A 72,089-nucleotide genomic window follows, 5' to 3' on the forward strand; every position below is an offset into this window, starting at 1 on the left:
AGGAAAAATAAAATATCTGGAAATAAATCTAACCAAGGAGGTAAAAGACCTGTATGCAGAAAAGTACACAACACTGAAGAAAGAATTTAAGGAAGACACAAACAAATGAAAGCATATACCATGTTCATGGATTGGAAGAATTAACATCATCAAAATGTCTATACTACCCAAAGCAATTATAGATTAAAGTACCAATGACATATTTCACAGATATACAACAAACACTTCAAAAATTTTTGTGGAACTGTAAACTACTCTGAATAGCTGCAGAAATTTTGACAAAGAAGAACAAGTATGTGTGATCAGCGTACCTGACATCAAACTAAATTACAAGGCCACTGTAATCAAAACAGTCTGGTATTGGAATAAGAACAGATACATTGATCAATGGAACAGAATAGAGAGCACAGCAATAAACCCAAGTGTCTAGGATCAATTACTCTTTGAAAAAGTGGGTAGAGAGATAAAGTGGAATCAAAGTAGTCCACTTTTTATTGAAATGGAATCATTTCAACAAATGGTGTTGGGAGACCTGGACAGCTACATGCAAAAAAAAAAAAAAATGAAACTGACCACCAACTTACACCATACACACAAAAAACTCAAGATAGATAAAAGACCATAAAAGTCCTTCAGAAGAAGATAGGCAGAAAAATCTCAGATATTCCAGACAGCAATATTTTCACTGGTATGTCATTTCTTAGAGCAAGGGACATAAAGAAAAGAATAAATCAATGAGACTTCATCAAAATTAAAAGATTCTGCATGGCTAAAGGAAACGCTAACAAAATGAAAAGGGAACCAACGGTATGAGAAAATATACTTGCCAATGAAATCTTGGACAAGTGTTCGATTTCCAAAATATGTAGAGCTCACATGAATCCACACCTGGAAGACAAACAATCCAATTCAAAAAGTTGGCAGAGGACCTGAACAGAGATACTTTTCCAAGGGGGGCATACGGAGGGCCCAGAGATGTATGAAAGGATGCTCAGCATCACTAGCCATCAGAGAGATGAAGACTAGAACCAAAATGAGACACCACTTCACAATGATCAGAAGGCTGTCATAAACAAATCAACAAACAATAAGTGCTGGTAGGGTTGTGGAGAAAAGGGAACCCTAGTGCACTGTTGGTGGGAATACAGACTGGTGCAGCCTCTGTGGAAAACTGTGGAATTTCCTCAAGAAACTAAAAATGGAATTGCCTTTAGACCCAACAATTCCACTGCTGGGAGTATATCCTAAGAATCCTGAAACACTAATTCAAAAGAACCTATGCCCCACAATGTTCATAGCAGTACAATTTACAATAGCCAAGTGTTGGAAGCAGCTTAGGTTCCCATCAGTAAATGAGTTGATCAATAAACTATGGTACACGTACACAATGGAATACTATGCAACATAAAGAAAGAAGGAACTCCTACCATTCACGACAGCACGGATGGAACTGGAAAGTATTATGTTAAGTGACATAAGCCAGGTGGTGACAGACAAATGCCATATAATCTCACCAAATGGAACCTAATTAACAAAACAAACTAGCAAGCAAAATATAGCCAGAGACATTGAAATTGACAACAAATGGACAGTACCCAGTGGGGAGAGGAGAAAAATAATGTGGGAAAGAAGGGAAAGGGACTTAAATTAACATGTACCAGGGACCCATGGATGGAGCCAAGAGGGGTGGGATTGGGGATGGGATTAAGGGTGGGAGGTGGGCATGGGTAGGGCTGGGGAAAGTTGTGGTGGGAAAATGGAGACAACTGTATTCAAACATCAACTTTTAAAAAGTAAAAAAAAAAAGGAAATAGTGTTTTAAATTACTGTGTAAGGAAAATAATAAAATAAACACTCAATAAATATGTATTTCTTTCTTTTTTTTTCTCCCACATATTGTTTTCAGTATATCTTCCCTGGGTTGAATTCAATGTACCAAATCCACATTTTGGTATAGTCTTAGAAAGCTTAGATTTCCTTCTTCCAAAATAGGATTTTAACTAGCCAGTTCTCTAAGTCTAGTGCTCAATGAATGCACAAGCAATTTGGCTGAGTGAAGAATTCCCTGTCTTATAAGAATGTTTTTTAAATTGGGTTTTTTTTTAGAGGTTTGATGAACTTTTGGAAAGAGTAATTACATAGTCTTTTTAAATAAAAAATACTTACTTGCTAATGAGATTTGTAATGAAAACTGGTCTGTCTTAGAGACAGTCCAAGTATGGGAAAAACAGATCTGTTGAAAGTCTGACCTGGAGAAGTAGCTGAATTGAAGAGCCATTCTGGCAAGAAATGTGTGGTGTTTTAGGGGAGGAAAAATGTGCCCTATCTTTGGAATAGCCAACAGTGTTAAAGATTGAGAACAGCAAAACATTAAAAAAATTAAAAAGTGCCTTGTTTTTTAAATTTTTTAATTATTTTTTGTGTTTTTTAATTGAATTTATTGGAGGGACATTGGTTAATAAAATCGTATAATTTTCAGGTGTCCAATTCTGTAACACATCATCTGTATATTGTGCTGTGTGTTCACTACCCAAAGTCAAGTCTCTTTCCATCAACATTTATCCCCCATTTTACCTTCTTCTACCTCCTCTAGACCCTTTCCCTCTAATAAATTCCATACTGTTCTGTGTCTATGAGGGCTTTTTTTTTGCTTAATCCTTTTACCTTTTCACCCAACTCCCAATCCCCCTCCATTCTGGCAGCTGTCAGTCTGCTCTTTATCTATGAGTTTGTTTATATTTTGTTTGTTAGCTTATTTAAAACATCTTTATGGAAAATATTCTGTGCCCCTAAATATCCATCAAAGTTTATAAAAAGCATATATGTAACTAGGTACCCCACTGTCTACATGCCAAGATTTTTTAAGATGGGAGGGAAAAAAAGCCAGCAATTTTGCTTCCAATGAATAGAAATTTAAATTTACCTTTGAGAGACTATATGTCTCACCTTTAACAGGAAGCTAAACAACAAAAAAGCAAGCAAGCAAAATATAACCAAAGACACTGAAATAAAGAACAGGGGGACAGCGACCAGAGGGGAGAGGGGAGGGAATTTCAGGGGAAATAGGGGAGGGATTTAGAACAAATATAGAGGATACATGGACAACAACTAAGAAGGGTGGAAATGGGAGGGAGTGGGGAGCACAGGGTGGAGGTGGGAGGGGATCGGAGTAATAGACAGAAAACTGTACTTGAAAAATAATTAAATGCATTAAAAAAAGAAAAAAAACTACATAGGGAAATAGTAAATAAAGTATACTTTTTGTAACTCAAAAAAAGAAAATAAAATATTCTGTGCCCCTAAATATTCATCAAAGCTTATAAAAAGCATATATGTAACTAGGTACCCCACTGTCTACATGCCAAGATTTTTGAAGATGGGAGGGAATAAAAAAGCCAGCAATTTTGCCTTAAATGAATAGAAATTTAAATTCACTTTTGAGAGACTATATGTGCATAGGGTGGAGCAAAAGTAAATTTATGGTTGTGAGTGAAAAAACACAAAATTTATTCTCATATTATTTGTTAGTTTTTGTATTTTTATATGATCAACTGTAAACCTACTCTTTCCCTACCCTGTGTACATAGTCAAATAACAATAGGATATATGTATTAAGCAAACATAATATAAGAATACACTCATTGTTTTGGAGATTGCAGCCTTGAAGAAGGCTGAAGAAATGTAGTTAATCATTCTACTTAATAATATAAACTTAGAGAAAATATCATGTAAACAATATCTATGCTGACTATATTACATTTATGGCATGATTATGGTTTTTATCTATGTAAATTTAGAATTTTCTATGCTTATATAGTTATTGCATGTATTTTTGTAGTTGTGTATTTACTCATTCAACAAAAATGTAATAAATACATTGTACTAGCCATTATTCTAGATAGAAGAGATTCATCAGTGAAAGACAGTATAAAAATCTTTGACTTCAAAGAAATTAATATCGTAGTAAGACAATATAGTAATATATTAACATATAGTACATACTAGCTAGTATATTAATATTTAATATGAGTATATAGTTATTGTCAAAACTTAATGTGTTTAAGACTTGAAAATGAGTAAAAGAGATCACACATCATACCAGGTTTTTTTCAGTGGAATGTTTTGTCTAAGAGATACTCAAGGGACTATCTAAATCTATAAGATGTGCACCTTGATTGTCTTTTACAGCTAGCCTAAATTAAAACTCCATAAGAATAAAATTAAAGTTGTAGAAGCTGATGAGAATGCTAAAATGTCCTACCCATAGCAATGCAAATGCTTACTATGCATGGCATTGCAAATGAATTTTGTTAAGCAAAGAATATAAACCTCTGCAAGATAAACTCTCAGTGAATCACTTTTAATGTCTTACTGATTCACCCACTAGTTAATAAACTAAATACAAATTTTGACTAGTTTTTATTTTACATTTATATTAGAGTCATGATTTTTTGAAAATTTTATGTTAGCATTAGCTGTATATATATATTTATATAAAATATTATGACTGTATGTTATAAGATGATATGTTCTATGAAGAAAAAACATGCAAGAAAAGAGATGGAAGGAGAAAACATACAGTCAGAGGGAATTACCATGGCAAAGGCCCAGAGCTGGAAACTCACCTAAGTGTACCAGAAATGATAAAGAGGCTCAATTTATCTTTGACAGAGTATCTCCCTAAGGGAGCAGTAATTTGTGACCACTTGGTCAAGGTACTCAAATAGTGGTGGGTACAGAAGATGAGGCAAAATAAGAGAATTTTTTTTGTTCCCTGAAGACAGCACTTAATTGGGTGGGGCTTGATAATGTAGGACCCACAACACAGACTCTATGGCTTGTACTGAGAAAGATTAGGAGGGTTCCGAGCAGAGTTGTGAAATAATAGTATCTAAGTGTCAAAAGAATCATTTTAATTTACTATTAGGGGTGAGGAAAGCAGGGTATAAAAAAGGTGGCAAATCAGGAGCCTCTTTCATTAATTCGGGCCAAAGATAATGAATGTCTGGAGCAAGTGGTTATAGTGGAGGTTGTGAAGAGAGTTCAGATTTTAGGTATGCTAATAAGATTTGTAAGTGCATTGGATGTGGGCTCTAAAAGAAAGGGAACATTCAGAGATGACTCCAGAATTTTGGCCTGATAACCAATAAAGAGGGAGTTACTATAGAATGAGATTAACTTAAATAAACTTTATGTATTTCTTTCAACATGTGTTTTTCTTTTGTCTGAGAGTCGCTAGTCAGGGATAGAGGGGACTAGAAGGACTTGATTGAGGGTATTCTTTATTTTTTGATGCCTGATTTTTGAGACTGAAGTTCAGGAGAAATTCTCATTTGGGAGAGGAATGTTGCCTATTCAAAATGATGGAAATCTAGGAGTGAGGTAGTGATGTCACTATTCTTAGTCTAGGAGCCCCTGGCCTTAGTTACAAATTATTTGCAGAGCCTTTTTTTCTTTTTAGTTGTTCTCCAAATTTCAGTAAAGTCTCTAAGAGCTTGGAATTCAGTCTTTACTATTATTCTGGGGAACTGAAGCAATAGCCTGTGCTCAAACTTGAGACGAAGCAATGCAGAACAAAATGATAGCATCTTGAAGGAAAGAAATCCAGGCTCAAGGCATCATAAGCCAAACTGTCAGGACCTTCTCATGAGAATACCAAAGGATTTGTTTGAAGCAAAATGTCTCCTCAGATAAAAATGACAACAGGGTGGAATTACAGCTCATTCTTGGAGAGGGTAGCCCAGGTAAAGTTTACAAATCCCATACTCAGTTCAAATGGAAGCTGTTGCTCTGGTACCTTGAGTGACAAGTTCTCATGAACTAGTCTTCTTAGAGTAATCAAGAGGACGGCTGACCTATTTCACAACGAATGAGAAATAATGGTGCTAACTAAAAATAGAATAGCTTGAATTAAGGAATTAATATTTCTAAAAACAAACAAGAACAATATAAGCAATAAAATACATAGTGATATTTGGTGTTTTATGCTGACATTGGTAGACCACCCATAGTGCAGTCTGGAACAGATGCATATAAGATCAGCTTTGGGTAGTGCATGTGTTCATGTCAAGAAACTCTATCTCAGGACAAAATCAAGAAGCACTGGGAGGCCCTGGACTCCTTGCACTTTCTTGGAGATATGCTACTTAAGCAATCTTGTATCTGTGGATTCTATAAGATATTGTTTTGTGCAGTGTTTTTTGTTGCAGCCCCCAATGCACACACACACTCACACACACACACACACACGCATGCACAAAACAAGGTTTGTCCAGAAAGTATCCACCTATGTACTATGAAAAATAGAGACATTTATTGAAGAAGAAACAAGATACAAGAAACATTGTATGTAGGACAATGACCCCTCAGTTCCTTCAAAGTAGGCACTTTGGAACCTCACACAGTTCGCCCAGTGTCTCTTTCACTGTTAAAAACACCCTACAGAATCTTTTTTGGAATGAAGTCATTAGCAACGGCAACATGATACTCCTTCTGCTCTGATAGCAGAAGCCACACAACACATTGCATACGAAAATCCTGCATCAAAGTATCGGACACAGTAGTTTTTGGAATCCCCAGATCATCTCACCCTGTCAGTCACTGATCTTTGTTGATTGCAACCTGTACATATTCAACATTCTCAGGTGTTCACCTTCTTGTAGGCCTTCCAGAATGTGGATTGAATCACTTTCAATGGTTTCTTGATCATCTTTGAAGTATCTGTGCTACATTGTTATTTACACTGCACTCATTTAATCATCTCAAAAGCTTTTTGAATCAGACAAATAGTTTCTCTAGAGGAATTTCAAGCTTAATGCAAAATCTGACCCACATTCATTGTTCCACTTACTCTGTCATTTAGAGTGACAGCCACACAGTGCACATTTTCACTAAATGGTGTCAACTTCCCCCACTGTATAATACAGTGAAGTTGTCATTGTTCATGTATGTGCATTCTAGTCTACACCCCTTGGCTGCCAGGTTACATGGATGTTGCATAAACTTTTTTCATTATATTAACAATGATTGGACTCCTTTAGCTCAGACATCTCTCTCTCTCTTTCTCTCTCTCTGTATACACACACACATACATATGTTGACCTATTATGTTAAACTTTCTTGCAACTCAGTTACTTTTCTTTTGCTATCCTCTTCAGTTACCAATGTCATTTCTTCCTATTTGACATGGAACGGCCTACCATACTATCAATTCTATATTATTTAACAAAAAAATTTCTACTTTCCAGCCTCACACCCATACCCAGGCTTTGGTTTTCTTCCTTTAAACAGAAAGGTAACATTTGTGCACATTCAGTGAGCCTATCCTTTTATTTGCTAGTTCAAGAGGATAGCAAGATGATTTTAGATTCCTAGGGCTGCCATTAAAATTTGCCTACAAATTTTGTGTCTTAAAACTATAAAAATGTATTCTCTCACAGTTCTTTGGGTAAGATATCCAAAACAAAGCAGGGGTCAGTAGGGTTGTGCTCCCTTTGAAGACACGAGATGGAAATCCTACTTATCTCTGGTAACTTTGGGGGCTTCAGATATTTCTTGGTTTGTGACACATTACTTAGTTCTTTGACTTCATCTTTAAGTGGCCTTCTGTTCTATGTCTGTCACTTTTTCTCTTCCATTTGTCTTAAATCCTTTTCTGCCTTTCTCTTATAAGGGATACTTATCATTGCATTTAGGGCCCACCCAGATAATACAGCATGAACTCCTCTCAAGTTCCTTTAGTTAATTAGATTTGCAAAGATTCTTTTTTCAAATAAGACCTTACTCAGAGGTTTCGGGGATTAGGACATAGAGATATCTCTTCGGGGGCCACAATTAAACTCACTATACTTCAGGGTGAGGGATCTTCTCTACTCAGAGGTATTTGTTAACATAGTGGCTGTTGGTTCTCAAAAGCAATGTTGTTGATGTGATATTCAGGAAGAAACATATTTCACTGGGTTCCAGGATGAGCACTGTGGTATGAGTCTGTTCTTCAGTAAGCACTTAAACCATCTTTTAAAAAAATATTTTATTTATTTGTCTTGAGAGGGGAAGGGAAGGAGAGGAGAGAAATATTAATGTATGGTTGCCTCTCACTCTTCCCCTGCTGGGAACTGGCCTGCAACCCAGGCATGTGCTCAGACTGGGAATCGAACCACAGTCCTTTGGTTCACAGGCCTGCACTCAATCCACTGAGCTACACCAGCCAGGGCAGCACTTGAATCATCGTAAGACAAACACAAATATTCCTTCTTCACTTTAAAATTATAACCAGGGATGTATCCTGTGCTAACTAGTTCACTTATGTATGATACCAATTCCTGATTAGACTTCGTCACCTTTTTAAATTTCATAATATTTTGCAGAAAACACTTGAAATGTTAACATTATATAACAGGTGGTCATATCTAATAGGTATACAAAGGAATGGTGAAACTTCTTTGAAGATAAATATTTTCTGGTAAGGTGTCTTCAGTACTTCAAGAAAGATTGCAACTGGACATGTGATGTCTGCAATATGGGCATGGTGACCATAAATTGCAGTTGATTCAGACTAGAAACTTCCAAGGGACAGAAAGTCACAACTTGAACTGAAGAACAGCAAGTTACTCTATGAATTAAGATAGAGTTGCTGTAAGTAAACATAACAATATAAGCCAGCACTTTGAACAAGCTTTATTAATTATGTGAATTAGTACAGCTAGCCCTCAACTGCACTTTTATAACTTTCATTGGCCAGATGTGTTATAATCTCTATAGTAGATTGACTCAAAGTATGTTCATCTGTGTGTCTGTGTGCTAACATATGCTCATCATTTAGACATGTGCAATGCACTCCCTTTCCTTTAAGAAATAACTTGTGAGTGTCCAAAATTTGAAGCATATTCTTCTGCCATAATAAGGTATTAAAGAAGAATTTGCTAATGTGATTAGCAATAATCTAGAGGTTGTAAGCAATTTGATTATATGTAAACATTTTGTTACAAGGCTGTGAAAATTGATTAATGGTTTTGATTTAGAACTACAATATTCTAATTATAGAGCAGCAATAAGTTATAATATATTAGAAATTAGAAGTGGAAAAATTTACAAGATTTTGAGACATCTCAATCACACTTAAATGTGACAGTGGAGCCTGGGACCTGGAAACTTATTCTCCTCATCCTTCACTCCAACTCTGCCTCCATAGGGGGCCCCTGAGGCAGAATTTTAATACTACATGAAATAAATTTTTTGAAACATTGGTTGAAAAATCATTCATGTACTCTAAAGAAATGGAAAACAATGCCTTACACCCAGGAAAAATTTCATGTCTTATTTTTCTTTTGTTCCACTGCCATATTGCTCTACTCTTTTCTTCTCTTTTCTCCCCAACCATGCTCTCTCTCTTTCATGTTTGGTGTATAATTTTGTCTAAGTTTAATAATCATGACTCTACTATTTACGTTATCTCAGTCTTACCCTTAAGGGTAATCATTTCATATTTTTATTGTATATCCACCTACAATTTATGTCATCAGAGAGCTCGCTCCTTAGGTTATCATTACCTCATCAACCTTGATTTTTTCTTCTGCAAAACCAGTTTTGTGTTACATTGATGATGCCATTTACATATATGGTAGTCTTTCCTCTCTGTCTTAATAAAGTAAAAACCTAACCCTAGATAAATATGAGGCATTAACAAGTAGCTTGCATGTTCAGTGTTTCTCTTAATTTATCTCTTTTGCTCTCAGTTATTTTTTATAACAAATTAATTTTAAAATAATAAATTATACAAGAGAAGTTTTCTATTCCTACTTCCTTAAGGGTAAGGAATCTAGGAATGTTTCATTAGTTTATTCTGCTATGTTCACCTAAGCTTCTAATGCTTAGTGTGATTGAATGCTGGCATGTTGAGGCAGATCTCTATCAGGCTCTCACTGGAAACTGAACCCTGGGTAATTACCATGTTGTATCTCATTATTGTGTTTCTACAGATGGAGGAAACACACTCTTGCTATTTGAAGAGAATCTCAGCATCATTTTCCTTCTGGACAGTCTTGTCATCCTCATTTTACATGAACATATTTGTAAATATGTACATACTTTTGAGATTGGCCAGTCCAGTGAGAGCAAAGAACAACAGAAATGGAATCTAGGTTTCCTAAATTATGGATGAATCAGTGTTTTCTTTTCCTTTTTTCTAGTAAAGGTTCTCAGTTTATCCAGTTAAGTATAGAGTTTAAAATATAATCTTCTATCAGACAAAGAACTAATTTGTTTGTACAATGGCCATGATAGGAATATTCATGAGACATTATATAACTATAAGTAACTCTTGGAACTCTAGAGATGTAAACTTCTATGACAAACACTTGAAAACATTTAATAATTATCTACATATGGAGTACACTGAAATTCATTCCAAAATACAAAAGTTCTTCTGATTTAAAAGACAATTCTGGCAATTTTACTTTAGACGGTGAATTTAATTTCAAACTAAAATTGAAATGTATGTACTGCTATTGATATGGACACAAGTGTGTCAAATATTGTTTTATCTTCTGTTTCAGAAAAAAGCAGAACCAGAAAGAAACCAACACAAATGCTCAATAGTTGGATTAAAATGGAGGACTTTTTATTGATTCAATGGTAGAGTGGTAAAGAAAATCCAAAAAAACAGATTTGCTAACATGCAGCAATGCCGTGTATATCTTATTATTTGGTTTGATTTAAGTTTGGTATTTAAAATCTATTACATATATGGTGGTTGTTCCCATAAATGTTTTACATTATTGATATTTGAGATGTGAAGTTCAATGCTACACTGAATTTAGGCAAGAGAACTGGATGTGGAAGATGAAGATGCATCAGTCAGCTATTCACCCTCTCCATTTTACTTCTCTAGTAAATGGTTTGTGCTTTTATCCATAAGGGAACACTTCTGATAGCCTACTGATATATTTGTGATGTGATATGAAATAAAGGCCAATGCCCTTCTAACAAAGATAGGGGATTGACAAATCCAGAGGCCTCATAGACATTGGAGATTATTCTCTGGCTATCAGACATGGGCTTTCTTAAATGTGTCTAAAGTTCAGAGACTATGCAGCTACAACTAGAACCCTGAATTTATTCAGAAAATGTGACAGGGATATGTAAGACATATTCCTGATTTTAAGCCAGTACTGTAGGCACAGTAACACTAGGGACATAAAAATTAAAAATATGTATTTAATATAAGTGCTCTCAAGTTTGTACGTGCATTGGAGGTAACTTCAATCTAAGTGGAGACTTAAACAGACCTCTACAAAGCCCTAGGGTGAATATCGAAGATCTGCATAATATAAAAACAATGAATTTAGAAAAAAACTCATCTTTCTTCTTAAGCCATTTTCTTATTTACTCCCTGTCATATTCTGCCAGATGTCATGGTTTCTCTGGGAAATCTTTTTAATAAGGATGTGCCTAGAACCAATCAAAATACAGATATTGAAAAAAACTTGAGCATGAAAATTTTAAATAGTAAGGACCTTTAGAAAGTAGGTATATCATAAGTTATTTTACACATGTAAATGTGTATGAATTTCTAAAATACAAATCAATGAAATCCTATCCATTGGAAATAATAATAAAAATCAGCCTAAATCTTCTAGGAAAAAATCTGTTTTGCTGTTGAAACAATATGTCACATAGAGGCCATTTTTAGTTGTCATAACTCTAATAGTTATAAAAACACAAAAACAAATCAAAACCAGACAAACCAAAGTCACCAGATGTTTTGGGGGACACATGCCACAAAGCAGAACAAATAATAATTTAAATGCAGGTGAGTAGAGCACCTACTCTATCAATCTCCTTGCTGTTTTCTGTAAGTTTAGGTTTGGCACATATGATCAAAGCTCAATACCTTTGTGTGTGCGTGGTGGGGGGGCAGGTGAGAAAGTGTGGTTGTAGCTGGGTATTTGGCTCCAGAGTTCCGAGATGTGTTAAACCTCAGAAAAGTTTAGACAGTAAGATTAGTTCCTCAACAAGTATAGAAAGGTTTATGGACACAAAGCTCATCTGAACCCTCTAAACCTATGGAGTAGGCCAAGTTGGCTAGAATCACTGACAGAATTGGGCTTTTTCCCAAGCCTTCCATCATTTCCACTCTGATTCCTGCCAGAAATCAAACAAGAAAAAGCCTTTCTTGTCTTGTTTTGACACTCCCAGCTTTAGTCTCTGCTATAAACTCTGCATCCAAATATTTCAGCATATCAACTGAAGGTTGATAATATTCACGGGGAAAGGTTCAAAGGGTGGCTAAGAGCCTGGAAAAGGGTCACTCAATGTTATATAAATAATGAACTCCTAGGATAAAATTAAAAGTGACTGATTACAGGTCCAGCCATGAAAGCAGCAACTTTTCCTGTCGCCTGATTGTCCCGAGTAGCACAGCTCTGGGTGTAGTGTCCAGTGCAATAGACATGCTCTAAAGCCTCGCAAAATGTGGCCTGTCATTGAAAGTGTTCTTCCTATGATACAAGAAAAAGAAAAACTACACCCAGTTACTTGGTTGAGTACAAATATTTATCTAGCTGGGCATGTTCATTGAAAAAGTGAAAATTTTATTCTTTTTTGAAAAATTAAATCCTCACTCAAGAATATGTTTATTAATTTTAGAGAGAGAGGAAGGGAAAGAGGGGTAGAGAAATGTTAATGCAAGACAGAAATATCATTTGGTTACCTCCCATATGTGCCCAGACCAGGGATTGAAACTACAACCTTTTCATGTATGCGACATTGTTCCATCCCACTGAGCCAACTGGTCAGGGTTAAATTTCGTTATTTATTTCAACTTTTAACCCAGTCTATTTACACACATGATTTCTTGTGTGCTCTAATACTGTTATTTTATTTACTACTTAATTAATGCTCAACATCAGTTTATCTCACAGTTTAATACATGGTTTGGGGCTCTACATTTGTGAATTACCTGAAGCAAATATTGCCATCTCCACCACAAGAATACCACACTTAACTTTAATATTTTTTCAACTTATGAAATAATTACTAAATATTATTAAAAGTAATAGATCTCAGCTTTACCTGAAGTATTATGCACTGATCACTCTTAAAAACATTGAAATACATGATACATTTTGTGCAAAAATACTTTTTTAAGTGTTTTTAAAACTACAGCTTGTAACTGATACACTCTTAAAAACAATTTATGGAGTGACAACCAGAATATTAAAAAAAGAAATAGAATAAACTAAACAAGGATAGAAAACATCACGTCAATCTTACATAGCATAACAGTATAATTATATAGGATCTGACAAAAGTAATGTCCCTTTTTTATTACAAAATTATATGCATGTAATTCTATAACATAACAATATCACATTCAAGCACACCATATGACATTTTATATGAAATGTTCAAACTAAATATATAAATTATTATACCCATATTATTATGCTACCAACCACATTCAACCAGGCCTTACTTCTGCTGGACAATGTATAAATATTTTTTAGCTATATGGGTATATGCATTTATATTGCTCATCATATAGAATGTATTTATTCCCATGGATCATAAAGTTTTGGAGCCACTGATTTAGACCTGCAAGAACCAACTTTGAGGCATCCAGCTAATTTAAATGTGTTAAATGTTTATGTATATTTTCATCTAAATGAAAATAGATGAAATGTTTATTTAAACATCTCATTTAAATGTTTAGGTATATTCTCATCACCTTTTCAGACCTAAGTCAGATCATACCACTTATTTTCTTATAACAATTCAATGCCTTCTCTATTTAACTCAGAGGCACCTCTCTGACTCCCTGACATTCCCCTCTCTCCCTCATTCATTCTGTTCCAGCCATACTTCCTTTCTGGTCCTTAAACACATCAGGAATATCCTTGCCTCAAGACTTACACAGGTTGTTCTCTGCCTAAAATTGTCTTTTCTCAGATATTCCTGATTCCCTGATATGCTTCAAATTTTGCTCCTCATGGCCACCCCATGTACCTCCATTTAAAATTGGAAAAGCTACCCCCATCTGGCCCTATGTACTCCACTTACTCTGCTCTACTCTTTTTTGCAGTACTTATTACCATTCTACATGATTTAATTATTTGCGATATTGAATCTCTATTTCTCAACTAAAATATTTATCCCAAGAAGACAAATTTGGACCACCAGAACTTGCTCAATGGGTTTAAAGTCAGAAGGGAGTTCGTTTTTTTCTTTCCTCTCTTTTTTATTTTTCTGTCCCCAAGTGAGACAATAAGAGTTGTGAAAGGTCCTGGAGTTGTGAAAGGTCCAGAGACAGATCCAAAGAGGGAGCACAAGGCTAGCCCCAAGAACTGAGAAACTGAGACAAATTTCACTTAGTTATCACATAGAACTAGCATTTTACTGTTTGTATTATTATTTATTTCATTATCTTTACTTCTTTTATTAGTTTTTTAAATTTCTCTTCTTTCTGTTTAGTTTTCATTGTTTTATTTCTCTTTTTAATTTCATTGTTTGATTGGTTTTCCTTATTCACTCTACCATATTATATTTGTTCATGCATTTAAACCCATCTTTAAACGTTGTGTAGTAAATGTTCAGTAACCATTTGTGGAATTGATTGCATTTATGAAAGAACTGTATTCAAATACGCAGACTGGAACACTTTTTTTTGCCTTTGTGCCTGCTCATGGATTATGCTAAATAGAGGAGATAACTAGGTGAAAGGCATATATCCTAGCAAATAAACTCAAACTTCCTAAGCATTTACAGTGTCCTTTAGTGGCACATTCTCCACTGACTTCCCCAGTCTCATTACTTATTTCTGCTGGATCTTCAGTGTCTTCTAACTGCACACCCAGAGCCTGTTTTCTAGATTTAAAAGAACTATAGTCCTTTGGTTATTTTACTTCATATATTTATATTTTTATGAAATTCCAACTGCCTGGTGTTTTCCTTCTCTTTTCCCAAAAAAGAGAACTCTTATTCATTCACCTAGAATCAAAATTTTTACATTGTAGACAGAAGAGGATGGCAAGGTAGGTGGGAGCAGAGCCCACTTCTCCCTGTGCCCAGCTGGAACACCTAGCCAATCTTCTGAGGAACAGAATGAACAGCCAATGGAATCCCAGCTTATATGAGGTTTAGAGACCAAATGTTGTGGAGGACGTTAAAAAACAGATGATGGTGAGATTGCGTAGCGACTCTAAGGTCCCTGGGATTTGCTCAGGGAGCTAGGCTTCTTTGGGCCCCCCACTTCCTACCCCACCAGCCTGCTGCAGGATACAGGGTGGAGAATTAGATCACCAACTCTCTCCCCTACCATAGCAGGGAGGGCACCCCTGCACCAGGAGGGACCTGGATGCTGAAAGTTGCTGGGTGGAATAGAGACAAAGCGGGAGACACACAGAGATGGTGTACACCCACTGAGACTGTGGACAACAGTTAGGTCATTACCAGAGAAACTGGGAGCCTGGTTGCACCTGGAGAAGGGAGAAGAGTTGAACCATGCCAGACCCTGACCCTGACAGTCTCCAGCGTGGTTAGAAAGTTGGGCTGTATGAAAAGTTGGGCACTTGCTAAGAACAGCAGACTTAAAGAAGAGGTTTTACTAAAATAAATAAACAAACAAACAAACAAACAAATAAATGAATAAATAAAGAGGCTCTCAGACACTTTTTAAGGACGTCTCTTGTAGCTGCTGGCTTGCTTGGAGAGTGATTTCAGCTGTGCACCAGTGCTTAGCTCAAGCCCTTAGCCTGACAGCAGATTTGAACAGTGTGCCCATGCTCCACCTGAGCAGCTTGCCCAGCTCACCCTGAGGGTGATTCCAGTCACTTGCTGCTCTTGACTTTGACTGCCAGCCAGACAGCTGAACCATACACTTCCCTGGAGGCTGACTGGTACCACTTGCCCTGTGGCTGATTCTGGCTGCTCTCCACACAGCTCAGCCCCAGGCGTATTTGAGACCTTGACTCAAGTGCTCACCCCAAGTGTCCACCCAGAGACTGAGTGGCACCATGTGCCTGGAAGCTGACCAGCAGCGATGCTTGCAAAGCAGGAGCTCCTGTCAGAGTGGGCTCCCACAGAGCAAGGAGGAGGCGCACTACATGGACCTCGCACAACTGGTGGATTAAAGGCACAGGCCTGGTGCAGATGGACAGTGACACCCCAGCAGCTCACGGAGAACCTAGGATGGAGGCTGGGCAACTGTGCATATTGCAGCTCACATCTGGCCCCCATCCTCACAAAACCATAGGAGGGGAGAAAAGTGAAGCCCAGTTCCCCTCTTGCTGTGGCTTCCAGGAGGACCACCAGAACTTGCTGAATGGGTTTAAAGTCAGAAGGGAGCTCGTTTTTTTCTTTCCTCTCTTTTTTATTTTTCTGTCCCCAAGTGAGACAATAAGAGTTGTGAAAGGTCCTGGAGTTGTGAAAGGTCCAGAGACAGATCCAAAGAGGGAGCACAAGGCTAGCCCCAAGAACTGAGAAACTGAGACAAATTTCACTTAGTTATCACATAGAGCTAGCATTTTACTGTTTATTTGTATTATTATTTATTTCATTATCTTTACTTCTTTTATTAGTTTTTTAAATTTCTCTTCTTTCTGTTTAGTTTTCATTGTTTTATTTCTCTTTTTAATTTCATTGTTTGATTGGTTTTCCTTATTCACTCTACCATATTATATTTTAACTTTCCTTCTTTCACTTCACTCATGTTCCAATAACACACTATTCTTGACTGTGTACTTTCATTCCAGTTATCCAAATCAGATATTTCTTCTCATATTATTGTTGTTCCAGTACTATTGTAAGTAATTGTTGTTCCATACAGTTGTAAATACTACACAGCAACACTCCCTGACCTTAGCCCAATTCACTTTATTCCTCAGCTTTATTATTGTTGTGGTTAACTATTCTCTCACACACTACACCTACTTTCTATCCTTTAGTCTCACTGTATCTCATCATCTAACCTTGCCAAAGTGCTCTGTTTTCTGGATTCAACTCACAATTTTCCTCCACTCTAGCAATAGTCTTATCTCTCTTTTACCTTTCATAAAAACTGGCTAATTGGGTGAAATGTCATTGTTAATTCTACACTTATCCAAAGGATCTCCTATCTCCTTTCTACTTGGTGGCCCTTTAAATCCCATAGAATATTCTACTGCTGTCTCAATCCATTTTGCCTGACCCATGCCACTGATAAAATACAAAATTAAGTGGGAGCTGTGAACATCAATGTACTCACTGGAGGAGAGAGAACACCAACAGGTAAAAACCCAAGTACAACAAGAGAGCATACACAAGCAGAAGAAAAGGCAACCCTAGAGCATCCAGACATGGAGATTAAAGAGAACACACCCCTGAATCCCATAAAATTTCTACCACAGAAGTTCACCTTAAAAAGACAGCCAACAGAGCAAAACATCAAGAAGTGCAGAAACAAACAAAAAGAGACACTTATAATGGGGAGATGAAAAAATAATCCTCAGTCAAAAGGAATGGAATACTCCCCACTAAAAGAGCCAAAAGAAATAGAGATAACCAAACTATCAGATATAGAATTCAAAAGAATGGTTACAAGGATGCTCAAGGAACTCACAGACAAGGAACTGAATTAGAACTACAACAGTATGAAAAAAGGAAGTAGAAACTATAAACAAAAACCAGGAAGAAATGTACAATAAATATTTGGAGATTAAAAAAAAACAGACTAAAAGGAATTACTAGAAAGCTGGATGAAGCAGAGGACTGAATAAGTGAGCTGGAAGAGAAGGTGAAAAGAAACACCCAGGCATAGCAGCTGCATGAAAAAGACTAAAAAATACGTAGATAACTTAAGTGAATTCCAAGATAACATGAAATGCAACAATATTCAAATCACAGGAATACCAGAAGGAGAAGAGAAGAAACAAGGGATAGAAACCCTGTTTGAAAAAATAATTACAGATAAATTTATGAACCTGGAGACGGGGGAAAAAAAGAAAGATTAGGAAGTACAGAGAATTCAATTAAGATGAATCTAAAGAGGCCAACTTCAAGACAAATCATAATTAAAATGCCAATTATTAAAGACAAAGAGAGAATCTTAAAAGCAGCAAGGGAGAAACAAGAAGTAACATACAAAGTATCTCTGATAAATTTAGCAGCTGATTTCTCAACAGAAACACTCCAATTCAGGAGAGAATGGCAAGAGATACACCACATAATGAAAAACAAAGGCCTGCAACTAAGATTACTATAACCATCAAGGCTCTCAATTAAAATGAAAGGTGAAATAAGGATTTTTCCAGGAAAAAGAAGACTGAAAGAATACACCTCTACCAAGTCAGCCCTTTCAGATTTACTAAAGGGACTACTATAAGAAAAGAAAGGATGTTGGAGAGGGTGTGGGGAAAACGGGACTCTGATCCACTGTTGGTGGGATTGCAAACTGGTACAACCATTATGGAAAACAGTATGGAATTTTCTCAGAGAACTAAAATTGGACTTGCCTTTTGACCCAGCAATTCCACTGCTAGGATTGTATCCTAAGAACCCTGAGACACCAATCCCAAAGAACCTATGCACCCCAATGTTTGTAGGAGCACAATTTACAATAGCCAAGAGTTGGGAGCAACCTAGGTGCCCGTCAGTAAATGAATGGATCAAAAAACTATGGTACATATGCACAATGGAATTTTATGCTGCAGAAAGAAAGAAGGAGCTCCTACCTTTTGCAACATCATGAAAGGAACTGGAAAGCATTATGCTGAGTGAAATAAACCAGGTGTTGAAGAACAAATACCATATGATCTCACCTTTAACAGGAAGCTAAACAACAAAACAAACAAGCAAGCAAAATATAACCAAAGACACTGAAATAGAGGACAGGGGGACAGTGACCAGAAGGGAGAGGGGAGAGAATTTCAGGGGAAATAGGGGAGGGATTTAGAGGAACAAATATAAAGGATACATGGAGAACAACTGAGAAGGGTGGAAATGGGAGGTAGGGGGGACCAAGGGGGGTGGGATTGGATGGGAGTAATAGACAGAAAACTGTACTTGAAAAATAATTAAATTAAAAAATTGGAAAAAAAAGAAAGGAAAGGAGTGAAAGAGAGAGGAACAGAGGTACAAAGGGGAAAACATGAACAAATGCCTATCAATAATAACCTTAAAGGTTGAAGGACTAAATGCTCCAATCAAAAGACATCCAGTAGCTGAATGGATAAGAAAATATGACCCAAACATATGCTGCCTACAAAAGACCCACCTCAGAAAGAAAGAGCTACACAGACTGAGAGTGAAGGGTTGGAAAAAATATTCCAAGCAATTGGACAGGAAAGAACAGCCAGGGTAGCAATACTCCTATCAGACAAAATAAACTTCAAAACCAGGGCCATAAAAAGAGACCCAAAAGGACACATCATAATACTCAAGGGAAGAAACCATCAAGAATACATAAACAGCCCTGGCTGGTGTAGCTCAGTGGATTAAGCATGGGCCTCTGAAGCAAAGGGTAACTGGCTCGATTCCCAGTCAGGGCACACGCCTGGGTTGCAGGCCAGGTCCCCAGTAGGAGACACATGAGAGGCAACCATACATTGATGTTTCTCTCCCACACTTTCTCCTTCTTGTCCTCTCTCCCTAAAAATAAAGAAATGAAATATTAAAAAAGAATACATAAACATTATTAACACATATGAAGCAACCAAATATATAAGGAAAACTGTGGAAGACTTTAACAAATGTAGAGAGAAGGACACTAGTATACTAAGGGATTTTAATACCTCACTGTTAAACATGAATAGATTGACCAAACAAAATATCAACAACAATATTGCAACACTGAGCAATACGCTATATGAAATCAAATTAATTGATATATTCAGAGACTTTCATGCTAAAGAAGCAAAATTCACATCCCTTTTAAACGCACATGTAATATTTAGAGATAAACCACATGATAGGACACAATGCAAGCCTCAACAAATTTTAGGAAAGTTGAAATCATATCAAGCACTTTCTTTAACCACAAGGGACTGAAACTAGAAACCAACCTCAAGAAAAATCTAAAAAAACTCAAATTCATGGAAATTTATTAGCATGCTTATCAAACAATGAATGCCTCAAAAATGACATCAAGGAAAAAAATCAACAAGTTTCTGCAAACAAATAAAAACGAACACAAAACAATCCAAAAGCTATGGAACACACAACAAAGGCAGTCCTCAGAGGGAGATACATAGTGATACACGCCTATCTAAAAAAGATAGAAACATTTCAAATGAGCATCCTAACCCTACACTTACAAAAACTAGAAGATAAACAATAAGAGAGCCCAGAGCAAGTAGAAACAACTAAGATCAGGGAATAACCAAGATCAGAGCAGAATTAAATGACATAGAGGCTGAAAGAAATCTGAGAATCAACAAATTGAGCAGCTGGTTCTCATCAAGAAAAAAGGGAGAGAACCCCAATAAACACAATCAGAAATGAAAGAGGAGAGATTACAACTGACACCACAGAAATACAAAGGATTGTAAGAAATTACTACAAATTACTATATGCCATGAAATTTGAAAACCTAGGTGAAGTAGACACATTTCTAGAAAAATATAACCTTCCAAATATCAATGAAGAAGAAACAGAGCCTGAACAGACCAATAACAGCTGATGAAATTGAAGCAGTAATAAAAAAACTCCCAACACACAAAAGCCATGGACCACACTGTTTCACAGGAGAATTCTAAAAACATTTAAGGGAGAGCTAACCCCTATCCTTCACAGACTACTCCAAAAAATCCAAGAAGACAGAAGACTCCCGAAGTCTTTTTATAAAGCCAGCACCATCTTAATCCCAAAACCAGATAAAGACATAACAACAAAAGAAACATTCAGGCCAATATTGCAGGTGAACATGGATGATAAAATGCTTCACAAAATATTGGCAAACTGCATCCAGGAATACAGTAAAAAGCTCATACACCATGATCAAGTGGGATTCAACTGAAGGATGCAAGGATGGTACAATATTCACAAATCAATAAATGTAATACATCACATAAACAAAAGGAAAGAAAAATCACATAATCATAGCAATAGATATGGAAAAAGCATTTGATAAAGTAGAGTACCCATTTGTGACTAAAACACTCAGCAAACTGGTAATAGAGGGAGCATTCCTCAAGATACTAAAGGCCGTATATGGGAGACCTACATCATACTCAATGGGCAAAAACTTAGAGCTTTCCCACTAAGATCAGGAACAAGACAAGTACGCCCACTTTCCCTACTCCTATCCGACATAGTATTGGAAGTCCTAGCCAAAGCAATCGACAGAAAAGGAAATAAAAGACATCCAAATGTCTTTGGAAGGGAGGAAGCAAAACTATTATTGTATGCAGATAACATGATAGTGTACATAGAAAATCCTATAGAATCCACAAAAAACCCTGCTCAATCTAATAAATGAATTTGGCAAAATAGTGGGATATAAAGTCAATATCCAGAAATCAAAACACCCTAGTACTGACATAAGATCAGACATATAGGACAATGGACCAGAATAAAGAGCCCAGAAATAAACTCAAGTCTGTAAGGTCAATTAATATTTGACAAAAAAGGCAGCTGCTTGACATTGAGTAAATATGGCCTCTTCAATAAATGGCGTTGGGAAAGCTGGACAGCTGAATGCAGAAAAATGTAACTCAGTCACCAACTTACACCATAAACAAAAATAAATTCAAGGTGGATAAAAGCAGTGGAATTGCTAGGTCAAAAGGCAGTTCCACTTTTAGTTTTTTGAGGAAATTCCATACTGTTTTCCATTGTGGTTGAACCAGTCTGCACTCCCACCAACAGTGAACTAGGGTTCCCTTTTCTCCACAACCATTCCAACACGTGTTGTTTGTTGCTTTGTCTACGATGGCCATTCTGACTGGTGTGAAGTGGTATCTCATTGTGGTTTTAATTTGCATTTCTCTGATGACTAGCAATACTGAGCATCTTTTCATATGTCTGTGGGCCCTCTGTATGATCTCTTTAGAGAAGTGTCTGTTGAACTCCGTTGTCCATTTTTTAATTGGGTACTTGCCTTCGTAGAGTGAAGTCATGTGAGTTCTTTATATATTTTGGAGATCAAACCCTTGTCTGATGCATCAGTAGTGAATATATTTTCTTATACAGTTGGTTCTCTTTTCATTTTACTTCTGTTTTCTTTAGCCATGCAGAAGCTTTTTATTTTATTTATTTATTATTTTTTAAAAAATATTTTATTTATTTATCTTTAGAGGGGAAAGGAAGAAGAGAAATATCAATGTATGGTTGCCTCTTGTGCTTCCCATGGTGGGAACTAGCCTGTAACCCAAGCATGTGCCCTGACTGGGAATCAAACTGTGGTCCTTTGGTTCACAGGCCCGTGCTCAATCCACTGAGCTATGCCAGCCAGGGCAGAAGCTTTTTATTTTGATGATGTCCCATTTGTTTATTCTTTCCTTTATTCCTTTCTTTAGGGAATATATCAGTGAAAATGTTGCTGCATGGAATGTCTGAGATTTTCTTTTGTATGTTCTGAAGGATTTTATGGTGTCATGACTTATATTTAAGTCTTTTATTCACCTTTAATTTATTTTTGTGTATGATGTAAATTGGCGACTGAGTTTCATGTTTTTGCATGTAGCTGTCCAGATCTCCCAGTACCATGTTTTGAACAGGTGATTTTTTTCTCCATTATAAGCTGCTGATCCCTTTGACTGCTGATTAATTGACTGTACATACTTGGGTTTATTTCTGGTCCCTTTTTTGTTCCATTGGTCCATGCGTCTGTTCTTATGACAGTACCAGGCTGTTTTTTAACAGTGGCCCTGTATACAGTTTGATATCAGGTATTGTGATCCCTACTACTTTGCTCTTCTTTTTCAAAATTGCTGCAGAGATTCATGGTTGTTTATGGTTCCATATAAATTATTGAAGTGTTTTATTCCATGTCTTTGAAATATGCCATTGATACTTTAATAGATATTACATTAAATGTATAAATTGCTTTGCATGCTATGGACATTTGGTGATATTAATTCTTCCAATCCATGAACACAGTATATGTTTCCATTTGTTTGTGTCTCCCTTAATTTCTTTCTTCATTGCTGTGTACTTTTTCTGAATACAAAAATTTTACATCCTTGGTTAGGTTTACTCCCAGGTATTTTATTTTTCTTGTTGCGATAGCAACTGGATTTTTTCCTGAATTTCTTTTTCTGATATTTCATTGTTGGTGTACAAAAATCCCTTTCATTTCTGGATATTGACTTTATATCCCATTATTTTGCCAAATTCATTTATTAGATTGAGCAGGGTTTTTTGTGGATTCTATAGGATTTTCTATGTACACTATCATGTTATCTGCATACAATAATAGTTTTGCTTCCTCCCTTCCAAAGACATTTGGATGTCTTTTATTTCCTTTTCTGTCGATTGCTTTGGCTAGGACTTCCAATACTATGTCGGATAGGAGTAGGGAAAGTGGGCGTACTTGTCTTGTTCCTGATCTTAGTGGGAAAGCTCTAAGTTTTTGCCCATTGAGTATGATGTAGGTCTCCCATATACGGCCTTTAGTATCTTGAGGAATGCTCCCTCTATTACCAGTTTGCTGAGTGTTTTAGTCACAAATGGGTACTCTACTTTATCAAATGCTTTTTCCATATCTATTGCTATGATTATGTGATTTTTCTTTCCTTTTGTTTATGTGATGTATTACATTTATTGATTTGTGAATATTGTACCATCCTTGCATCCTTCAGTTGAATCCCACTTGATCATGGTGTATGAGCTTTTTACTGTATTCCTGGATGCAGTTTGCCAATATTTTGTGAAGCATTTTATCATCCATGTTCACCTGCAATATTGGCCTGAATGTTTCTTTTGTTGTTATGTCTTTATCTGGTTTTGGGATTAAGATGGTGCTGGCTTTATAAAAAGACTTCGGGAGTCTTCTGTCTTCTTGGATTTTTTGGAGTAGTCTGTGAAGGATAGGGGTTAGCTCTCCCTTAAATGTTTTTAGAATTCTCCTGTGAAACAGTGTGGTCCATGGCTTTTGTGTGTTGGGAGTTTTTTTATTACTGCTTCAATTTCATCAGCTGTTATTGGTCTGTTCAGGCTCTGTTTCTTCTTCATTGATATTTGGAAGGTTATATTTTTCTAGAAATGTGTCTACTTCACCTAGGTTTTCAAATTTCATGGCATATAGTAATTTGTAGTAATTTCTTACAATCCTTTGTATTTCTGTGGTGTCAGTTGTAATCTCTCCTCTTTCATTTCTGATTATGTTTATTTAGGTCCTCTCTCTTTGTTCTTGTTGAGTCTGCTTAAAGGCTTGTGGATTTTGTTTATTTTTCAAAGAACCAGCTTCTGGATTAATGATCCTCAGAATTCTTCTTTTAGTCTGTATGTAGTTTAATTCTGCTCTGATCTTGGTTATTTCCTTTCTTCTACCTGCTCTGGGCTGTCTTTGTTGTTGTTCTTTGAGTTTTTTAGGTGTAGGGTTAAGTCATTTATTTGAAATGTTTCTATCTATTTTAGGTAGGAGTGTATTGCTATGAACTTCTCTTGTGGACTGCCTTCACTGTATCCTATAAGTTTTGGGCTGTGGTGAGTTCATTTTTATTTTTTTAGAAACTTTTTGATTTCTTCCTTGATCTCTTCTTGATCCATTTAATGTTTGGTAGCATGATACTAAATCTCTCTTGAGGTTGGTTTCTACTTTCTTTCCTTTGTGGTCAGAGAAAATTCTTGATATGTGTTCAATTTTCTTGAATTTATTGAGGCTCGTTATCTGCCCCACCATGTGGTCTATCTTTGAAAACATCCCATGTGCATTTGAAAAGTGTATTTTGCTTCTTTGGAATGAAAGTCTCTCTATATACATATCGGTTAAGTCCATTTGATCAAAAACATCGTTCAATGCTTCAATATCTTTTGTGATACTTTGTTTGGAAGATGTATTCATTTTTGAGAATGGGGTGTTGAAATCCCCTACTGTATGTTTGTTGCTGTCAATATCTTTCTTAAAGTCCTCCATTATTTTCTTTATGCATTTGGGTTCTCTTATGTTGGGTGCACATATATTTACAATGTTTATCTTTTTTTCTTGATGGATTCTTCCATTGAGTATTATGAAGTGTTTGTCTGGGTCTCTTTTTATGGCCCTTATTTTGAAGTCTATTTTGTCCGATATGAGTATTGCTACCCTGGCTTTTTTTTCCCGATCTGTTTTCTTGGAATATTTGCTACCAGCCCTTCACTTTCAGTCTGTGTAGGTTTGTTTTTAGGTGATTCTCTTGTAGGCAGGATATGTATGGGTTGTGATTTCTTATATGTTCAGCTATTCTATGTCTTTAGCTTGGAGCATTTAATCCATTTACATTTAAGGTTAGTCTTTATAGGTACTTATTCATTGTCATTTTTTGTACCTGTGTTCCTCTCACCTTCACGCTTTTTCTCCTCTTCTTAAAGAAGTCACTTTATCATCTCTTGCAAAGGTGGTTTTGTGGAGGTGTATTCTTTTAGACTTCTTTTTTTCTGAGAAACTCCTTATTTGGCCTTCCATTTTAATTTAGAGCCTTGCTGGATAAACTGGTTGTGGTTGCAGCCCTTTGGTTTTCATTACTTAAAATACTTCTTGCCATTCCCTTCTGCCATGGAGCATTTTCATTGAGAACTCAGCTGCTAGTCTTATCAGAGCTCCCTTGTATGTTACTTTCTGTTTTTATCCTTTTCTGCCTTTACAAGTCTCTCTTTGTCGTGGAATTTTGCCATTTTCTTTACGATATGTCTTGACCTGGGACTCTTTGAGTTCCTCTTGATTGGGATTCTGTGTTTCCAATGTGGATTTGTGTGACTTTTTCTCTCATCAATTACGGAAGTTTTCCATCATGACTTTTTCAAACAGGTTTTCTATCCCTTGCTCTTCTTCTTCTTCTTCTGGTATGCCTATTATACAGATACGATTATGTTTCATGATTCCTGCAGTTCCCTTAACACCTCTTCATTATGTCCTAGTCTCTTCCTTTTCTTACTCTTTTTGGGTGTTTTTTTTTTCTACCTTGTTCTCCAGCTCTCTGATTCAATCTTCGGCTTCATCCAGCCTTCTTGTAACTCCTTCTAGTACATTTTTTATTTCTGAGATTTTATTGTTCATTTATTTCTGTTTTTTATAGTTTCTATTTCCTTTTTCATACCACTGTACTTCTCACTCAGTTCCTTATTATTGTCTGCGAGTTCCTTGAGCATCTTTATAACCATTATTTTGAATTCTATGTCTGATAGTTTTTTTAAATTTAAATTTATTTAATTATTTTTCAAGTACAGTTTTCTGTCTATTACTCCCATCCAATCCCACCCCCGTGCTCCCCCCTCTCTCCCATTTCCACCCTTCTCAGTTGTTGTCCATGTATCCTTTATATATGTTCCTCTAAATCCCTCCCCTATTTCCCCTGAAATTCCTTTTCCTCTGGTCACTGTCAGCCTGTTCTCTATTTCAGTGTCTTTGGTTATATTTTGCTTGCTTGTTTGTTTTGTTGTTTACCTTCCTGATAGTTTTGTTACCTCCATTTCATTTAGCTTTTTCAGTGGGGGGTCTTTTTTTTCTGTTCTTAACCTCAGAAACAGGTTGGCATTTATTGTTTTATCTACCATTCTTTTTAAAAAATATATTTTAGTGATTATACCATTACAGTTGTTCTATTCCCCCCTTCATTCCCCTCCACCTGCACACTCCCTCCCCCACCATTCTCCCCCCTTAGTTTATAACCACGTGTCTCAAGTTCTTCAGATTCTATATTTCCTCTACTATTCTTGCCCTCCCCCTATCTATTTTCTACCTACTGTTTATGTTATTTTCTGTACATTCTCCCCCCTTCTCCTCCTCCCACTCCCCTGTTGCTAACCCTCCATGTGTTCTTCATTTCTATGGTTCCACTTCTGATCTAGCTGTCCTCTTGGTTTGCTTTTGTTTTAGGTGTGGTTGTTAATAACTGTGAGTTTGCTGTCCTTTCACTGTTAATATTTTTCACCTTCTTTTTCTTATATAATTCCCTTTAGCATTTCATATAATAAGGGCTTGGTGATGATGAACTCCTTGAACTTGACCTTATCTGAGAAGCACTTTATCTGTCCTTCTACTCTAAATGAAAGTTTTGCTGGATAAAGCAATCTTGGCTGTAGGTCTTTGGATTTCATGACTTGGAATACTTCTTTCCAGCCCCTTCTTGCCTGTAAGGTCTCTTTTGAGAAATCCGCTGACAGTCTGATGGGTACTCCTTTGTAGGTGACTGTCCCCTTATCTCTTGCTGCTTCTAGGATTCTCTCCTTCATTTTAATCTTGGCTAATGTAATTATGATGTGCCTTGGTGTGTTCCTTCTTGGGTCCAACTTCTTTGGCACTCTCTGAGCTTCCTGGATTTCCTGGAAGTCTATTTCCTTTGCCAGACTGGGGAAGTTCTCCTTTATTATTTGTTCAAATAAGTTTTCCACTCATGGCTGTTTTTTCCCCCTTCTGGTACCCCTATAATCCTGATGTTAGAACGTTTAAAGATGTCCTGGAGGTTCCTCAGCCTCTCCTCATTTTTTTGAATTCTCATTTCTTCATTCCTTTGTGGTTGGATGTTTCGTTCTTCCTTCTGGTCCATTCCATTGATTTGAGTCCCAGTTTCCTTTCCATCACTATTGGTTTCCTGGACATCTCCCTTCATTTCAATTAGTTTAGCCTTCATATGTTCCTCTAATTTGTGACTATAATCAACCAGTTCCGTGAGCATCCTGATGACCAGTGTTTTGAACTGTGCATCTGAGAGGCTGGCAATCTCTTGGTCGCTTAGAGTTATGGGCTCTGGGACTTTGAGTTCTTCTTGCGCCATCTTTTGGGCTGTTCATTCCTGTTACTTATCAGGATAGGAGCCCTGGGTATTCACCAGAGCAGGGCAACTCAGTCGCTGGGTTGTGACTCTGTATGTGGAGGTGGGGGTCAAAGAGGAGCAATGGCGTCCCGTCTGCAGCCTCCCGCCGTGGCCCCCACAGGTGCCACGGCTGCCACCATCACCAGGCCCGCACGTTTCATCCCACTGCACTCGATTGTGCCACCGCCGTCAGCCCTCCACCACTGGGTTAGCCCCTGGGGCCTGTGTGGTCCCTCTCACTTTGCGTGAATGTGCGACTGCAGTCAGTCTGCCCCACACCCTGACTGGGTTCAGGCCACTTGCGCGCCTAGATCTTTCCTGCCCGACGCTGCTTGGCTACTGGCTCCGCCCCTCTTCCCGTCCCCTTTGAACGATCAGTGGTTGTCGGACTTCCGTAAAATTCAATTTTCTCTTTTTTGGCTGTGTCTTTGTTCTCCAAACCTTTGTTGTATTCAAACTTAGTTGTGGGAGAAGGCACAGTGTTTCCACCTATGCCTCCATCTTGGCAGAAATCTGGGGAGGTCTTCCATTTGTTTTGATTGCAGGTTCTTTTTTCCCCCTCCCAATTATAAGTGTCTCTTTTTGTTTGTTTCTGCACTTGATGTTTTGCTTTGCTAGCTGTGTTTGTAGGGTGAACTTTTATGGTAAGAATCTGGTGGTATTTAGTGATGTGATCTCTTTGATGTCCTTGTCTGGCTGTCCTAGGTTTTCCCATTCTTCTGTTGGTGTGCGCTCTCTTGTTGTACTTGAGTTTTTACCTTTTGGTGGTTCCTTTGTTGGTGGATTCTCTCCTGCAGGGTGTATAATGTTTGCAGCTCCCACATATTCTTGTATGTGATCAGTGGCATGGGGCAGGCAAAATGGATTAAGACAGCAGTACAGTTATTCTATGGGATTTAAAAGACGACCAAGTAGAAAAGATTAGGAGATTCTTTGGATAAGTATAGTATTAACTGTGATATTGCACCCAAGTAGCCCTTTTTTGTAAAAGGTGAAATAGTAATAAGCCTCTTATTAGAGGGGAGGAGGATTGTGAGTTGAACCCAGAAAACAGAGCACTTTGTCAAGGTTACATGATGAGATATAGTGAGAGTAAAGGATAGAAAGTAGGCATAGTGTGCAAGAGAACAGAATTAACCACAACAATACAAATCCTCAGGAATAAAGTGAATTGGGCTAAGATATGGGAGGGTTGCTATGTAGTATGTATAATTGTATGGAATAACAGTTATTTACAATAGTACTGGAACAACAATAATGTGACAAGAAATATCTGATTTGGATAACCAGAATAGAAAGTATGTGATCAACAATAGTGTTTTATTAGAACATGAGTGACGTGAAAGAAGAAAAATTAAAATGCAATAGAGAGAGAATAAGGAAAATCAGTTAAACAATGAAATGAAACAGAAATAAAATGAGAACTAAACACAAGGAAGAGAAATAAAAATGCTAATAAAATAAAAGTGGTAAAATAATGAAAAATTAATAGTAATACACATAAGCAGTAAAATGCCAGCTCTATGAGACAGCAAATTGAAATTTGTTTCAGTTTCTCAATTTTGGGGGTTAGCCTTTTGTTCCCGCTTTTAGTCTGTGCCTGGACCCTTCGTAATTCCATATCTTGTCATCCTGCTTGGGGGAAGAAAAAAAGAGATAGGAATGGGAAAAAAGGCCTTCTGTTTGCTTTATACCTTTTCAGGGAGTTCTGCCTGGTCTTCCTAGGTGCCACAGGAAGAGTGGGGTTGGGCTTTGCTTTTCTCCACTCCTGTGGTTTTGAGAGAATGGGGACCAGGTTTGGACTGCAACATTCACAGTTTCTCAGCCTCTGGCCCAAGTCCTTCCTCTGTACACTGCCAGGCTCAAATCAGCCACTTAGTCTCATGGTGCACAGTATGAGTCAATCTTGGGCGTGCTGTTCCACTCATCCACCCAGCCTCTGGGTGCTCAGTGTGAGACAAGCTAGGATGCATGGTTCCACTTAGGGTGAGCATAGCTCAAATCACCCTCAGGGTGAGCCAGCCTCTGTTTGAGAGTTCCTTACAAAGCAGCTGCCTACCGTTCTTAACAAGCATATGGCTTTTCACACAGCCCAACTTTCCAACTACTCTGGGGATTATGCAAGTCACATCTGACATGGCCCAACTCCTTCCTTCTCCAGATGTCTCCTGGCACTTTAGTTTCTCTGGTGCTGGTATTCAGAGTCCCAGCAGAATTACATCACCTCTGTGTGTCTCCCACTTTGTCTCTATTCCTCACAGTATCTTCCAGCATACAGGTCCTTCCTGGTATCTGGCTGCCCTCCCTGCTCTGGTAGGGGAAAGAGCTGGTGATCTAACTCTCCTCCCCGTATCCTGCAGCAGGTGCTGGGCAGGGTGCCACAGCAGCCTAGGTCCCTGAGCTGGTCCCAGGGACCTTACCGTCCCAGAGAAATCTCCTCACCATCTGTTTTTCAATGTCTTCTATGATTTCTGGTCTCCAAACTTCTTATACGCTGGGATTCCATCGGTTGTTTATTCTGTTCCTCAGGAGATTGGCTAGGTGATCCAGCTTGGCACAGGGAGAACTGGGTTCTGCTCTCACCTACCTCACCACCATCGTCTTGTTCATTTTCTCTTTTACTTGTTAAGTGGAGGAAGATGTGAATCTCATGTGGCTGTGTAAACTTAAAAGATAGCATTATCAAGCATAATGCCAAGGGTGGCAATGATGGATAGTTAAAATGTCACTCTCCTCAGCCTTCTCCTGAAGCACTGTGTGCATATCTCTATGAGTTTTAGGCAACTATTCATTCACTTTGGGCAATTACTTATTTGTTTATCTGTCTCCTATAAATGACTGACTTTCCAGAAGGCTGAAATAATGTCCTGGTATTTTTTTCTGCACCTGATGGAGTCCTAAGCAAGTAACAGGTGTTCAGTCAGTATTTGTAGAAAGATCATGAGAATGATATCCATAAACATAAAATGGCTGGCATCTATTAAGTGCTATTGAGTCAGCATATAACATAAATCATCTCTTATATTCCTCACAACACTGCTATAAAGCAGTGTTCTCTTTTCCTTCATCTTACAGATGAGGTAATCAACTCTCAGGGAGTTTAAGTAATTTGTCCAAAGTCACAGAACTCTGATGAGATAGAGCTAGGGTTTTAAGCCAATCAGTGCACTGAATATGCTTCAAGTTATAGACCACACTTTGACTGGAATTTTCTTATTTCAATGGGTTTTGGTCAATCATGATGTAATTTCCATGGTCCCCTACTCTACATACAAAACAATCCTGCTGGACAGAACCAAACTTCTGGCTAATGAGACCCAGACAGAGCTCTGTCTGGAAGACATCAGCACCTCTCATTGGTCAGCTGTGAGACATTTCATTTCAAATGATCCAATACATTTCCTCTGCTTCCCTCTCACAGACAAATTTGTTGGCTGCACTATTTTGATAGCTAAGAGGTAAAGTGTGCATTTTGAGGACAAGTTAACCTCAAAAGAGTGGGTACCCGAAGGAGGAAGAAAATGGCGGCAGAGTAGGATGGAGCAGCTCCAGGTCTCATACCCCTGGGAGAAAATCCTGGCAGATCTACTGAGGAACAGTGCAATCAGTTCCCCAAACAAAAATTCCCCAGCATTTATGAAATTAAGAGACCAGAGATAGTGACGGACCAGACAGCTACAGGTCGGTGGGGTCTCAGGGACGTGAGTAAGGACGAAGGCGGCCAGGCCGGCAGCAGCCCTCGGCCAGCGCATAACGGCCATGAGCCATGGATGTCCCAGTGATTGGGGCCCAGAGGCTTTCGTCTGCGCCCAGTAAAATGGGCGTTTGCCACAGAGGACTCATTGGGAGCCAGATACCCCAGAGTAAAGTCAAAAGCAGCAGTGACAGGAGCAGCAGCGGCGGGACCAGCAGCCATTGGCTGGTGCCTAATGGCGCTGGAGCCTCTGCTGCCACAGCTTTCAGGGCCCAGAGGCTTCCATCTACGGCCAGCGACGGGGCATCTGCCACAGAGGACTCAGCCAATGGCTGCTGGTTAGCCCGGCACTTCTGAGTAAAGACAAAAGCGGCTGCGGCAGGGCCAGCTGCCCTCAGCCAGCCCATAATGCCTCAGAGCCGCTGCTGCTGCTGATTTAGGGGTATACAGGCTTCTGTCTGTGGCCAGTGCCACAGAGGACTCATCGGGAGCCCGGCACCCAGTGGAGCCTTGGGCTGGTGGCAGGGTCCTTGGAAGAGAGCTGGCTCTGTCCCTCCTCATCTAGGCGGGGCTGGGTGGCAGAGACCTGTCTGCCTAGGTTTGCAGGGAGTGTGGCAAGGACATGGGGCCATGTTCAGTTGCCATCTCTGAGGTCGCCAGCCCACCAGCCCGCCAGCCAAGGAAATTTGAGACAAGCATTGTCCTAACTGGTTGGATTGGGGATCGGGCTGGGCAAAGAGGCTGGCTTTCTGGAGAAGTTTTTATTGGAAAGTAGACTGAGGTGTTCCCCTGTGAAGGCAGCTTGACTTGCTTCTAACCCAGCCACAGGACTGGGAAGGACCAGTACCAGATCCCTTGGGACCCAGGCAGCCTGTCAGGTGGGTGCCCGCCCACACCCCAGTCTGGTAGCCTGGCTGGCACTTGGGAGTGTGCCTGGGCCTACGACCCAGCCCACAGAGAAGTCCTGCCAAAACCAGAAAAATCAGATTGGACAGTTTGAAACCAACAAGGGAGGGGTTTCTTTATTTTTTTTAACTTTTTTTTTTTGCTTTTTAAAACTTTTTTTTCCGTAATCATATATTTTTTAAATTTTCTTGTTGCTGTACCTTTCAGTACTTTTCTCCTCTCCTTTCTTTTTTCCTGTTTTAGTCCTTCTTCCTTTCATTCCAAACTTACTGCTTTTTCCTCACTTCTCCTGCCCTTTTTTTGTGGGTTTGTTTGTTTGTTTGTTTGTTACTTTCTATACCACTGTAAATACTTCACAACACATCTCTTGGGTCATAGCCTACTTTACAGGTTCCTGAATTCTACTACTGTAATGATTAACTCTACTTGCTCACACACTATGCTGATTTACTATTCTTTACTCTCACCTTACCTCAAAATCTGACCAACCACAATCTCATTGCTTTCTAGATACAACTCACAAGCCTTCCCTCCCCAACAAGAAAATTATCTCTGGTCTATCCTTTCTTCAAAGTGGCAAATTGGGTTGAAGATTACAGTTAACACTGTATATAGCCTAAAGATCTTCTATCTCTTCTCTACCAGCTGTGGCTGTAAATATCATAAAATACTCTCCTGCTGTCATAAAACACTTTGCCTCCCCCTCCAACTGATCACACACACACAAAGAAAGAAGTAGGTAGACAAAGAGAACATCAAGATACCTGCAGGAGACTGCACCACTGAATTTCACAGGTATTCTCCCACAGAAGTTCACACTATAAACACAGGGAGTCAGAACCGATCAATTTAAGGAGCTGAGGTTAACAAGAAGAGCCTCATAAACAATGGGAAAACAAAGAAACAATGCCCAAATGAAAGAAAAGGTGGAAGTCTCAGAAATAATGTTAGATGAAAGAGAAGTGAGTCAGCTATCAGATATTGAATTCAAAGCCCTAGTTATCAGGAAATTCAAAGAGCTCACAATAAGCTACCAAAAACTAGTGGGGAACTACCAGAAACTAGAGGAGAGCTACAATGAACTCTCCGCAAAATATATCAACATGAAAAAGGTAATAGAAACTATCAGCAAAGGCCTCGCTGAAAAGATAAACAAAATAGTCAAGCCTGTAAGTAGGCTCTTTAAGAAAAAAAGAGAGAGGACACAAATAAACACAATGAGAAATGAAAGAGGAGAAATTACAACTGATACCACAGAAATAGAAGGGATTGTAAGGAATTACTATGCAGAGCTGTATGCCAAGAAATTTGAAAACCTAGATGAAATGGACAAATTTCTAGAAAAATATAATCTTACAAAACTCAATGAAGAAGAAGCAGAGCCTGAACAGACCAATAACAGCAGATGAAATTGAAGCAGTAATCAAAAACTCCCATCACACAAAAACCCTGGACCAGATGGTTTCACAGGAGAAGTCTACAAAGCACTTAAGGAAGAGCTAACCCCTATTCTTCACAGACTATTCCAAAAAATCTAAAATGATGGGAAACTCCCAAACTCTTTTTATGAAGCCAAGCATCATCCTAGTTCCAAAACCAGATAGAGACACAACAAAGAAAGAAACTTCAGCCCAATATCGCTGATGAACATAGATGCTAAAATCCTCAACAAAATATTGGGAAATCGCATCCAACAATACATCAAAAAGATCATACACCACGACCAAGTGTGATTCATCCCAGGAGTGCAAGGATGGTTCAAATCAGTAAATATAATACACCACATAAACAAAAGCAAAGACAAAAACTACATGGTCATATCAATAGATGTGGAAAAAGCTTTTGATAAGGTACGACACCCATTTATGATAAAGGTACTCAGCAAAGTTGTAACACAGGGAGCATTCCTCAATATAATAAAGGCCATATATGAAAGACCTACAGCCAACATCATACTCAATGGGCAAAAACTAAAAGCTTTTCCACTAAGATCAGGAACAAGACAAGGTTGTCTACTTTCACCACTTCTATTTAATAGAGTATTGGAAGTTTTAGCCTCATCAATCAGGTAAGAAAAGGAAATAAAAGGCATTCAAATTGGAAAGGAGGAAACAAAACTGTCATTGTTTGCAGATGACATGATAGTGTACATGGAAAAGCCTATACACTATACCAAAAAAAATGCTCAAACTAATAAATGAATTTGGCAAAACAGCGGGTTAAAAAGTCAATATCCAGAAATCAAAGGCATTTTTGTATACTAACAATGAATCAGCAGAAGCAGAAATCAAGAAAAAAATCCCATTCGATATAGCAAAAACAAAAATAAAATACCTAGGAATAAACCTAACCAAGGAGGTAAAAGACCTGTATGCAGAAAACTACACAACACTGAAGAAAGTAATCAAGGAAAACACAAACAAATGGAAACATATACCATGTTCGTAAATTGGAAGAATTAACATCATCAAAATGTCCATACTACCCAAAGCAATTTACAGATTCAATGTAATACCTATTAAAGTACCAATGGCATATTTCATAGACATAGAACAAACACTTCAAAAATTTATAAGGAACCATACACGACCCTGAAAAGCAGCTGCAAATTTGAGAAAGAAGAACAAGGTAGGGGGGATCACAATACCTGATATCAAACTGTATTACAAGGCCACTGTAATCAAAACAGCCTGTACTGGCATAAAAACAGGCACATAGACCAATGGAAGAGAACAGAGAACCCAGACATAAACCCAACTCTCTATAGTCAATTAATATTAGACAAAGTGGGCAGTAATGTAAAATGGGGTAAAGACAGCCTCTTCACCAAATGGTGTTGGGAGAACTGGACAGCTACATGCAAAAAAATGAAACTTGAGGACCAACTTACACCATACACTAAAATAAGTTTAAGGTGGATAAAAGAGTTAAATATAAGCTGTGACACCATTAAAGTCCTAGAGGAGAACATTGGCAGGAAAATATCAGATATTTCACGCAGCAACATTTTTACTGATATGTCCCCTAGAGCAAGAAATATAAAAGAAAGAAGAAACAAATGGGATCTCATCAAAATAAAATCTTCTGCATGGATAAAGAAAGTACCATTAAAATAAAAAGACAACCAACTGTATGGGAAAACACATTTGCCAATGATACCTCAGACAAAGGTTTAATCTCCAAAATATACAAAGAACTCACGTGACTTCACTCTAAGAAGACAACTAACCCAATTAAAAAATGGGGAAAGGACTTGAACAGACACTTCTGCAAGGAGGACATACAGAGGATCCAGAGACACATGAAGAGATGCTCAATATCCCTTGCTATCAGAGAAATGCAAATTAAAACCACAGTGAGATACCATTTTACACAGGTGAGAATTGCTATCATAAACAAAGCAATAAACGGCAAATGTTGGAGAGGGTGTGGGGGAAAAGGGGTCTCTGGTCCACTGTTGGTGGGATTGCAGACTGGTACAACCATTATGGAAAACAGTATGGAATTTTCTCAGAAAACTAAAATTGGACCTTCCTTTTGACCCAGCAATTCCACTGCTAGGATTGTATCTTATGAACCCCAAAACACCAATCCCAAAGAACATATGCACCCCAATGTTCATAGGAGCACAATTTACAATAGCCAAGAGTTGGGAGCAACCGGTGCCCGTCAGAAAATGAATGGATCAAAAAACTATGGTACATATACACAATGGAATTCTACGCTGAAGAAAGAAAGAAGGAGCTCCTACCCTTTGCAACAACATGGATGGAACTGGAAAGCATTATGCTGAGTGAAATAAGCCAGGTGTTGAAGGACAAATACCATATGATCTCACCTTTAACAGGAAGCTAAACAACAAAACAAACAAGCAAGCAAAATATAACCAAAGACACTGAAATAGAGAGCAGGCTGACAGTGACCAGAGGGGAGAGTGGAGGGAATTTCAGGGGAAATAGGGGATGGATTTAGAGGAACATATATAAAGGATACATGGAGAACAACTGAGAAGGGTGGAAATGGGAGGGAAGGGGTCCATGGGGGGTGGGATTGGATGGGAGTAATAGACAGAAAACTGTACTTGAAAAATAATTAAATAAAAATGCATTTATATCTTTAAAAAAAGAAAATCAGATTATATTAAAAAAAACAGTTGGTACCCAGGTTCTGTTTGCTATTATTAAAGAATGCATTCTCATTTTCAAACAAATCTATGGCAGAAACATTTGAATTGTTTCTATGGATTCTGGATATCTGTGAGAGATCAGACTGGTCCTAATTCTGAGAATATTCATTTTTTCTATTTATTTAAAGAATCTTATGGTACATTGTTTCATTTTTAAAGAATTTTCTGATTTCAAGGCTGATAATTATAGGGTACATATTCCCTCTGCATCCTACAATCTAACCATGAACCTAAAAGTTGGAGAATCAGATTGCCACAAATCCCTTAGGCAACATCAGCCACATCCTCACACTTTGCAGAGAGGCAAAATTGGAATGGTGGGACAATTAGAGCCATAACAAGGTTTTTGATCCCTGTTCCATTATCATAACTTGTAGTTATCAATCCTGACAGAAAATCTCAATTGATTTCTTAATAAAATATATTCAGTTTCTTTTCCCTCAAGAATCAGGGACTTAAAAATCATCCAAGTGCACATCTTTCTTTCCCTACACTTAATAGTAATACTTGTCTTAAATTTTATGTTTTGGTATTCAGGAAACAAAACAGCATAAAATTATTCTAAGCAGCCAGGGAAGCATCTCCACAAGTTTCCAAACACTTGCTTACATAATTAAGAAGAAGAACTGTGTTAAGAACCAAGTCCTCTGCTCTACCTGTGTGACAACATGTTACATTTTTAAATTCATGCTCATTTTTCACATGATTGTTTTGTTAATATAACCATACAATTCCTAAAGTAATATGATTAAAAAAGTGATATGACTTCAGTTTTCATAGTAAAATTCTAGGTGTTTCATGAAAATTAAAATTGTTACATACTGTGTATATAAATGTAACTTACATTTTTAATGTGATAATATAATGAGTGTTTCCATTTCAATCCATATCTTTTTAGAACATCAGTCACAGATGTTACAGAAATTCAATTAGAGAGGTGAATTAGTATTTGTTTTGTTAATCTGTTGTTCTGAAATAAATTCTAATCTGAAATTAGAATTTATTTCTAATTTCTCCTTTTCAAAAATAGTGAAACAAGAAAAATCTTTGTATAAATACAAATTGTACACACATGCAGACACACACAAATACCTCTTAGTTTATTTCCCAAAAAACAAATTCTGGAAGTGTATTTGTCAGATCAAAATATATGCTATGAATACAGAGTCTGGCACAAAAAATGCCCCCTTTTTTGTTATGAAGCCTTTTATTACAAAAAATTATAACCATGTAATTCTGTAACATAATAGTATCACACTCGAGCACACTATATGACATTTTAAGTGAAATACTCAAATTAAAACTATAAATTTTTACACCTGTATTATCACCTTACCAACCACAGTCAAGTAGGTGTTACTTCTGCTGGACCATGTATGTGTATGTATGTATGTATGTATGTATATATATATATATATATATACACACACATACATACATACATACATACACATTCAAGTCATCATCTAGAGTATTGTACCAACCTATACAAACAACAGCAAGTCAGCTCCAATTTTTAAAACGAGAGGGATAGTTGCATGGATAAATTACTTTATACAAAATTTATTTCAAATAAAATTTAACAACTGGCTATCAAAATTTAACAACAGGCTAGCACCTGCAACAAAAAAGGCAATAGTTTCTAGTTTTCTTGGTTTACTACTTTAGAACTTAATGACATAGGGTAGTCTATATTCTTTTGTGTCCTAGAAGTAAGCACATGTGAAGTGGGGTCAGTGTTTGTAAGTGCAAGTGTGGGCTGGGAATGAGGACTTTATTTTGAATGAGTTGCAGTCTTTAGTACTGATATTCTCTTTACACATCCTGATTTTCTAATGCAGGATACTTAATGATTCTTGGTTAATGTACCTCAAAATTAGTAAGCAAGTTTAACTTGAAAATGTCATTAAGGGGAAATTTCAGGCTAAAAACATTCAGATGTGTATTTAATAAATAAAGTGTCTTATTATAAAAACTCCTTAGGCTTAGAAAAAATTTCACTCTCATCCTATTCACTCATGTATGCATTTAGGAGGTATTTATTCAATGCCTAATGGGTAGCCAGTGGTGAACTAAATAGATATTTTGTCTGCCCTTATAGAGCTCACATCCAAGTAACTATAGTATCAGAAATTTAATAACTTCTAGGAATACTGTGAACTTCTCTAAGTATGTTTTGAAAGATGAGGAATTAAAAGGATCAAAAAATAGAAGCTCTGGCAGCTCCTCCAAAACTTAAGGAAAGAGTTACCATATGACACAATTCCACTCCTAGGTATATGAGGTCTGTCCCTATAAAACCCACCCATAGTTAATGTAACAAGAACAGTTTTTGTGACATTGATGTAAGCTGACAGCCAAGGAGAGTGGACTGGAATACACATGCATGAACAGTGACAGCTTCACTGTATCAGTCAGTGTGGGCAGTAGATGCCATTGAGTGACCATGTGTACTGTGTGGCCATCACATTCAAAATGACTGAGCGATTAGAACAGCAAATTGCATCAAATTTTGCATTAAGCTTGAACATTCCTCTGCATAAATTATTCAGATGATTCAGAAGGCTTTTGAGGATGATGCAATGAGTGCAGCGCAAATAAAAGTGTGCCACAGATACTTCAAAGATGGTAAAAAATCTGTTGAAAGTGATCCAAGCATTCTATAACGCTTGTAACAAGCAGAACACCTGAGAATGTTGAACGTATACAGGCTGCAATCAACAAAGATCAGCAACTGACAGTGTGAGAACTAGAAGCTGATCAGGGGATTTCCAAAACTATTGTGTCTGATATTTTGATTCAGGATCTTGGCATGAAATGTGTCATGACAGAATTTGTTCTGTGGCTTCTGCTACCAGAGTACAAGGAACATTGTGTTGCAGTTGGGTGAACTGTGTGAGGTCCCAAGGTGCCTACTTTGAAGGTAACTGAAGCATCATTGTCCTACGTACAATGTTTCTTGTATCTTCTTCAGTAAATGTCTTGATTTTTCATATTGTATGGCTGGATACTTTATGGACAGACCTAGTATACTCAAGAAAAAGAAGTGTATGTCTACACAAAATCTTATCCCCAAATGTTCATAGCAAAATTATTTGTAATAATTAAAAGGTAGAAACAATTCAAACTTCCATCAACTGATAAAATGATAAATAAAATGTATTATGTCCATCAATGGAATATTATTCATCCATAAAAACAAAATGAAGTATTGATACATGTTGCAACACAGGTGACTCTTGAAAGGACTATACTAAGTGAAAGAAGCCAGAGACAACAAGGCTTGCATTCTCTAATTCCTTTCATAGTAAATGTCCAGAATAGGCAAATCTATAAAGACAGAAAGTAAATTAGTTGATTGTCAGGACTTGGGAAATGCAAATGAAGAGTGACTTTTTACAAATATAAAGTTTGTTTAGGGGGTGACAAAAATGTCCCCCAAATAATCGGGGTGATAGTTTGCACAACTCTGTGAATATACTAAAAAGTATTGCATTGTCCATTTTGAAGGAGTGAATTGCATGTTATGTGAATTATGTCTCAATAAAGCTGTTATATTAAAAAAGAAAAAAAAGAAACTATGGGAGATTAATTAATTAAACTCACTTTCATTAGTTAAGTAAGGCCTGTGGAAAAAGCAAAAGTTGGTTTTCTCTGCCTTGGGCTCCCTGAAAACTCATTTTCCTGTGGAAAAATGAAAATAAAATTAACTAAACTTTATTAAGTCAAGTCACTTTATTATGTGTGAAAAAACAAGTCAGCCTAACATATTATTGATCAGTTTGCTTTATTTCTTACACATTTCCCTTATTTTATGCTTATATTATATCATAGTACAGAGGAGGTTAAGGTAAAGTCACATAATTTTAAAATGTATAAAGGCCTGTACAATGTACAACAATCTACATTATGCTTCTAGAAGATGTTCAGGAGACTTAGTCTGTCAGTGAAACTTCTAGCACAAGATAGGAACCTCGCTTTTCCTTTGAATTTGTGTTGTTAGTGACTTCCATATAAGTACTGACCAACAAGCAGCAGTGGCTCCTTCTATATTTTAACTAAATACTGAATCATGATTTTTCTAAAGCAGAAAAAGTTTCCCAAACCACTGTTTAGATTTTTAAGAGTTTATTAAATAACTAATTATAATGCTGGAAAGTGCAGTTGTACCACAAATTAGGTCCTGAGAGAGGAGATCAACTCCAAAACACAAAGCATGGACTATTTATATAAAACCGGTATGTTTTAAGAACCTTGGGGTGAATTAGAAGGTCCTCCTAACATTAAATTATATTTTTGGGTTCTTTTAAATTTATTGTGTACTGTTATAGGACATAGATATTAAATGACTTTTTCAAGTTGAGGAGCTAGAGGTCATCCTTGCCAAGACCTCAGCTGGATATGGTTCTGTATTTGAGGTTGAAGAGAGATTTCTTTTGCACTGTTCTAGGATTTTTGTCTCTATGCTGTTCCTTTCAGATGAAAAACGTAAACTGATTTTTCTCATGACAGAAAAATTTGTACAGATAAAAAGGAATAAAATGTACTAAAATACAGTAAAATAGTGGTCATCTACAGTTTACAATAACACGTTTTCTGAATTTTTTGAAATGACATTTGATTATATATGAGTCACACAATAAAAATATGTGCCCTTAAATTCATCTAGGAAAGTCAATTTCTTTTCTTTTTTTAGATTTTATTTATTTATCTTTAGAGGGGAAGGGAAGGAGAGAGGGAGAGAAATATTAATGTATGCTTGCCTCTCGTGAGTCCCTTGCTGGGAATTGGCCCACAACCCAGGCATGTGCCCTGACTGGGAATCAAACCTCGATCGTTCGTAGGCCTGCACTCAATCCACTGAGCTGTGCCAGCCAGGGCAAGTCAATTTCTTATTAGCTTCTAATTTCAAGATAGCATCTATAATTCTAGTTGTTCTAATGCCCCAAGTCCTTTGTCATTTATTACATCATAGATCATGGATTTTGGAATCAAACTAATGTTTAAATCTTTACTTTGGCTTCCAAGAAAAGAACTAATGTAATATCCTGGCTCTTGATGCTAAGACCAACTCTGTAAGTGAAGCACAAGCAAGACAGGAGTTGATTGCTTTGAGGTGATAAAAACTGAAAAACTCATGGGGAGAAAAATATGGAAGGGAAAAGAAGCAGGCAAGAGAATAAGGGGACCAAGTATCTGACTGGAGAAAAATGAACAGGAATTATACTTCTCAGGAAAGCAAAACATTAACTCTGGCTCTAGGATGAGCAGAAAACAATGTCAGCCTCTGTATACCTCTATAGGTTTCCTGCTTGAACTATACCCCACAGTGAGATAGTCTATATAGTACTACAATGGTAGTACATACATGTTATTGTATGCTTGTCAAAAGCTACAGAATGTACAATACCAAGAATGAAATCTAATGCAAACTATGGACTTTGGGTGATAATGATGTATTCATACCCTCATTGATTGTAACAAATGTACCAGTATGATGGAGGATGTCTATGATTAGGAAAGTTGTAGGTGTGTAGAGGTGAAGATACATGGGGACTCTGTACTTTCCACTCAGTTTTGCTAGGAATGGAAACTATTAGAAAATAAAGTTTATTAATTAAAGAATAAAGTTTTATCACAATTATCTGAAATTGTTTAGTACCAGAAAAATCTATCAATTTAATCCATCATACTGAAGAAAGACAAATGGGTCAATGGAAAAAAGATCATTGTATTATCTCAATGATTATAGAAAATATTACTAATTTCAATGCCTAATTATGATAAAATTCTCAAAAAGGGACTGGAAGTATATTTTATGTGATAAAATCTATTTCAGAAAGCTATATATAATAAACATCAATTGTAATGAATAAACATTACATGTATTCTTTTTAAAATTTATTTTATTGTTGTTCAAGTACAGTTGTTTACATTTACCCCTCACCACTTCTCCCCACCCCAGACTTCTTTCCCTCCCTCCCTTGCTTCCAACTCCCATTGATTTTGTCCATGTGTTCTTTATCATTATTCCTGAAAACCCTTCCCCCTTCCTCCCATTATCCTCTTCCACCTCCCCTCTGGTTACTGTCAAATTGTTCCTAATTTCACTGTTTGGTTATCTTTTCCTTGTTTGTTTATTTTGGTGATTAGGTTCCACTTAAAGGTGAGATCATATGGTATTTGTCTTTCACTGCCTGGCTTATTTCACGAAGCATAATTCTCTCCAGTCCCATCCATGCTGTTGTAAAGGGTAGGAGCTCCTTTGTTCTTTCTGCTGTGTAATATTCCATTGTGTAAATGTACCACAGTTTTTTGATCCATTCATTTATTGATGGACATTTACATTGCTTCCAGCTGATGCAGCCCCTGTGGAAACAGTATGAAATTTCCTCAGAAAACTAAAAATGGAACTGTCTTTTGACCTGGCAATTCCACTGCTGGGATTATATCCTAGATGTATTATTTTAAAGTAGGGAACCACTTCCTAAGGTTATGGCCAAAACAATAAAACATGAAAAAAAAAAAGGTAAGAGGCTTAAGGATTGAGAAGAAAGTAACATAAATATTTTATTATAATATAATTATTTAAATAGAAACACCAGCAGAATTTAAACATTTATTGTCTATTATGAGTATAATCAAATTGACAAATATAATTTCAACTTTTAAAAATTAATGATCCCTTTTATTAATAATAATAATTGAATTAAAAACTTGACAGAAGGTTGGCTTCACAAAAATAACAGCAGCTATAAAACACCTAGGAATTAATTCTTCAAGGAAGTGTGGAAAAAATTTTTAAACTAAGTAAATATAAAGCCTTATTAAAAGACCTAAAAGAACACCTGAACAAATACATAACTACAGGCCATGTCCATGGATAGGACAATTTCACATGATTCAATATTAAATATTCTGAAATTAATCTGTGCATTCAATGCAATTCTAGGCAATAACTCAAGCAGAATTTGCTTAATAAACTTGGAAAAGGTATTTCAAAGTTGGTGTAAAACTAAATGTGCACATTATCCATATTTTGAAAAAAAAAGCCAAAATGATCCTAGGGTTTGGAGATGGTATGGGCAGCATACTTGTCCTATTATTAAGAAATACTAAAAAATATTAAAAATGCTGTGGTATTGGCATAGGAATAAACAGAACACATATAATAAAATAGAGGGTTTACTATACATGGGAACTGGTATAAAAGCAATACCACAAGTCAAACCATAAAATATGAGTTTCTTAGTGAAAATTATTTTTATTGAATATTTATTGTTTTTTCCATTACCATTTATTTCCCTTATGCCCACCTCCTCCCAGCAATCACTATACTGTTGTGCCCATAGTACTTTTTTCTTTTTGCTCAGTCCCTCCATTCCCTCACCTCCTCTTACCACTAGTTGTCATTGTCTTTCCATCTATGAGTCTCTCCCCATTTTCCTTCTTAGTTAAGTTTGTTCATTAGATTCCACATATGAGTGAAAACATATGGCTTCTGTCTTTGTCTGACTGGCTTAATTCACGTAACATAACTTTATGCTGTGGAAAGCAGTATGGAGAGATACCTCAAAAATTAAAAATGTATCTGCCTTTTGACCCAGTTATTCAACTTCTGAGTACATATCCAAAGGAACCCAAACACTAATTTGAATGAACATAAGCACACCTATGTTCGTTGCAGGATTATTTACAACTGCCAAGATATGAAAGTCAAGTGTTCATCAGTAGATGAGTGGACAAAACAATTATGGGATATTTACACAATGGAATACTACTAAGCTGCTTAGTGAAAATTCTTAGGAAAACTGGCTTACTGTATGAAGCAAAAGAGAACTCATCACATAGGGAAATCCAGCTGAATTAAATGTGGAAGGCAAAATACAAAACTTGGTGGAAGAAAATGAAGACTATTTTTATGTCTTTTGGATGAAAGTTTATAACCCATATCCAAAAATCATACATTTTTCATCATAAAAAAATTGAAGAATTTTAGTATACTTAGTAAGGATTATTTTTAAGGAAGGAATCTTAGATAAAATTAGCAAATGGATAACAGCTTAGGAAAAATGTTTAATGCATAAAAATTAATTTTCCAATATAACAGTAACACTTGAATATCAAACTAAAAAATAGAAAATTTAGCAGATAAATGGATACAATTTGAATATAGGCAATACAAACAAGGAAAATCCAAATAGCAAGTGAATGGAGATATGCTTAATGCCTATAATAATAAGTAAAGCATAAGTTAAGACAATAATTAAATAAAACCTTACATCCACCACAGTGGCAAAACTTAGAAAGTTTATCATACCAATGAGGAGAAATGAGGAAACTGTTAATCCCTGTGCTTTACTGGTGAGAGTCCATCTTTTCATAGCCACTGTGAAAAACTCTCTAACAGAACTTAATACAATTGATAATATTTTATCTTGTGATTTGGAAATATTTTCCTAAAAATAGGTCTTCAAAAAATTGTGGTTATAATATGTTATATACAAGGTTATTTTGGATGTAAAAGTAGTGATTCAGAGAAATCCAAGGATATCTGGTAAAGAGCAGTTGACAAACATGCTATGGAATAATCAGAAGCCATAAATTATTTATAACTTTCTGATCACAAAAAGTGTGGGATTAAAAAGGTAAAAATAACAATTTTTATATATCACAGTAATATTTAGATAAACTAGCAACATATGTTAAAAAAACTGTTTTTGAGGAAACATATATATCCAAGAAGCTACATGAAATATTAAAATAGTGGCTTTATAGAGAGATTAATAGCAGCAGAGAGTAGAAAAATGTTAAGAAAATAATGAAGTAAAGCACAGGAGGAATCTTGTTAAACTGATAATTAATTGTTGTGTACCACAAACTGAACAACAATATGAACTCAAATCTCAGTACTGAAGTACAAAAAAAATCCAAATTATTTCTTTACCCTTTGTGGCTACGCTCTTCAAGGCTAACTCACTTAACCTTTCACAGCTTTAATTTCCTGATCCAAAAAAGCTGATGAAAAATAACTACCTCATTATTTAAAATTAGTATTAAATGAAATAAAGTGTAATGATCTCTTAGCCCAGTGCTCGGATGTGGTAAATGTCAGCATATGCCAGCCATTGGGAGGCTGCGCATACTACTTACTGACTTAGCACAGAGTCCTTGGTGCCAGGTAGGCCTGTTGTTTTCAGGCCTGAAGTCACTGCCAGCCAACTGTGAACTTGCTCAGTTATTTATACTCTGTAAGCCACAGGTCTACTCTGTACAATGAGCATAGAATAAAAGTTGTGAGAATTACTAACTTGGTGCATTCAGGCTCCTTTTTAATTTTTTTTAAATTTATTTAATTATTTTTCAAGTACAGTTTTCTGTCTATTACTCCCATCCCACCCACCCTCCCTTCCCCCACCTGCCTCCCATTTCCACCCTTCTTAGTTGTTGTCCATGTATCCTTTACATTTGTTCCTCTAAATCCCTCCCCTATTTTCCCTGAAATTCCCTCCCCTCTCCCCTCTGGTCGCTGCCCCCTTGTTCTCTATTTCAGTGTCTTTGGTTATATTTTGCTTGCTTGTTTGTTTTGTTGTTTAGCTTCCTGTTAAAGGTGAGATCATATGGTATTTGTTCTTCAACACTTGGCTTATTTCACTCACATAATGCTTTCCAGTTCCATCCATGGTGTTGCAAAAGGTAAGAGCTCCTTCTTTTTCTCTGCTGCATAGAATTCTATAGTGTATATGTACCATAGTTTTTTGATCCATTCATTTACTGACAGGCACCTAGGTTGCTTCCAACGCTTGGCTATTGTAAATTGTGCTGCTATGAACATTGGGGTGCATATGTTCTTTGAAAAATAGACCACATGATAGGACACAAAACAAGTCTCAACAAATTCAAGAAAATTGAAATCATACTAAGCATTTTCTCTGACCACAAGGTGCTGAAATTAGAAACCAACCCCAAAGAAAAAAACCCAAATACCCAAAATCATGGAGACTGAATGGTATGCTATTAAACAACAAATGGGTCAAGAATGAAATTAGGGAAGAAATCAAAAAGTTTCTGGAAACAAATGAAAATGAACTCACAACAACCCAAAACTTATGGAACACAGTGAAGGCAGTCCTGAGAGGGAAGTTCATAGCAATACAGGCCTATCTAAAAAAGATAGATGCATTCAAACTCCTGTAACAAAAGTTTCATAGGCTTTTCTTTATATTGCAGAAATTTATTTTTCACAATCTTAGAGACTAGTAAGTCCAAGATCAAGGCATCAGCAAATTTGGTGTCTGGTGAAAACCAGCTTCCTGGTTCATATATGGCTGCTGTCTTCTCATTGTGTCCTCATGTGAAGAAAAGGGGTGAGGAAACTCTTAGGGGTGCATTTTACAAGACACCAATCCCATTCATGAGTGCTCTAGTCTTCTGACTAAATCACCTCCCGAAGCCTCCATATCTTAATGCCATTAGGTGTTAAGATTTAACATATGGATTTAAGGGGAGGGTAAAGCAAATATTCAGTATATAGGAATCATTCACCATAAATGTAAACAAAGATTTTATTAAGAGCTAGCACAAAGTAAGTGCCCAATAAAAATTTGTTATTTTTATTATTTGTTATTAAATGCTTAAGACTTGACAATTATAGGGAATCTATCCATGTGGCAGTGGCAAATGTAGCCCAGCCCCTGATTTGGAAAACTGGTGGGGAGTGACTTGGCACACAAGAACTGAGCCCACAGATAGGTTTTCCTGTGGGGAATCAGGCCTGCATTGTACCTAGGCTGCTTTGAAGCTTGCTTTTTGCTATAACTCCCTCATCCTGAATTGAGGCAGGATATGTTTACTGCATATCTTTAAAGTAACTTTCTAAAATCTATGCTAACCCTCCCAAGGATGGAGTGGAACCAGTTCAACAATCTCTCCCCTTGCATTTGCAAATATCCTTTTCTTTGAAGTAATTAGCAACATCTTCTCCTTTGTTATCTGTAAAAGGTAACCACCTAAAGTGAACCTGTGCATAGTAAATGAGGACCATCCTCAATGTAATGTACCTCCCAAAATAATAAAAGCTTGTCCAGCCAGGCAGGGGTGAGGGCCCTCTCTAACTGAAAGAACAGCTGTGCTGTCCCCTTTTCCCCACAGGACTTCTATAGTACACGTGAATTTGTTTATTGCAACCACAACACATAGACCCCACTGGCTGGAGTCCACATCAGAAAATTAGGTTCAACTAAACATTTTATTCAGGTTATAACAAATAAAAATGACAGCAAATCAAGCTGTTTAATTTTTTATTCATCCAATCCAAAAGTTCTCAAATTTTTGGTCTCCATTACAGTCCTAAAAATTATCAAGGACACCAAAGAATTTCTGTTTATGTGGATAATATTTACCATATGTACTAAATCATAAGTTAGTGATTTAAAATAAGATGTTTAAAATATTTATTTATTAATTCAGCTAATATAACAATGAGAAGTCCATATTGTACTAACAAAAATAATATATTATAAAAATAATTGTATTTAATGAAAGGAAAAAAATAGTGAGAAGAGAGGTATCATTTTATGTTTTTCCAGCCCTCTTAAGTCTGGTTTAATAGAAAACAGCTGGAATCTTATATATGCTTCCCTATTCAGTCTGTTGTGATATGTTGTTTTGGTTGATGTGTGTGAAGAGAATCCAAACACACACAGATATGTAGTTGGAAATTAGGAATATTTTGATAACCTTCAGATAATTGTGCTTATTCTTCTATGATGTTATATAAAAATTTTATATATGGTAGTTTCTTAAAGGATTAGATGCAGAATCTGCAACTAATGTAGAATCTGAAATTATATTAATAAAATTTTATTTTCTGTTATATTAAAATTCACTTATCTAATTGATACTTTAAATCAGCACTTCACCATTTGTGATTCTGTAGCACCATGCGTTGGTCACTTGGGAAATATGAATTTACTGAGTTAATGTTGATATATTTCATTAAATAATATTAAAAATATTTGTTATTACCTTCACATCTCATCTGAAAACTCTTTAAGTGTTGGGAAGCTGTCTAGCTCATTGTGGTAGATACTTGTTTTATAAATTTCTAATTTTTGGTTGAAAGTTCAAATTTTGTCCTTAAAAAGTATTGCAGTTGTTTTTCTCTGTAGCTCTATCCATGCTATCATAAAAGGTAGGAGTTCCTTCTTTCTTTCTACTGCATAGTATTGCCTGGTGTAAACGTACCACAGTTCTTTGATACACTCATTTACTGATGTGCACTAGGCTGTTTCCATCACTTGGCTATTATAAATTGTGTTGCTATGAACATTGGGGTGCATAGGTTCCTTAGAATTGGTGTTTCAGGGTTCATAAGGTGTATTCACAACAGTGGAATTGCCAGGTCAAATAGCAGTTCCATATTTAGTTTTTTGAGGAAATTCTATACTGTTTTCTACAGTGGTTGCACCATCTGCATTCCCACAAAAAGTGCACTAGGGTTGCCCTTTTTTCATAACCTCACCAGCACTCATCGTTTGTTGATTTGTTAATGATGGCTATTCTGATTGGCATGAGGTGGTATTTCACTATGGTTTTAATTTCCATCTCTCTGATGTGAGTGATGTAGAGCACCCTTTGATATGTCTCTGGGCTTTCTGTATGCTCTCCTTGGAGAAGTTTCTGTTCAGGTTATTTGCCCATTTTTTAATTGGTTTATTTGCCTTCCTGGAATTGAGTTGTATGAGTTCTTTCTATATTTTAGAGATCAAACCTTTGTCCAAGATGTCATTGGCAAATATGTCTTCTTACACAATTAGTAGTTCCCTTTTCATTTTGATGATGCTTTCTTTAGCCATGAAGAATGTTTATAATTTGATGTAGTCCCATTTGTTTATACTTTCCTTTATTTATCTTGCTCTAGCAGGAGTGTCCAACCTGTGCCCTGTAGGCTGCATGCAGCCCAGGATGGCTATAAATAGAGCTCAACACAAAATTATCAATTTACTTAAAAGCTTTTTTTTTCTCATCAGTTTTTGTTGGTGTTTGTGTACTTAATGTATGGCCAAAGACAATTCTTCTTGTTCTAGTGTGGCCCAGGGATGCCAAAAAGTTGGATTCACCTAGGGAATGTATCAGTGCAAATATTGCTATATGGGATATCTGAAATTTTACAGCCTATATTTTCCTTTAGGACTTTTATGGTGTCATAGCTTTTTTTAAGTCTTTTATCTATTTTGATTTATTCTGGTATATGGTGTAATTTGGTTATCTAGTTTCATTTTTCTGCATGAACCTTTCAGATCTAATGAGCACCACTTTTGAGGAGGCTATTTTTAATCCATTTTATGCTTCTGCCCTCTTTGTCAAATACTAATTTGGCCTAGAGACATGGGTTTATTTCTGGGGTCTCCACTCTATTCCACTCATCTATGGGTCTTTTCTTATGCCCATGTTAGACTATTTTGATTACTGTGGCCTTGTAATATGGTTTGATGTCAGGTATTGTGATCCCTTCTACTTTGTCTTTCTCAAAATTGCTGCAGCTATACAGGGTTGTTTTCATTCCACATAATTTTTTGAAATACTTGTTCTAAATCTGTGAAATATGTCATTGGTATTTTAATAGGTATTGCAATGAATCAATAGATTGCTTTGAGTAGTATGGACATTTTAATGATGTTGATTGTTCGAATCCAAGAACATGGTATATGCTTCCATTTGTTTGTATCTTAATTTCTTTCTTCAGTGTTGTGTAGTTTTCTGAGTACAGGTCTTTTACCTTCCTGGTTAAGTTTATTCCTAGGTACTTTATTTTTCTTGTTGTAATAAATGTGATTTTCATCTCCAGTTTTTGTTTTTGATATTACATTGTTGGCACATAAAAATGCCTTTGATTTCTGAACATTGACTTGTATCTCATTATTTTGCCAAATTCACTTATTAACTGGAGTCTGTTCACTTATTAGTTTTTTGGTGGACTCTATAGGATTTTCTATGTACACTATCATGTCATCTGTAAACAATGACAGTATTACTTCCTCCTTTTCAATTTGGATGCCTTCTACTTAATTTTCTTATATTATCACAGTGGGTATAACTTCCTGTACTTTGTTGAATAGAAGTGGTGGAAGCAGATACCCTTGATTTCTTCCTGATCTTAGAGCATTAGCTTTTAGTTTTTGCCTGTAGAGTATGATGTTGGTTGTAGGTTTCTCATACATGGTCTTTATTATGTTGAGATATGCTCCCTCTATTCCCACTTTGCTGAGCATTTTCATTATAAATTGGTGCTGTAATTTATCAAATTCTTTTTCAGCATCTATTCATATGATCATGTAATTTTTGTGTTTCCTTTATTTATGTAGTATATTATGTTTTTTATTTGCAAGTATTATACCATCCTTGCATCCCTGGGATGAATCCCACTAGATCATGCTGTATGATCTTTTTAATGTATTGTTGAATCTGCTTTGTTAGTACTTTGTTGAGGATTTTAGCAATTATGCTTATTGGTGAAATTGGCCTGTACTTTTCTTTTTTTGTTGTGTCTCTATCTGGTGTTGGGATTAGGATGATGTTGGCCTCATAAAAAAGAGTTTGGGAGTCTTCCCTCTTCCTGAAATATTTGGACTAGTTTTAGAAGGATAAGAGTGAGCTCTTCCCTAACTGTTTGGTAAAATTTACTGTTTAAGCTGTCCTGCCAAGGGGTTTTATGTGCCAGGCATTTTTTGATTAATGCTTACATTTCATTGTTACTGGTTTATTCTGGCTTTATGCTTATTCTTGACTCAATTTTGTAAGGTTATATGCTTCCAGAAATTTATTCATTTCTCTCAGGTTATCAGATATCTTGGCATACATATAATTGTTCATAGTAATTCCTATAATTCTTTGTATTTTTGTGGTGTCAGTTTTAATTTCTCCTGTTTCATTTCTTATTTTGCTTATTTGGGTCCTCTTTCTTTTTTTTTTCTTGGTGAGTCTGGCTAAGGCTTGTTGATTCTGTTTATCTTTTCAAAGAAACTGCTCCTGGATTTATTAATTTTTTGATTTTTTGTCTCTGTATCATTTAATTCTGCGTTGATCTTGATGTTTTTCTTTCTTTTACTCACTCCCCCTTTTTTGTTGTTGTTCCTCTAGTTCTTTTAGATAAGGTTATACTATTTTTTTGAGATTTTTCTATCTTTTTTACTTAGGCCTGTATTGCTATGAACCTTCCTTTTAGGACTACCTTCATTGTGTATCATAGGTTTTGGGCTGTTGTGTAGTGACTTGTGTTTGCTTCCAGTAACTTTTTTATTTCTTCCTTTATCTTGTTAACCCATTCATTATTTAATAGCATGTTATTCAATCTCTATTAATTTGAATGTTTTTGAGTTTTCTCTTTGTGGTTCACTTCTACTTCTAGCCGTTGTGATCTGAGAAGATGATTGATATGATTTCAATTTTCTTGAGTTTGTTGTGGCTTGTTTTGTGACCTGCAATGTGGTCTATTTTTGAAAATGTTCCATGTGCATTTGAAAAGAATGTATATTTTGCTTCTTTGGGGTGAAATTCTCTGTATGTATCAATGAAATTTATTTGATCAACAGTGTTTTTTTTTTTCAAGGCCACAGTATCCTTCTTTATTCTTTACTTGGAAAAATCTATCCATCATTGACAATGGGGTGTTACAATTCCTTAGTATAACTGTGTTGATGTCAATATCTTTCTTGAAGTCCTTCAAGATTTACCTTATATACGTCAGTGCTCCTATGTTGGGTGCATATATGTTTACAAAGGTTATATCTTCTTGATGGATTGTTCCCTTAAGTATTTTTTAAGATTATTTATTTACTTATTTTAGAGAGAGGGAAAAGGAAGGAGAAAGAGAAGGAGAGAAATAACAGTGTGCGGTTCTCTCTCGTGCTCCTCTTACTGAGGACCTGGCCTGCAACCCATGCATGTGCCCTGACTGAGAATCAAACTGGCAACCTTTTGGTTCTCAGGCCAGCACTCAATCCACTGAGCCACATCAGCCAGGGCTCCCTTAAGTATTATATAGTGTCTTCCTTTGTCTTTTTTAATGATCTTTGTTTTGAAATCTATTTTATCTAATATGAATATTAGACAAAACCTGCTACACCAGGGTTTTTTTTTTTCATATCATTTGCTTGGAACATTTTTTTCATCCCTTCACTTTGAGTCTATGTAGATCTTTTGTTCTGAGATGGGTTCTTGTACATGACATATATTTGGGTCATGTTCTCTTATTCATTCAGTTATCCTATGTCTTTTGATTGGAGCATTTAGTTCATTCACATTTATGTAATTATTGACAGGTAATTATTCATTGCCATTTTCCCTCTTTGTACCTGTGCTCTGCGTTCTCTCTCTCTCTCTCTCTCTCTCTCTTCATCTTCTTGAAGCAGTCCCTTTAGCATCTCTGGCAATCCTGGTTTGGTGGAAAGGTGCTCTTTTAGTCTTTTTTTCCCTAAGGAACTCCTTATTTCACCTTTAATTTTAAATAAGAGTCATGCTGAATAGATTAGTCTTGATTGGAGGCCTTTGCTTTTTATTACTTGGAATATTTCTTGCCATTCCCTTCTGGCCTATAGTGTTTCTGTTGAGTAATCAGCTTCTAGCCTTGTCAGGGCTCCCTTGTATGTTACTAGCTGTTTCCCTCTTGTTGCTTTTAATATTCTCTCTTTGTTTTAATTTTTGCCATTTTATTATGATATGTCTTAAAATGGGCCCCATTCGGATTCATCTTGATTGGGACCCTCTATGCTTCCTGGACTTGTGTGACTTTTTCTCTCATCAAATTAGAAAAGTTTTCTGTCATTACTTTTTAAAACAGGTTTTCTATGTCTTGTTCGTCTTCTCCTTCTGTATTTTTGTGGCATAGATATTATTATGTTTGATGTTGTCCTTCAGCTTCCTTAAACCTCCTTCAGTCTTTTTGAGTCCTTTTTCATTTTGTTGCTGTGTTTGGGAATTTTTTTTTTTACCGTGTCCACCAGCTTGTTAATTTAATTCTCTATGTCACCTAGCCTGGTTTTAATTCCTTCTATTGTGTTCCTCAACTCAAAAATTGTATTCTTCGTTTCCTCCTGGCTCTTAGTGAAGTTTCTTTGCCCTTCTTCATGATGATGCATTTCACAGTAAGTTCCTTGTAGCTTCCCTGTAGCTTTTTGTAGTTTTCACTGAGCTCATTGAGCTTCCTTGTAACCATTAGTTTGAACTCACTGTCTGATAGTTTACTTGCCTGAATTTCCTGTAGCTCTCTTTCAAAGGATTCCTCCTATCCTTTCAGTTGTGTGTTGTTACTTTGTCTCTCCATTTTAGGTACTCTTCTTGTTTGTTTCTTCTTCTTAAGTTGATATCCTTTGACACCCTGTCTTTGTTGTGTGATCTTCTATGCTAAGAGACCTGTGTGATTCAGTGGTGCAGTCTCCTTCATCTCCTGAACTTGATGATCTTGGGATGCCCTTTATGCCATTTATGTTAGCTTTCTCATGTAATTGGAATTTGATTACTGTTAGGCCTTTTTTGGTGTGTCCTTCCCTTTAGCTGGGTGACTAAGTGTTGTCTCACCCATCGCATCTTGTATCCTGTTGTTCAGGTGCTGCCAGAACAAAACCACACAGCCCAGAGAACAAATCCACACCCACAATCACACTATCAACAGCAAGTGAGCCAGTATTTGTAAGGATGTAAAGAGATTAAGACTATTATAAGAAAGAAGAAATAAATATAAGATGACAAACTGAAAGAAAAAATAATTTTGAAAAAGTAGAAGGAGGAGTTTTAAGAGTAGGGAATTGGGGCAAGGTGAAGAGAGAAAGTAGATAAAATTCACATCATAAATAAAAAAAGGGAATAAAGAAGGTAGAATTAAGCAAGAGAAAGGAAGTGTATAGTATTAGATTTAAATGGACATTAAAAGAATATGTAGTGAGAGAGAGAAAGAAAAAATAAGTAAGTAAATTAAAAAATAGGAACTAAATTAGAGAAAAAGATCTGCTACTGCACTACCAACAACAAATGAGCTAAGATTAATATAGGTGGGGATAAGAGGGGGAAAGATAGAAAGAAAAGCTAAAGAGATGTTTAAAGGAAAGTGATGTTTAAGGGAAGTGATTTTGTGATAATAGAGGGAGAAGGAATACTATTAGTGAGTTATGAAAACTAGGCTAAGATCAGAAAAAATAAAATTTGAGTCCAAAAAAAAAGGGCAAGAGGAAGGCAGAATGCAGTAGGAGAAGGCAATGGCAAAATCTGAAATATCAAAGCAGTGAAGATTTAGATTTAAAATGGGAAAAATGCAACAACCACACTATCCACAACCAATGAGCAAAGACTGATAATGGTAGAGAGAGAACAGTTATTTTTAAGAGCATGTAGAAGAATGTGAGATGACCAATGACAAGAAAAACTGTTTTGATAAGGATAAGCGGTGGAAAACATGAGTGTGGAATGAAAACATGTTGTAGCAAAAGAGAAAACAAAATTTAAAACAAAAACTAGAAGAGGAAAAAATTAAAATGGGGTGACAGGAAGAGAAAGATAAGAGGCTTCAAATAAACTATAATGTAAAGCTAGTGACTCACTATGAACAAATTTGGAGGAGAAGAAAGGAATGTTAAAAAGCTGTGTGGGAGATAGTAAAATATCATAAATCATGAAGAAGACTGTGGTGGAATTCATCTTGATAGCATCTAGTATTTATCACTGTTTTTTTCTTGATCCACCTCTGGTGATATCAGATGGTGTCCCAATCTGGCCATAGGAACCGTATTCAAGACTACCAGGGGTCTACAGTCTATGGCTGACTCTTTCAGGTCTTAATCTAGTCACTCTGTAATCAGTCGTCAGACTTAAGTACCTCAGAGTGGGGAAGAATAATTCCTGTGAGTGGGGTACTGTTTCCCCTCAGGCTGATGTCTCTCAGCAGGGAGTGGTCTGCCTGAGCAAGATGGTTCATTAAGTATAGGGGATGACTCAACACAAGGATTCTGGTGGCTGCTCTCTCAGTTCTCTCCCCAAAGCCATGGTCTTCAGTCTCTTCTCAAGTATTTCTAGCCCATTCTGCCCCTTTCCTTTGCAAGAGATCAGATTAAGTGGCTGCAAATGAAATTTTAGACATTGGCCTAAAATTGGCCTAAAAGGTTATTTGTGACTCCAACAGTCTGTGCCTGGCAGAGTCTGTGCCTTGCCACTTATCACAACTGGATGTTACCTGAGTTATTTTTGGGCTCTGGTGCTATAGGCTGGGGTGCTCAGCTTGGGGTTTAGAGCCCTCACTTCTCACTACTCTTCCACCATCTTGGATCTCTCCTAGATTTTTCTTTAATGAAGATTTATTACTTATAAGCTCAGTTTTTATTTACCTGAAAATGTTTTCATTTCATCCTTGTGATGGACAGACTGTAAGGTGACCCCCAATAATTCCATCATTCTAGTATCCAAACCTTTGTTTGTAATCCCTTCCCCTTTCATGGGTTTAGGAGCTGGAACTTGCTTCTGCACAGTGTGTTCCCCTCCGAGACAATTCCGGAAGAACTCACAGAGTTCCATACTTCTGTTTTTCTAAAAGATGGTACCTCTGACTGGTATATTCTGAACCTGGACTGAGCTGTCAAACGGAGGAAGTACTGTGTGTCTGTGGTTGTTTTATGAAGAGTGTGACTTAATGGCAGAATTCTGCCATTATTCTAACTCTGTATAACTTTTAAATAAACAATTCCTTTCCTTTTCACCCAACTCTGGCATTGGGAGTCACAATTCTTGGCTGCAGACAATCAGACCTCCACAGCTATTCTAGAACAGCATAAGCTAGGGATTCTGTATCAAATGCACAGTCCTACCATATATCATCTGTGTATATTGTGTTGTGTGTTCACTACCCAAAATCAAATCTCCAGTCACCATACATCTAACCCCTTTCCCCTTACTACTTTTTAAATATTCTCTTGGTGCTTTTCTTAAATTGAGCTGCCATTTAGGAAATTCTGATTGTCATAACTGTCTTCACTAATTACCTTTGTTATTAATAGATTCCCACTTTCAGGTTTAACATTCTACATCCTCACATTTCATGGATATGTATGTCAGACCTCACATTTATTTTGTTTTTACCCTGCCCTTACCACTATCCCTCCCAGTCTCCCCATTTGACCCTGTCATTATAAGCTGCTTTGGTAATAATGTTGCAAATCACTTTCCATGGCTTCTTCATCATATTTCTGCAGTTACCATACCACATTAATGTTACATTATACAGCCTGAAGGAAGGGGAGTATGACCTACATGTACACTTTCCAACAAGTTTATTACACAGCCAGACTGCTGGACCAATGAACCTATTTATCTTCCAGTACCATGAGCTCACTTAATATGTCCTGTTATCTCAAACCAGCAGTACTTCAAGAAAATGTCAACGTAGAAAACCCAACGGTGAGGAATCAGCTGAAATGTCTGACTTTTTAACAAAGGCGGTAACGTATACACACTGTTGTTTAATCCAAGGCAATTAAAATTAACCCTTTTCTTCACTCCACAGCCCTACTTCTCTGCATGTACACAATAAGAAAATGCTGAAAGCAGCATCAAGTTCTATCTGCTTTTCTTATATGTAATTCATGATTTGAGATTTTGTTTCATTTTAAAATTTGACCTTAACATTGACCTTAATGTGTATCATGGAGGCACACTGGTGGTGCTGAAGTAGCTGTTGGGAAGACAGGTGTCTAGAGAATGACTCAGGAATATTCACACTGTAAACGTGGAGAGTTGGAGTTTTAGCTAAGATAGTATTCACCACAGAGGGTGTCTGGAAATGTAGATCTCACAGCATGTAGAGAAAAGTTGAACTAGCTGCTAGATCTAAGATCCATTTAAAAAAGGCAACTTCGTCCTAAAATAGAGGAAACTCTGGAAAGATAATATGCTGTTTTAACTTCTAAACTTCACTTATGTGGTCCAACGAGTGAGCTTTTGCACAATTTAGTCCACAGGATAATCAAGAAGGGTTTAGACAACTGAGAGAAATTTTGAGTATTTGGGTTTCCTTCTTGACTTTCCTCACATTGTGCTTTGGGAAATGGCAGTCAACCCTGTGGCTGTCGGTCTTCATTGTAAGAGAAGGAATTAGACTACGTATACAGTCTGGTCTGGCATCTGAGTTAAGTAACTTTGGTGAAGCTACTCACAAAGTCACTCTAGAGCTGATATGAGAACGGTAGTCTTGTTCCTAGTCTGCTGCCTTTTCTATTATATATCAGGGGTCAGAAAAACATCACAGTGGTAAAAGGAATGGCCTTTGAAGGCACATTGCCTATGGCCTCTCTCTGCTTAAGAGCTAACCATAAGAGTGAGATACTAATTTAACCTCTTTGTATATAAAAATGGATAAGCCCTCTGAGCATAACTCAAAAGTTTTTCAATGTATCACACATAAACACTCAAAAACATTTTTAGAATTCTAATAATATAAAACCATCTCCATGAGTTTCATTAAAGCCAATGATTTCTCAAGGTTCTCTTGTTTTCATAAATTCCATTTTCATTAAATAAAATCATTAATTAAATTTAAAATGTATTTCCTTATGTTAGCAGCCATAATTTCAAAATAAGAAAGTTTTAAAAATGTGTAAAAATCCACATAGAACACTAGAAAAAATAAGAGCAAATAAAATCCCAATAAGTATAAATAATTTGTATTTATTTATTTTTACATTTTATTATTTAGTTTTATTTATTCAGTCTTATTCAGATATTTCAAATTATGACAATTTTTCCTCTGTGCTTTTATGTAATGAAAAACTTTGTTCAGTTTGATATTCTTTATTTTTTTAGTTGTCATCCAACTATAATTTATTTTTTAATTTGTTTTGTGTTTATTTTATTAAATTCATTGGGAATTGTGCTTTTCATAAAGTCTAAATAATATTTTCTTACGTTTTCCAACTAACAATCCTATTGCCTTCACTGTCCACACAGGGTCTAGATTAAAAAGAATGGAGAAAGATCTGTTGATCCTTTCAAAATACTCATTGGTTGAATCTAGTTGGATGTTAATGATTATTCCATTTTTCTGTAACCTCTCGTCTCCAAGGACTTCATTCAGTGTGACAGTCTTTTATAGTATATTTCTACTCCACATATTTAGCCCCCAGGGCTAGTTTCTGAAGGAAGCAGGATAAATTCTTCTGTACTCTTTTAAGATACCAGTTTCAACCATGGAAAAGTGACATTTTGGGGGCCAAAATGGTCAAATGTTAGTAATTTTGACTTGATCTCAATAGACTTATGAAACACAGCATAATAAAAAATACTCAAAATATCAATCTGCAATCATCTCTTATTTCTACAGTCTCTTTCACTTCCCTTATTTGATGGAGATTATTGGACCTATGCTCACTCTCTCACGGGGATGCACAGTGTTCTCTCAGGACCTTAGAGAAGTGGTTTTCAATTAGGGCAGAAGCAGGATATTAGTTTTCAAAGCTGGGGAAGTAGAGGAGTGCTACTAACATCTAGTGGGCAGAAGCCAGGAATGCTGCTAAATATCCTGCAGCGCATAGGAAAGCCCCTACAACAAACAGGTATTTGTTTATTTTATTTTTTTATTTAATTCTTGTTCAAGTACAGTTTTCTGTCTTATATTCCCAGCCCTTCACCCCCAGTGCTCCCCACCTCCCTCCTATTTCAGCCCCCCACCTTAGTTATTCTCCATGTGTCCTTTATACTTGTTCATGTGAGTCCCTCCCCTTTTCCCCTGTGATTCTCTCCCCTCTCCCCTCTGGTCCCTGTCAGCCTGTTCCGTATTTCAGTGTCTTTGGTCAAACAAGTTTTTGGCCTGAAAAGTCAACATGAGGAGTTTGGGAAAAACCTAGTTCAGGGGAATTTAGAAAACTGAGAAGTAAACAAAATATTTTGGAAAAAAAATCAAGGAAAGATGGATTCCCTCCTTCCCTATAGATTCTTCTTTTTTCCAATAAGACTAGAAAAATATTATTTCACACTGGGGAAGAGAGAGACAGGAGACATCTTTGTTCTCTAGGAATGTATTCAGAATTAGAGTGAGCATTAACGGAACTACAAAATGCTGGACAAGTTCTCTAAAACATTTCAGAATAAAGTGTGAATTTAATTTTTCAGTTTGATTCATTGAAAACAAGTGATTTCTCTAATGCCACTTTTCTCTGGAGTTTTTATGTTTTTATGGACAGAAACTGTCTAGAAACACTTCAGTATCTTGAGAGTTTCATCTGTGATTTTAAACTGCACAGGGTTTTCAACTGCTCATATTTTGACATGCATTTATCTACCATAGAATTAAAAAAGAGTCCTGGTAAGTTATTGATGTAACAACTCAAACTCATTATACATAGCTCTTATCACTAATCCTCTATCTTTTCATGGCAGTAGATGAAATAGTCTACTCTAGGAAATTATAATTGCTTTTAAAATTTAATCATACATTATAGAAGGATTTAAAAGATTTGGGATCAAAAACTACAAGAATAATGTGCATATTTAATTAAAATATTCAAACTAATGTGATTTGTATATATTTGCATACAGGTTCTCATTTTTCTAATATTTAAATTTTTTTCCTGAGTAATCTTAAACTAAAACCAGTTTTTGTTTATTTTTAGAATGTATTTGGGATTGTGGGAAGGGAGTAGGAAAAAGAGCAGAAAAGAGCAGGTACAAAATTTGTCCTGAAAAGTTAGCTGTTTTTTTTAGAGGATATAAAATTTTTCTCACTTTTGAATTTATATGAAAAAACTGGAAAGAACCAATGTTTAAATGACTTTCTCTAAGGTCTCTTCTATTTACATGGAGAGATTACAGCATAAGGAACAGTAGTATTAACTGTGACTTTCAGGCAATAGTACATTAAATTTGATGTGTTAAACTTTATGGAATATTGTAAGCTAGTTGTTATTCATGTATTATTAAAAACTAAATTATATAAACTCAGAATTAAATATATTCTATTAGAGACAAAGGTAATAAATACTCAAAGTGTATCACTAACTATGTTATTATATGTTGATGTTATTTATTTTACCTGTAGGATGAATATGTATATAATATGATCTAATGGTGTTCTATTGTGCATCTCTTCGTAACCCCACATTTGCTGGCATTATGTTGGCAGTTTATAACCATGTATGGTGGAAATATTTACTTGCTACTCATTCAAAGTCCTATGCGTGATGCTTTGAAAACAAAATTAGCTGGACAAGTTACTTCAACCCTCAGAATGGATATTCAAAAGATTTAAAGGCAACAGTGGAGTGACCAAATTTATTTTTAGAAAGAAATTTCTGGTGTCTAGATGGAGTTTGGGAATCAAGAGAAGCATGGAAATAGTACTGATTGGAATATTATGGCTTCTCACTGTAATGAGAAACTGAAGTCTGACGGCAGTGGGCAAGTTGGGTGGGGCCAGTTAATTAAATTCAGTGTCTTTGACTCAAGGAAAACTGCCAAGAACATAGTAGACACTCAGAAATTACCAGGTTGATAACAGCAAGGATGGTTCAACCATGTCATTTTCTACACTCTATAGTCCTTAGATTTAGTACTTGGTTTTGCTTCAAGGCATTAGAATAGGCTAAATTACATATGTATGACCTTCTAGTCCATTTGTCAATTTGGATTATGGTCTTTTCACTACAAAGTGCATTCAAACATATATTAAGAGAAATTTTCACATAATAAGTGAAGAAAGTCAGTTATCATAATATAGAGCAGTAGCTTTTCATCTTTCAACCCAGATCCAACATAAGAAATACATTTTTCAGCATAACTCATATGTACATAAAAATGTGTGTACATAGCTAAAAATGAAACATTTGCATAAAGCATTATGCATCATTACATAAAATAATACACAAAATATCTGTAAGGCTCACAGACATTTTTAATTCTATTTTATTTCATTATAAAGTGCTGTTCAAGTCTCTCTAAAATGATTTATTGATTCACTAATAAGTCAGAACTCACCAATGTGAAAACATTTTCCATTCAAATGAGGAAATGCCATTTACATCTTTTGCTCAGCGTACCACAGTAGTATGAAGAGTAAACATACAGTTCATAGGAGAAATGAATTAAATTTATAAAAACATTTATGAAACAAAATAAAACACTAACAATGTTCATTCTAGCCATACAAATGTTAGCCTGCCACCAAAAACTATGCAATTGTTCCTCTTTGCCAATATAGTAATTTTTGATGATAAATATCTGTCCTGCTCAGATATGCCCCAAACCTGGCAGTTTTAGTTGGTGGAGTTATTAGGGCTCTATCTAGTAATAAGTGTGTAATCCACTTGCTTTTATAGTAAGAACCAGCAGTGATTCTTTATCCATGGAGCTCCTCAAGATGGCTATCAACTGTTCCCATCATGTTTTTGTCTACAAGTAAATTTAAATCAAAACCAAACCCACTTCTGGAACTCTAAAGTAAGAACATAGGAACACCACAGCAACCTGTGCTCTCAATACATAGTACCAGTGTTTTGTTGGCCGACCTGCAGCACTCCTGAATTACACTGCCTTTGCAAAAGATGGCAGAATTTAGGGCACACTTTACACTTATGGAAATACACTAAATAAAAGAAAATTGATTCATTTTATCATTGGCTTGGGTCACATGAGCATACAATAATGGCATTATTTTCAATGGTAGATCTAAACCTAAGGGAAAGGATTATTGATTTTGATCATATATTGATCTATCCCTTGTTACAAATTAATTGTTCAAAAGCTATGCCTTTAACTCCCTGTGTCATCTTCCCAGGTAGTATAATGCTCCCTGTGGATTTCTTGTCCTAGTTGGATAAACCTATGATTCATGGATAAAGATGTCATAGACTCTTTCCCATGGCTGGTGATCATTGTGTAGAAACATAGATTCTTTTGTAAAGGGGAATCAGGATGATTCTAACAGTAGCCACTTCTCTTTGGTGTCAATATAACTCCAAAAAGTCCTCCTAACTGAGACAGCCAATAATGGCAAAAATTATTGCTCCTAAGGCATTGCTGTTAAAGAGAGTTTATTGAATGATTGCTGTACTGGAGGCTTTGGGGTTCCAGTTCCCAATGAGACAAAAACTCTTTTATTATTTATATTATATTATGTCAGTAGGAACTTGGGAGATCCTTCAGGTGGCTAGAAAGCAGGCCTGGAACTTTAAGGAACAAATGCTTGGATGGATTCAAGCATTCCAAGTTTTCTTGTGTTTAATATGTTACATTGCTATGTTGATGTGTAATGTCACAGATGGTAATATTAGTCATAAAAGAACAAAGAAGCCAAGTTCATAGCCAAATGAAAGTTAAAAGGAGGGTACAAAAGTGAACCTACACCACAGACAGGTTTTTATTATTGAAAATATCTTAAACACCATCAAACACCTTCCCAAATCTATGTGTTGGCAAAAGCAGATGGGGAAGACTGTAAATCTCCCAACTGGCTTAGCTCCCACTCAAGAACTAAAGCAGGGAGTGTGGTGAAATCAAATTCAGCAATGAATGGATGATCCTAATTTAACAATGGGCAACCTGCCCACAAATTCTCATGCAAACCAGTGGTGGCTTCCTCTTTTTTTAATTAACTACATAGCCTTTCCAACCAGAAGATTTAAATGTTTACTTCTGTTTGCTTTGCGTCATTTGCATTTCTTTTGATTCTAAAAGGAAATGAACCCCTTAGGCCGAGGATGCTATTCTTTTAAAGAAACAGATAGACAAAATTTGAAAAAAATTAGAAAGTTAAACTCACCATTCACTGCACATATTCTTGTCCAGCTAAATAAGATGGCAGGTATTTTGAAAGATATTGATAGTGGAGTAATTTATATGTGATAACATCAATGTTCCTAGGAAAGTCAGGTTGGATGTAGGCAGAAAAAATTATATTCAAATAATGCTGTTATTACAGAGAGAGAGAGACAGAGAGAGAGACAGAGAGACAGACAGAGAGAGAGAGAGAGAGAGAGAGAGAGAGAGAGAGAGAGGGAGAGAGGGAGAAAGAAAGAAAGAAAGAAAGAAAGAAAGAAAGAAAGAAAGAAAGAAAGAAAGAAAGAAAAGAAAATCTTTAAATCCCTAAGAAGAAATAGCAGATTAGCTTTGAGTCGTGTAGAAAAACATGAAACGTAAATTCTTTTTCCATTTGACAAATTACACAGAATTCTTCTCTCATCCTTTAGAAAGAAGAGCATTTCACTACTCAGTATGCCTATTGTTGATTCATTTTGATAGATACTTTTCCTCATCTTGGGCACCTGGGCTGTGACTGAGAAAGGGCATGATAGCTGACTCTGACTACAGAAGCTATATTTGGAAGCTGTAGCAACTGAGGAGGAGAAGGGCCGGCTGGCTTGGGTACTCTAAATGACTGTAGTACAGGATAATTAGATGAAATTGTACACGGAAAAAATTTGTTAGAGTTACCAAAAATAATTCCTAACGAGAAGCCTGTTGTGCTCTGAAGTAGTCAAAGGGATGCAATGAATATTTCATCTCTTGAAACATTTAACAGAGAAAGGGATGCAGGAATAGAAAGTATATCTTAGAGCTATTTTCTGTTGGATTAGAATGGAGATCATCCGTCTTCCTGGACTTTATTTCTGCTTCAACTAACAGGGTGGAGAGAGGGACTTCACAGACGCTGTAAACCACATCGTCATAACAGATCAGATCTTCAGATGTGAACTGTAGAGATAAATATTACGTCTGTGCTTTATGTAGTGGAAAAACAAATGCTCTTGCCTTTTTCTTCTGCTTGAGTTTTCTTTACCAGATCATTCTGCTGCAAATGCTAAAGGTATTTCTACTACTAGAAAAATAAGCAGTACATTTTGAGTTTATTGATATTGAATGCAGTTTATGGAACATAGAGGAAGAGCACTAATGAAGTGTTGAGCATAAAAGTGGTTTAGGGGTGTTTGGTCATAAGAAAAAGGATACCTAAAGACAAGGTACCATTCCAGAAGGAAAAAGAGAGCATGGACTTTGGGACCTGGTTCTGTTGAACCCCAAAACTATCAATTAGTTAAATCAGGCTTTATATGCTATGGTTTATTTGACTAAACATTTTTTTAATCTTTGTTTGGTTGCTTGGCTTTTTCTTTAACTCTCGCTGATGTGACTACTTAAGAGATTAGCTCAACTATTTCTCTGTGTATTACAGAGCATTTTCAAATTTGAATGTGCATAAGATCACCTGTGGAAATTTTGCTAAACTGAGATTCTAATTCAGCAGGTCTGGGGATGTAGTCTGAGATTATGAATTTNCTTTCCCCATTTTTTAATTGGGTTAGTTGTCTTCTTTGGCTTTTTCTTTAACTCTCGCTGATGTGACTACTTAAGAGATTAGCTCAACTATTTCTCTGTGTATTACAGAGCATTTTCAAATTTGAATGTGCATAAGATCACCTGTGGAAATTTTGCTAAACTGAGATTCTAATTCAGCAGGTCTGGGGATGTAGTCTGAGATTATGAATTTCTAACAAGCTTCCATTTTATAATAATATAGCTGGTCTGTGGACCACACTTTTAGTAGTAAGGTATTTCATCACTACCTGCTCTTAATCCCACATTCTTCTGTGGATACCAACTAGTAAGGTATTTCTCTGTTTAATATATGAAGTATGAATTAAATGTTATGTTTTATTATTTTCCATTATGTTTTACAGTTCTCTTATATTTCCTAGAGCTATATCAAAACTCAGATGGCATATTATAAAATCACTTAAATCCAGTTGTCCCTAACCCTAACTGCACATTAGAATTACCTAGAGAAATTTTGAAAAATACAAATGTTGAGCCCCTACCCAAAGTCAATTCAGAATTTCTGGAAGCTGGATCAAGACACCATTTTCTCCTTATCTTTTTATTGAAAACCTTTTTGAATTTATAGAGAAGTTGAAAGAATAGTCTACTAATCATCCATACACCCATTTACTTATAACCAATGACTGTTAACATTTTACCATAATTGTTTAACTATAAGTTTTTGTTTATGTGAGTCTGCAGTTCTCAACCAGGGGCAATTTTTCCTTCTAGGGAACATTTGGGTATGCTTGGCTGTCACAAATTTGGAAGAAATCTTCACTTTCTTCACAAATTTTCACTTTTCACTCCTGAATACTTCAGTATCTCCAAAAGTGATGTTCTCCCACATAACCACCATATCTGTATTATGCTGAAGAGGAGGAACAATGATTCCTAAATATCTCCTAATAATGAATCCATATTTAACTTTTCTCATTTGTACCCTAAATTATTTTTATTGTTTTTTGAATCACAATTCAAATTTGTGTGTTGCATTGGTTTTATTTTTTATGCTTAGTATCTAGATCAGTTTTCCAAACTTCTTTTTTGCAGAGATCAACGAAACTACTCCACATTATGGATGTAATCAAATTGTTTCCTTTTTTTAAGATTTTATTTATTTATCTTTAGAGGGGAAGGGAAGGAGAGAGGGAGAGAAATATCAATGTATGGTTGCCTTTGGTGTGTCCCCTGCTGGGAACTGGCCTGCAACCCAAGCATGTGCCCTGACTGGGAATCGAACCGTGATCGTCTGGTTTGCAGGCCAGCGCTCAATCCACTGAGCTATGCCAGCCAGGGCCTGTTTCCTTTTGTTTTATTACTTAACTTGCTTTTGCTATTCCTTGTATTTCCTGTGAAGATGTTAGGTATGAATAAAGGCTTCATTAGATTCAAATCAAATATGTTAATAAGAATATTTAGGGTGGCACAATGTGTCTAATATTGTACCATAGCAGGAGCTACACAATTCTTGATTTTCTCTCTACTAGGATTGCTATAATTGATCACTGGGTTCAGGAAGTGACCTCTCTTATTTTAAGGTCCATTTTCTCACTTGTGATTATCAAATATGTTTTGGGATAATTCTTTGGCACTTGTGAATATCCTAGCCCCAACAATTTTTACCTAATAGCATTGGCACTCGCTGATGTTTTTTGCCTGAATCACTGGAAGTTCAAAACAACTCACTTTCTTCACTTATTAATGTATTTAGGTCAGATAATTCATGAAATTATCAGTTTTTAGATGGCAGATGAATTAAAAGTCACCAAGTTGAAATCTATCTCTTCACTTATTATGAAGAAAATTATTTTTTAAAGATTTTATTTAGTTATCTTTATAGGGGAAGGGAAGGAGAGAGGGAGAGAAATATCAATGTATGGTTGCCTTTTGTGAGTCCCCTGCTGGGAACCAGCCTGCAACTCAGGCATGTGCCCTGACTGGGAATCGAACCATGATTGTATGGTTCGCAGGCCCATGCTCAATCCATTGAGCTACACCAGGCAGGGCAAGAAAATTATTTTTAAAGTCCATAATCTCCATTTGTTAGCTAGAATTCTCTTATAATAAGAGAGCCTTCTTTTATCAAATAAAAATCAACTATAGTTTCTTTTTGTTAAGATTTTATTTATTTATCTTTAGAGGGGAAGGGAATGAGAGGGAGAGAAATATCAGTGTATGGTTGCCTTTGGTGTGTCCCCTGCTGGGAACTGGCCTGCAACTCAGACATGTGCCCTGACAGGGAATCGAACAGCGATCCTTTGGTTCACAGGCCCTCACTCAATCCACTGAGCTATGCCAGCCAGGGCAAAAATCAATTATAGTCTTTTCTCAAAAAGATAAATGTTTAATTTTTTTCTTTAATTTTCAATTTTCAGAATAAATTTCAGAAGAGCTGATATTGATATTATAGTCAAAATTGATTAGTTATTCAAAATATTGACTTTTATGAATTCAAGTATATGGCCAAAGATAGTTGGAAATAGCAGGGGGTATCACAAATTTTCTTCAATCAGAAAAAAAGCTACAAGATTCTATTTTCCTTAAGGTAAGCTTGGAAAAAAGCTGTATATAATATGTACATTAATATAAATTTTGATGCATTTAGACATAAACCTCTTTTGAATTTCAGAAAGGGAATTTATCTTTAGTAAAGAATACTTATGGAATATTAACTGTTAAATGGCAGATGAATTGAAAGTCACCAAATTAAAATCTATGCCTTCATAATTTAGACTATGTTGAATAGCCTGTTTAGTCTCTCCTGAATCCATGGGTGGTAAGTGATGTGTGAAAGCCAAACTCTTTCCAGACAACAGTTGAACAACTCTTCAGTTAGATTCTTGGATTAAAATATTATTGCATTTGAAAATCATCATTTTCCATGAGAAAAAAACAAACATATTACAGAAAGCAACAGAAACCAGTTTTGGCTCTTTGTTTCAAAGCTTCAAAGTTCTTTATTTCTAAGACTTGAGTTTCATCTTGATTGCTTTTCTTTGGGAATAACCATGCTTAACCCAATTAATATATCAACTTTTAATTCACTTTTGCATGCTACACCAGATTCTTAGATCAGACCTCAAAATTATACCTGGAGAAAATTATATTGTTAATTACAAAGTCAGTTCCTTTAATTCATTTTCTTAGTCTGGCCATAATGAAAAAATGTGCCTTCAGTTTATAACATGGTAAATTTGTTTTTATGATGAATAAATAATCACTTAGCACCAAAAACTTGCAGGCATCATCCAGATGTCACTAAAGTTGAATGAGCACATGGAACTAGTCATATGGAGGCTTCTGTTAACTGAATGAACAATCTGGAAAGAAGACACATTTTTTTCAAGGTCTGGAAATTCTAATGGTATCTGGCAGTTATTTCATCTTCAAGAAATCCTATCACTATTTTTGGTTATAGGCAGGAGTGAGGGTGGGGTACTAAAGACAATAGTTTGGTGGCTTGCTAAAATTGTGTGAAGATGTTGTCTTGGTGGCACTTGAAGCATGAGCACAAATAAGCTTTAGAGAAAGGAATCTGTGATTGGGTTACTTTCGGTCACTTAAGGACCTAAATGGTATCGGGTTGATGAAAGAGGGAGATGAGAAAGAAAAAAGGGAGTGAAGGAATGAGTTCTGTGGATACAAAAGCAATTGGTTAATTCAGTAATACTTTCACTTTTGAATAATAGTTTGGTTAGGTTCTTAATCCTTAGCCAAATGACTCCCCCAGGACCTATTAACTCAATACTTTATCTTTTAAAGATGTGTCATAAAGGCAACCATTTCTAAAGTTACAAACCCATTCTCTCATTCAACCTTGACTTGATCTATAAAGTGTGATAAACTGACTAGTTTATTGTTATGACTCACCAGGGCTGTGTCCTGTCTCTTTTTGCCTCTTGCCACTGGTGGCAGGGGGTAGATGGTTACCAAATACTACTAGTGTATACACTTGTGTTGCAACCCTTCAAGGCCAAGTAGGTCTGTGGTATTTGCACACACAGAATAATATTCACGGAGCTGTTGAGATGTCTGGCATGCCTTTATTCATGGGTGGGTGAGCCATGCACACTGCAAGCTGCAGGTCTATCTGGATGGCTTTGCACAGTAGCCCTTGCTCCCCAGTGTGGCACCCATTTTGGCACCTGTCCTCTTGTGTATGTCTCATTATTGGCCCCAGCAGGGAGTCCCAGGAACAAAGCCAGAAAACCATGAGAACATTACATAACATAACATATAATTTTGTGCATGCGAGCTTACTTCATATTATGGGAACAATTTATCTGACCCAGTCTCAAGGTTACGAGAACACTGGTTTTCAGGTTCCTGCAAGGCTATGGGAACACTGTTTCTCTTGGTTACCCAGACACCTGGGTAAGGGAGCCAGAATGCCTCCAATTACCCTACAGAGATTCAAAAACCAAAAACCAAAACCAACCAAACAAACAAACAAACAAAAAAAACCCACTGCTGAGCAATAACCTTTCAACTTTATTTTCTTTGAACGGAGATATTCCCTTTCTTCACCTTTACAAAAACGAACAGGCAGAAGCAGAAATGAAGAGATTACTTATATGGAACCATAAAAGACCCTGGACAGCAGCCGCAATTTTGAGAAAGAAGAACAAAGTAGGAGGGATCACAATACCTGATATCAAACTGTATTACAAGGCCACTGTAATCAAAACAGCCTGGTACGGGCACAAAAACAGGCACATAGACCAATGGAATAGAACAGAGAACCCAGAAATAAACCCAACTCTCTACAGGAAATTAATATTTGACAAAGGGGGCAGTAACATAAAATGGAGTAAAGATAGCCTTTTCAACAAATGGTGTTGGGAGAACTGGACAGCTACATGCAAAAAAATGAAACGTGAGCACCAACTTACACCATACACCAAAATAAATTTAAGGTGGATAAAAGATTTAAATATAAGCCGGGAAACCATTAAAGCCCTAGAGGAGAGCATTGGCAGGAAAATCTCAGGTATTCCACGCAGCAAGATTTTTACTGATACATCTCCTAGAGCAAGGGAAATAAAGGAAAGAATAAACAAATGGGTTCTCCTCAAAATTAAAAGCTTCTGCATGGCTAAGGAAAACAGTATCAAGACAAAAAGAGAAGCAACAGTTTGGGAAAACATATTTGCCAATGATACCTCAGACAAAGGTTTAATCTCCAAAATATAAAAAGAACTCATACGACTCCACTCAAAGAAGACAAGCAACCCAATTAAAAAATGAGCAGAGGACTTGAACAGACACTTCTCCAAGGAGGACATACAGAGGATCCAGAGGCATATGAAAAGATGCTCGATATTGCTAGCTATCAGAGAGATGCAAATTAAAACCACAATGAGATACCACTTTACACCAGTCAGAATGGCCATCATAAACAAAGAAACAAACAAGTGCTGGAGAGGTTGTGGGAAAAAGGGGACCCTAGTTCACTGTTGGTGGGATTGCAGACTGGTACAACCACTATGGAAAACAGTATGGAATTTTCTAAGAAAACTAAAAATGAATGTGCCTTTTGACCCAGCAATTTCACTATTAGGAGTATATTCTAAGAACCCTGAAGCACCAATCCAAAAGAACCTATGCACCCCGATGTTCATAGCAGCACAATTTACAATAGCCAAGAGTTGGAAGCAACCTAGATGCCCATCAGTAAATGACTGGATCAACAAACTATGGTACATTTATACAATGAATTCTATGCTGCAGAAAGGAAAAAGGAGCTCCTACCCTTTGCAACATCATGGAACTGGAAAGCATTATGGATCTGGATGGAACTGGAAAGCATTACTCTGAGTGAAATAAGTCAGGGTTTGACAGACAAATGCCATATGATATCACCGTTAACAGGAATCTAAACAACAAAACAAACAAGCAAGTAAAATATTGCCAAAGACACTCAAATACGGAACAGGCTGACAGGGTCCAGAGGGAAGAGGGGAGAGAATCACAGGGGTAAAGGGGAAGGATTCACATGAACAAGTATAAAGGACACATGGACAATAACTAAGGTGGGTGGTGGAAATGGGAGGAAGGTGTGGGGCAGAAATGGGAGGGAGGTGGGGAGCACTGGCAGGGGCCGGGCTGGGAATATAAAACAGAAAAGTGTAGTTGAACAAGAATTAAATTAAAAAATATAAAAAAAGAGGTTACTTCCAAATGGGTTTAATTCCATGAGTATTTTGATTATGGTATTAGTCACCTTCAATATTATTATATATTTTAGCCATTTAAAACCAATTTATAACAAAGTATTTTGTTATAAAAGTATATAAAAAGTATTTTGTCTATTGAAGAGTTGACATTTCCTAGCACTTCTTAGTTCAAAAATTTCCAACAAGCCCCATTCGCTCAGTAACTTTGTATTAGTGCATCTTCCTAGATTTCCTTCTGTGGTTCACTTACAAGAAGACGTTTCTAAGTAAACATAGGGAGCATAATTACAATCCACCACCAATTGAAAAAAATCTTTGGGGTCCCTGAAGTTCTCTCTGTGTTTTAGGAGGATAACATTTTGAAAAATAGCAAAGAACTTGCTAGTTTAACCTAGAGAATGGTCTGCTTCCATTTCAGAGTTGAACATCTTAAATTTATAATATCTACTCTCTCTTCAAGGCTGCAAGGGAAACAGAGATACAGGGAGATCTGATAAGATCACTGGGGAAGAGAAGGGAGTATGTTGCCCAAAGAAATGGTAAACAGTCTAGAACAGGATTAGTTGAGAAGGTGAATACCTCAAGAGCACATGGAATTATGAGCTAAAAGATTTAAAATAAAAGGAAGGCTGGTTCTCTGCCTCTCTTCCTCAAGGATACCTGGACGATTATGCTGCAGCTGCCTGTGTTTCCCAAAGGATGGTATTTTGGAAACTTCTAGTGCAGCCTAGGATCAGGGTGACCTGGCAGAGCATGGCAGGGTTATTCTTCTTTGGTTGTTCTAGAAGGGATAGGCTCTCAGGCTGAAGTCTGTCATTCTTCCAAAATTGTGTATTTTTTTATTATTTATTATTTTTTAA

The sequence above is a fragment of the Sturnira hondurensis genome, unplaced genomic scaffold, assembly GCF_014824575.4.
Source record: "Sturnira hondurensis isolate 20B ecotype Veracruz unplaced genomic scaffold, ASM1482457v3 Scaffold0006464, whole genome shotgun sequence".
In the NCBI taxonomy this organism is placed as follows: Eukaryota; Metazoa; Chordata; class Mammalia; order Chiroptera; family Phyllostomidae; genus Sturnira; species Sturnira hondurensis.